Source organism: Macrobrachium nipponense, chromosome 11 (assembly GCF_015104395.2).
Source record: "Macrobrachium nipponense isolate FS-2020 chromosome 11, ASM1510439v2, whole genome shotgun sequence".
NCBI classification, from domain to species: domain Eukaryota; kingdom Metazoa; phylum Arthropoda; class Malacostraca; order Decapoda; family Palaemonidae; genus Macrobrachium; species Macrobrachium nipponense.
The window spans coordinates 78,253,566-78,313,565 of record NC_061087.1 but is presented as its reverse complement, the minus strand read 5'-3'; the positions used below and the strand labels follow the sequence as shown (position 1 = coordinate 78,313,565).

At 34.8% G+C, this 60,000-nt stretch overlaps 25 non-coding genes across 25 annotated transcripts; 24 read left to right on the top strand and 1 right to left on the bottom strand.

Annotated features, from left to right (window-relative positions):
• Nucleotides 1-20,354: 20,354 nt before the first annotated feature.
• Nucleotides 20,355-20,443, top strand: Trnay-gua (transfer RNA tyrosine (anticodon GUA)). The gene is given in 2 exon segments: nt 20,355-20,391; nt 20,408-20,443. It is a non-coding gene; the product is annotated as a tRNA-Tyr (tRNA).
• A 5,011-nt stretch (nt 20,444-25,454) lies between these two features.
• On the top strand, nt 25,455-25,526 carry Trnae-uuc (transfer RNA glutamic acid (anticodon UUC)). Its single transcript has one exon. It is a non-coding gene; the product is annotated as a tRNA-Glu (tRNA).
• Nucleotides 25,527-25,765: 239 nt separating this feature from the next.
• On the top strand, nt 25,766-25,837 carry Trnae-uuc (transfer RNA glutamic acid (anticodon UUC)). The gene has a single exon. It is a non-coding gene; the product is annotated as a tRNA-Glu (tRNA).
• A 621-nt stretch (nt 25,838-26,458) lies between these two features.
• Trnae-uuc (transfer RNA glutamic acid (anticodon UUC)) lies at nt 26,459-26,530 on the top strand. Its single transcript has one exon. It is a non-coding gene; the product is annotated as a tRNA-Glu (tRNA).
• Nucleotides 26,531-27,555: 1,025 nt separating this feature from the next.
• On the top strand, nt 27,556-27,627 carry Trnae-uuc (transfer RNA glutamic acid (anticodon UUC)). The gene has a single exon. It is a non-coding gene; the product is annotated as a tRNA-Glu (tRNA).
• Nucleotides 27,628-27,894: 267 nt separating this feature from the next.
• Trnae-uuc (transfer RNA glutamic acid (anticodon UUC)) lies at nt 27,895-27,966 on the top strand. The gene has a single exon. It is a non-coding gene; the product is annotated as a tRNA-Glu (tRNA).
• Nucleotides 27,967-28,445: 479 nt separating this feature from the next.
• On the top strand, nt 28,446-28,517 carry Trnae-uuc (transfer RNA glutamic acid (anticodon UUC)). Its single transcript has one exon. It is a non-coding gene; the product is annotated as a tRNA-Glu (tRNA).
• A 603-nt stretch (nt 28,518-29,120) lies between these two features.
• On the top strand, nt 29,121-29,192 carry Trnae-uuc (transfer RNA glutamic acid (anticodon UUC)). The gene has a single exon. It is a non-coding gene; the product is annotated as a tRNA-Glu (tRNA).
• A 583-nt stretch (nt 29,193-29,775) lies between these two features.
• Trnae-uuc (transfer RNA glutamic acid (anticodon UUC)) lies at nt 29,776-29,847 on the top strand. The gene has a single exon. It is a non-coding gene; the product is annotated as a tRNA-Glu (tRNA).
• A 545-nt stretch (nt 29,848-30,392) lies between these two features.
• Trnae-uuc (transfer RNA glutamic acid (anticodon UUC)) lies at nt 30,393-30,464 on the top strand. Its single transcript has one exon. It is a non-coding gene; the product is annotated as a tRNA-Glu (tRNA).
• A 259-nt stretch (nt 30,465-30,723) lies between these two features.
• Nucleotides 30,724-30,795, top strand: Trnae-uuc (transfer RNA glutamic acid (anticodon UUC)). Its single transcript has one exon. It is a non-coding gene; the product is annotated as a tRNA-Glu (tRNA).
• Nucleotides 30,796-32,847: 2,052 nt separating this feature from the next.
• On the top strand, nt 32,848-32,919 carry Trnae-uuc (transfer RNA glutamic acid (anticodon UUC)). Its single transcript has one exon. It is a non-coding gene; the product is annotated as a tRNA-Glu (tRNA).
• Nucleotides 32,920-33,278: 359 nt separating this feature from the next.
• Trnae-uuc (transfer RNA glutamic acid (anticodon UUC)) lies at nt 33,279-33,350 on the top strand. The gene has a single exon. It is a non-coding gene; the product is annotated as a tRNA-Glu (tRNA).
• Nucleotides 33,351-33,802: 452 nt separating this feature from the next.
• On the top strand, nt 33,803-33,874 carry Trnae-uuc (transfer RNA glutamic acid (anticodon UUC)). Its single transcript has one exon. It is a non-coding gene; the product is annotated as a tRNA-Glu (tRNA).
• Nucleotides 33,875-35,183: 1,309 nt separating this feature from the next.
• Nucleotides 35,184-35,255, top strand: Trnae-uuc (transfer RNA glutamic acid (anticodon UUC)). Its single transcript has one exon. It is a non-coding gene; the product is annotated as a tRNA-Glu (tRNA).
• Nucleotides 35,256-35,701: 446 nt separating this feature from the next.
• Nucleotides 35,702-35,773, top strand: Trnae-uuc (transfer RNA glutamic acid (anticodon UUC)). The gene has a single exon. It is a non-coding gene; the product is annotated as a tRNA-Glu (tRNA).
• Nucleotides 35,774-36,094: 321 nt separating this feature from the next.
• Nucleotides 36,095-36,166, top strand: Trnae-uuc (transfer RNA glutamic acid (anticodon UUC)). Its single transcript has one exon. It is a non-coding gene; the product is annotated as a tRNA-Glu (tRNA).
• Nucleotides 36,167-36,482: 316 nt separating this feature from the next.
• Trnae-uuc (transfer RNA glutamic acid (anticodon UUC)) lies at nt 36,483-36,554 on the top strand. The gene has a single exon. It is a non-coding gene; the product is annotated as a tRNA-Glu (tRNA).
• A 751-nt stretch (nt 36,555-37,305) lies between these two features.
• Nucleotides 37,306-37,377, top strand: Trnae-uuc (transfer RNA glutamic acid (anticodon UUC)). Its single transcript has one exon. It is a non-coding gene; the product is annotated as a tRNA-Glu (tRNA).
• A 453-nt stretch (nt 37,378-37,830) lies between these two features.
• On the top strand, nt 37,831-37,902 carry Trnae-uuc (transfer RNA glutamic acid (anticodon UUC)). The gene has a single exon. It is a non-coding gene; the product is annotated as a tRNA-Glu (tRNA).
• Nucleotides 37,903-38,231: 329 nt separating this feature from the next.
• Nucleotides 38,232-38,303, top strand: Trnae-uuc (transfer RNA glutamic acid (anticodon UUC)). The gene has a single exon. It is a non-coding gene; the product is annotated as a tRNA-Glu (tRNA).
• A 316-nt stretch (nt 38,304-38,619) lies between these two features.
• Trnae-uuc (transfer RNA glutamic acid (anticodon UUC)) lies at nt 38,620-38,695 on the top strand. Its single transcript has one exon. It is a non-coding gene; the product is annotated as a tRNA-Glu (tRNA).
• Nucleotides 38,696-39,438: 743 nt separating this feature from the next.
• Trnae-uuc (transfer RNA glutamic acid (anticodon UUC)) lies at nt 39,439-39,510 on the top strand. Its single transcript has one exon. It is a non-coding gene; the product is annotated as a tRNA-Glu (tRNA).
• Nucleotides 39,511-40,935: 1,425 nt separating this feature from the next.
• Nucleotides 40,936-41,007, top strand: Trnae-uuc (transfer RNA glutamic acid (anticodon UUC)). Its single transcript has one exon. It is a non-coding gene; the product is annotated as a tRNA-Glu (tRNA).
• An 8,543-nt stretch (nt 41,008-49,550) lies between these two features.
• Trnam-cau (transfer RNA methionine (anticodon CAU)) lies at nt 49,551-49,623 on the bottom strand. The gene has a single exon. It is a non-coding gene; the product is annotated as a tRNA-Met (tRNA).
• Nucleotides 49,624-60,000: the final 10,377 nt, after the last annotated feature.

The window sequence follows — 60,000 nt, the reverse complement described above, 5'->3', positions numbered from 1 at the left end:
CTCTCTCTCTCTCTCTCTCTCTCTCTCTCTCTCTCTCTCTCTCTCTCTCTCTCTCTCTCTCTCTCTCTCATCATTATAAACAGTTGATGCAAGTATCTACCATTATTTTGTTTTCACTGTTCCCTGGGAAATTATATTAAATGTATAACTCGTATGATTAAACGTCGACGAAGCCAAACAGCGTTATGCTTTGCTTTGAGAAATGGCTCGTCATTTTTAAGGAAAATCCTGGAACGAATAACCTTGCTTTGAGTAGCGTAATCACAAGGTGATCCAGACTGAAATAGTGGGACTAACTCATAGTTTTTACTTAGTCCAGTGTTTATAGGTTATATTGCTTCTCTGTATTATTAGTGAATGCAAACGAATGAAGAAAGAGGAAAAGAAATTAGCACTCTCTCTCTCTCTCTCTCTCTCTCTCTCTCTCTCTCTCTCTCTCTCTCTCTCTCTCTCTGGGTAAAGACTAATGACCCTGAAAATGAGAAACTTTCAATGCAATTCAGTTTGGTTGTAAAATGCTGCTGTTAATGTAAGTCCAGGACTGGTGATGGATTACTGTATATTATTTTTGTTCAGTTTTGTAAGTTCAGTAAGTGAAGAAGGGGTGTCATCATTTTTTCTAAGGCGTATAATAGTACAGGTTGAATTTCCAAGGTTTTTTTTTAATACGTACACATTATTCATGTATTTATAGAGAGATTGAGAGAGAGAGAGAGAACATATATATTTGTTTACATGTGTCTTTGTATGTATGTCAGTATATGTAAATAGAATTTCCCTTTTCCTCTCTGAAAGGGTTGGTACGAAAAGGCTACAGCTTTTAGGTTTCTCAGCTGGCTTTTTAGGGATGGGTTTGCTATCGCTATGCCTTTTGATCTTGACTTCGTCAGACTGGTGATTCCCTGTCAAGGTTTGGTGAGTAATAGGCTGGTAGCATTCCATTGACGGAGGAATGTCTGCTGAATGATTCTCAATTCAGCCACAGATCCCACTTTTGAGTCAACACGTCTCCAAATTTATATTTGTATCCAGATGTACGTATTGAAACGCCATGTACTTACAGACATACAGGCACATACATACATACAGGTTTTTTGTTACTATAGTAGATTCGCATCAACCGTGCATTTGATGTCTAGGCCAGTCCCTTACGACGCTCCTGATTGGCTGTTGATAAGCCAATCACAGGGCTGGAAACGCTCAGTCTCTCTCGAGAGTTCACATGGGTAGGATCTGTGTTCCACATCTCCTGAGGGATACATAATTCAAAAGTATCCGTCAAGAGATGTGGAACATACATCTTGCCTATGTGAACTCTCGAGAGAGACTGAGAGTTTCCAGCCCTGTGACTGGCTTATCAACAGCCATTCAGGAGCGTCGTAAGGGACTGGCCTAGACATCAAATGCTCGGTTGATGTGAATCTACTATAGCAGGATAATCATTCAAAGACCGATATACGGTAATGGTTCTTTTACATGTACTTTCTTTCCCCAGCGTCCTTGTTACTGCTCTTGAATACAAATTACAGATACTATTGATAGCAATAGTAATTGCTGTTCAGGAGATTGCACTACTACAACAGCAACAAAAACCGTCCTCAGTTAATCCCATAGTCTTAACGTATGGGAGCAACAATAACAACCCAGAAGAATATTCCATAGCCGTAATATCTGATAGCATCAACAACCACGGTAACAACCGTTTAAGCATTGATCCCGTGAAGCAACCTTTGATAGTAACAGTATCGTTACGAACAACTATCCAGTCAATCCCATAAATATATGTGATAATAGCACACTTAAAAATCCTCGGTCTGAGTTAGGTGCCTTATTCCAAGGGTCCACACCAGGCTCCTATACCTTTTAACACTTTATCCCACCTACGGACCGCCATAAGGCAAGGTCTTGTGGACTTGTGCTGGCATATGGCATGCTTAACCTTATAGTATAAGGTATCAACGAAAATGACAATTGCCACTGACACCCTTCATATTGATTCGTATTCCTTACTGCTTGGATACCCTAACCCATTTTCCACCACATCCTCCACCCTCATCTCCCACCCTCATCTCTCATCTCTCATCTCTTTAACCGCCAGATGAAGCAAATCCCGTAAATGATGACAAAATAGATTTTTTTTTTTCGGGGGTTACGTTCCGGGCAGGGTAAAGAGAAATCATGAGTTTAATTGCGTTTTTTTTATCATTATTTCCTGGTATTGAAATTCATTCCAGTGGATCACTTGATAAAAATGTGTTCGGTAAAAGGTATTTATTTGGAGAGGTGATCTGGGTGAATTGCTAATCTATATTGAGAGTCAAAGTGATGCGATTGGCTTATCGAGGAGTGTGTTTTCATTTTTATTTGTTCATTTCTCGTTGGAGGGCCGTTTGTGAATGGGAAGAGGGAGGGCGGGGACGGGGAAGGATAAGTGGAATGGTCTGTTACTGTAAAGAGATTTTATCATCAAAGGCTTGCTTTTGACGAGAGTAGATTCCGTGAAATTTATAGAATGTGTTGGGATGAAATTGATAAATTCATACGCATTGTTAAAATTAGGGGTTTTCATCGATTCGGTTTAAAACGCCCTGAAACGCTTGGACTTCATTGCGGTATCCGTGATGATTCGTTTGAAAATGAAAAATAGAAAGAAGAAATGTTGCACCCTTCCATCCAAGCTTGCGGAAACGATTCCATCTGTGAGTTGCAGGTGATGGAGAAAGGATTGAGGGTTTATTCTGAATTAAATTGCTAATGTATTCACTCCGAAGGATGTTCCAAAGGCTAGGGAAAAACGCCACACTTTTATCATATCTCTCTTTGCCTGGCTTACCCATAATCTACCATAAAAGGCTGGCTTTGAGCAAAGCCCCGGCTTGGCGGAAGGTAGCTTTGCGAGGGCGAGCCAATGGCGGGAGGGCATTATCCCCCAGCGAGCTTTTCCAAATCCTGGAATCCGCCTCCCCTTGTCATTGGTTCTGAACTCCCGTCTGGGTCCTAGGTTCATTTTGTATTAAAACTAATATTTCGTTTTCAGCTGTGCCTTCTAGGATTTTATAGTGTCAATAGTTTTATTTTAGAAATCAAAACTTTAATAAGGTAACAAATGCCTACATTTGAATGTTTTTCTTCAAGTGTGTTTTTGTCGTCGTCTGCCGAAGCCAGAGACGCCCCGAGCCCGAACACAGGCAGTAAGAGGAGACGAGGACAGTAATTCTTATCCGGAAATTCTGTTCTTATTCAAAATAACTACTAAAATGTGGAGAGATAAAGAATCCTCTTCCAAAGAGATAATTCGATTTGTTCTTGGCTCAAGGATTAGGGTTTAAAAAAATGGCGAACTGGGCTGAATATGAAAAGATGGCGAAGGAAATAAAGCTTTCATCTTTTGAGGGTTTTAGTTGAGCAACTTCTACCCTCCGGAGGATGGCTGGTAAACACGCTGGAAAGAGTAGGCCGAGGGAAGGAATACCTAGAAGAAAATTATGAATTTTGCGGATCTGCTTATCACAATGTGTGTTAGCGGTAGCTTCACTCCTTTTTCATTATTTCCGCTGTGGATACCAGGCTTTCAGTGACAAGTGTATAATTAAAAACAATAAGCGTGAGGAAATCAAAAGGTCAAGAGCTTATTGTGGTTATTCAAAATTACTTTTTTAGTAAAAGTAACCAGTAGGTATATACTTTGGTAACCAAGTAGAATGTATAAAAATAGGGAAATCTCAGAAGCCTTATGAAAGGGCAGCCATATCGGAAAGAGAGGAAACTGCGGCGCTCTTTCGTATTTCCGTTATATCTAAGAAAGCAAAAAAGAATGATGGGAGAACTAGAGCTTAGGAGGAGGAGCATAAAAGCATTTATAACCCCAGACTCGAGGGACGTGCTTAGTTCGGAGGGTGAAGAGGTCTCAAAGACGTATGTCCATTAACTAATGCGCTTTTGAAGAACCAAATCCTCTCAAAGATCATTTCTTCAGCGAAATGTCTGCTCTGCTTACGACTTCGCTTTCTCAGAGTTTTCATCGTTATTATCATAATATTGTGGCTGTAATGACTGCTTGTGTTTTTTGCAATTATTTATTTGTATTCATCATTAAGAAATTTGCAATGAAAACTCTTCAGAAAATGCCGTTAAATCCGGTTTACTATTATTTGCCCTTATAGTGAAGGCTTTACAGGGGGGGGATACATCTGAACCTAATATATGTGTGAGGGTAATCAGTTCCCTTTGAAGAGGTACTGCCATCGGAAACCACCCAAGAAGACTTCAAATTAAAAGAAAAAGAGAGGGGGAAGAAAAGTAGAATGTGGTGCCAAAAAAAGTACAATGTTGTGCCCATATGTCGACACCCACGGGAGTCCCGCTGGCGTCCGTCCTTCCCCGTGGCGGGCGTTCCCATCCGGTAGTAGGAACCGTCGTAGTAGCGAGCCCAGGCTTTCTCAAATAACCAACCCGACGCATAACGCACCTGCATCAACAGCAATAAAGAATTTATGGCCAAGCTGGGCTGTGTACGTACCTGGTCTAATAGACGCTAATGGCTCCTCCGCAAATAAGGCGATTAGGGCCCCGTGGTTCCTCCTCGGTCTAGAGACTCTAGACCGACGAAGCAGGAGCTGTAGCAGCAGCGCTCAGGGTCCTAATGGCAAAAGCTTACCCGAAAGCCTCTTCGCCGCTTTTTTTATTTTTTATTTTTTATTTCTTCGTGTCTGTAGCTTAATAAACTGATTGGGAAGTTACGGCCGTTGCGTTGTTTTCGGAATGACTGTACTTGTTGAAATGCTATTTCTCTTAGCTTTATTGTTTTCTTTTCATTGCCTTATTCTGATTAATGTTGCTCTTCATGCACGCCCAGATCAATTATGTAGCTTACATATCAATCATTTCTTAATCGGCTACGCTTTTCTCTCACATTTCCTTTATTTTTCTTCTCTTTCTTCTATATGTAACCCTTGAAATATTCAAGGAAATAGATCAGTAATTGCTGAAGGCTGGACAGAAAGACAAACAGGGAAGCGAACGAAGAAATAAACAGACACGGGTAAGAACAAGGTCTATAGAATTCTATAGACCTTGGGTAAGAACATCGCCTCTACCAAACTTCGTTGTGAGGTAATTACACAAACAAAACCAGTAGCTTGTGAATATGGTGCTTGTCGACTACTGTAACAGCACCGTGGTCATTTTACTAATTATCGATTATTTTTACCTTTTGCCTAAAGTAATCGTTTGCTTTGCAAACACATTAATAAAAGTGTTTAGCTCTAATTCGCACGTGAACAAAACAGCGTTACTTCTTGAGAGAAGTTACGGTACGTAAGAAGTACTTCAGAAGTAGGCTGTATCATGACATCACGTTGCTTGCACAATGCGTAGAATTGTGATGTCTCTCGGTGTCACGTTATTCGAAAGTACTTAGAATGTAAAGTTTCTTAGCAACGGGTTGTCTCTGGAGATGTCACGTTACTAAGATAATTTTATTATCATCATTCAGAAGATGAAACCCATTCATACGGAACAAGGCCAAATGGGCCATTGATTTTGAAATTCAAGCTTCTAAAGAATATGGTGTTCATTAGGAAGAAATATAAGAGCAAGTGAAGGGAAATACATAAAGAAAAGATCCCACTTTTTAGAAAAGGGAAAATTAATTACATTAATAAATGGATAAAATGTGATTTACGTTACTTGAGGAATAAGTAAGCTATGGGGTGTATCCGTCTGATATTCAGTTGCTTCTTGATATGTCGTGCAACTTGAGCATTACTACAGAAACCTGGTGTAATTTGACTTAAAATGCTACCTCACTCACATCCAAGTGAAGATCATCTTGAAGTCATGTTACTTCCGTAGTTTTCACTTTCCTTCAGCATTTTGACGTAACGTTACCTGAAAATTTATTTCATGAATGTGACGTAGTTTGCCGCCATGCTACTCATAAACAGGGGTCTTGGTTGAGATGATAGTGTAATTGACCATTACTTAAGGAATGTGAGGTTTCTAGATTTATCTAGAGATGCCTGGTCATCTCAGGAAGTGGTTGAGATTCATGTTGGACACCTTGCTCATAATTTTTCTATCTCCATTGTCGATGACCGTAGCCTTTGTAACGTTAATTCATATAATTAAACCCATAAAACATATTGATAGAAAAGACTAGAGGTACCATTTCCCATGAACTGAAACAGATTTTATATATATATATTCTGTTGCGGCCCTATAGGTAAATCATTGTAATTTTGTTCTATATTTGACAATTATAACTTTAGACGAAAGAACATTTTTTTTGCTATAGAAAAAACTTGTTCTATTAAATAAACACCTATCAATCATATTATAACATATGCCAGAGTAACTGTATACAATGCCTTTCGCTAGCTTAGTAAAGATATTTACATTCCTGTACCTTTGAAGCAGACGGTATGGCTTTAATCAGACTGTTACATATGTACAGCCAGTACAAAAGCCCTTCTTGTCCTGAAAGTGGCCCACGTTCAAACAACCAGTTCATAGTTAGAATGGTTCGAAAGGGAGGAGGAAGGAAATTACGGTAATCGCAAAGAAATGCAATATTGAATGAAATATATATATATATATATATATATATATATATATATATATATATATATATATATATATATATATATATATATATATATAAAGAGAGAGAGAGAGAGAGAGGAGAGAGAGAGAGGAGAGAGAGAGAGAGAAAGCTATTATTCCTGTTTAGTTATTAATCTGACGGATATACTCGAGACCTTCTGCTTTAAGAAACATGTTATAATATATTTTGGAGGGGAAATAATAATTATGAAATCTTATCACATCGTATTGTTTTTAATCATTATCACATTTTCTAAATAAAAATGCCTTAAATACTATTGGAACTGACTATTCATATTAATATTATTCAGACGAAAATATCCCTTTTAATTATCCTTTAAGCAGCTCTCTCTCTCTCTCTCTCTCTCTCTCTCTCTCTCTCTCTCTCTCTTCTCTCATTCTGTCCTCCGTCTTATATCGCCTGGATTGACTATTTGAACAATGGTAGATGTTTGATATGATATTTGGATGTGGCCAGGGATCACAAAACCGTAAATGGCTACTCTACCAACTTGTGCTAAGCTATATCTATTTGTGCCCTAGACTGGACTATAATTACCTGTATTACCAATAATATTCGAATCTGGTTACAAAGATGTTACACACCAGGTTTTGCAGCCGTGGGTTGTATAAGTCATTAAAGCATCAATTTTGCAAGGATATTATTTTATTAATTAATCTATGCCAAGAACACATTACTGGATATGCTAATCTAGTAATGCAGGATTTGTATTTATGGCATAACTTAGTTGAGTTACCAGTATATGAGTGTGATGGGCCACTTAGCTCCGCCCCTCGCAACCATCTAGGCTACTTATAGAAAGTATTTCAATTTGCTACTTATAGAAAGTATTTCAATTTGTTATAGAATATTTATTATATTATTTCCGAAACTATTTGTGAAAATAATGTGTGAAATGAAATGCAGTGAAATGTGTGCATTTAATTTTAAGGAAGGTACTGGTAATGCGGAGATAAGGGAAACGGGTGTCCCTAAGGATTTGTAAAAGTTGACCTGTCACAAGGTCAAATTTTACAAAATGCAAACTGTTTTTCCAACAGTCGGCATTTTCGTATACTAACACACACACACACACACACACACACACACACACACATATATGTGTGTGTGTGTGTGTGTGTGTGTGTGTTAGCATACGAAAATGCCGACTGTTGGAAAAACTGTTTGCATTTTGTAAAATTTAACCTTGTGACAGGTCAACTTTTACAAATCCTCAGGGACACCCGTTTCCCTTATCCCCGCCTTACCAGTACCTTCTTTAAAATTAAATTCCATTCTTATTTCTTTTATTAATAGATCAAGCTTATGAATGCCATGGCTAATGTTCGTGTTCTTACTATAGTTTCACCACCACGAAGAGACCTCTTCCGTGACATTTAAAGACCTGGTCTTGTGGCAATTTTACAAAACAACTACTTTACAGGTGTGTGGCAGACCTCTGGATGGCTTTGAGACAAACCCTGAGGCTGTAATTATAAGATTATAGGGGATTTTCATTTCTACGTACTTTAATCTCCCTCCTGTTCCGCCCTGCTTAGGATTTGTGTTCAGACCATTTCTTTTCCACAACCTATGAACGATAACATATTTTTCTTATTTTGTATAAAAATTTACCATTCTTCTTCTTCTTCTTCTTCTTCTTCTTCTTCTTCTTCTTCTTCTTCTTCTTCGAAGAGAGAGAGAGAGAGGAGAGAGAGAGAGAGAGAGAGAGAGAGAGAGAGAGAGAGATTTGTTTGTGTAAGATTGTTTATTCTCTCGCTCGTCCACCTTACTGTGTTTTGCTTTATTTCATATTTCCTTGCTTACCAATTTATTCTCTACCTATGATAATAAGAAATTAAGATATTTCTAGAAAGGGGAAATGTCTCCAAACATAGCGTGACAAATGAAAGTGCTCCCTGGAGACATTCTTAAGCTGCTTATCCATGGATTAAACGAGCGTGGAGCTGTTTGAAATATTGACAACATCACCAAAATGAGATGCTATGTTGATAAAAAAAATCTGATTCCGCTTCTTTTTATTGCATAAAAAAAATATCAAGCGTGAACCTAGGTAACTGATTTAGATTTCTGCATAACGTAAAAGATGAGATTTATGTCATGGGAGAAATGGTTTTATCTCTGTTGTTGTTATAGATTTGGCAAATATGCGGAGATTAAACGCACGTGAAGCCCAAACAGCCCCACTGCAGAGCTCTATTTCATTATGGTCTGACTATAAAACTTTCTTTATAAAACTGGTCACAATGTTTCTTTCCAGTATATTATTTGATGAAAGTATCTTTTTTGCCCCTGCCCAGTTGATTTAATGATTTTTTCATCACTAATACGTACAAAAATTTCGCTGTTCAACTATGCATTTCTTGCACTTCTTGTGTGGAGTTCCATTGCCTTTCCCATTGACCTATATAACAGTTATCACTAGAATTACCTTGAATCTGGTAAACGTCCTTCAATATTGTCAGGTGAGTTCTTTATAAATAGACCTTTCATTGTTTTATTGTTCTTGAATGGCATATTAACGCCAATTTTCTTCAGTAAGTGGGGAAATATCTTTGAAATGATTACTATATGGTAGTTTAAACAGGTTTTTTATGTGCATTTTTTTTTCATTTAAAATGTCTTAAGGGAGGTACTGAAAAGATGGAGATAAGAGTAACAGGTGTCCGTGAGGTTTTATAAACTTTGACCTGTCTATAGAAAAACCAAAATGATTACGAACATGTAGTACGTTTTCAGCATTGCCGCTTTTCCCAGATTTGATTTTAAACCCTTGAACTAAGTTGGGATGTGGTGTAGATGTGGCAAAAACTCTGCCATATCTTCCTTAAACCAGGTCAAAAAGGGTAAACACCTTGAGACTACTGAAGACGTAAAATGAGCGAAAGAACTTGATTTGATGACGAGCAAAGGATGATTTATTGAGAGAGAGAGAGAGAGAGAGAGAGAGAGAGAGAGAGAGAAAAGACTGCAGCAAATTAGGATTAGATAATATATCATACATTAAACTGTTTTGATAATACTGTATGATAAGGGTGATTTAGTTTTTAATCATCTTAAATGAATTGTAAAAATGCCAAGTATCTAGCCCAGACTCAGAAATGAAAAATACTTGATACAATGCGATAAAAAAAAATACTGTTATTGGCTCCGTAAGTGGTCGCAGATTGTCAATCAATCAAGTCCGCCTTGTCCGGGAACGGTTTCTTTTGGAAAGCCCTTGGATGGATGAGTCGGATATTATGATCGGATTAAAGAACCGTGAGTCGAGGGATGCAGATTAACTGTAGTCGGATTATAAGTCTGGAAGAAGTTTGGCATCGTAGCTAATGGCAGCCATGTTCATAGTCATTTTGATTTTACTGTAATGAGGGTAGGACTGTGGCCACGGTAGGACGCCACGTACAAACATCTGTCAGGTGTGAACACTTGATCTACAACCGTTTGTATATACTGTACAACTGTGTTTTCATCTCTTCCCTGCGGTGTTTGTTAAAAAAATCACGTACAAGAGATTGTAAACACATACATACATACATATGTATTCCTCTTCTTTCGGGCTGGTATGATTAGCTGCTTAGATCCTTAATTTATATATTCAAGGATGCAGGACGTTCTTAATGATGACTGTCTCCATATGAATTCAATATTCGATTAAATCATTAGGATTGGCTTCAGGAGGATTCAGGAACATTGAGGTCAACTACTTTAATCAAGCTCTGTTCCCCTTCATTTTCAGGAGCAATAATTCTCTTATCGTCAGTATTTTTGTATAAATAGCTATTTTAGTATATCTTTTTTTTTTTTATTTTTTTTTTATCAGATGGCTGGTCTGTCATTGTCAAATAGTGAAAATTATATAGTAACTGTTCGGTTTTGGGCAGCGATACCCGTCACAGGGTATTATTGCTCATGGGAGCAATAGCCTGTAGTGGCAAGAAGCCAATTTAGCATGTCAAAACAACAACGAGACCCTGTAAGTATAAAAAAATAAACCTAGTATTGAAAAAAAAATTTCATTTGATTTCTGAGATTTTTTTTTCATACATTTTCACATTGTGAAAATGTATGAAAATATATATGACTTCAGTTACTTCAGTTTCCAATTTATTATATACCTTCCACCAGAAGGTATTGTGATTACAGGAACAGCGGAGAAAATCACATTTGTTTTTGTTTTCTGTAAAAGAAAACTATCGAGAGGGGGTTTTCTGTCCGTCTGCACTTTTTTTGTCCGCCCTCAGATCCTAAAAACTACTGAGGTTAGAGGCCTGCAAATTGGTATGTTGATCATCCACCCTTCTATCATCAAACATACGAAATTGCAGCCGTGTAGCCTGAATAGTTGTTATTCTTTTAATGTTAAATTTAGCCATAATCATTCGTCTGGCAGCGCGATAGGTACCAACAACACAGGCCACTAATGGGCGTGGCTGAAAGTTTCATGGCCCGTGGCTAAAAACTATTGCGGCGCCGAGGAAAGTTTCGGTGCATGTTTTACTTGTTTTAATCATCATTGGTTTCTTACATGTGGAAAATACGCTTTGTTTTATCTACAAAAGCAACGGAAATTTTGATCTTGTGTCTTCATCAACATAAGTTCTTTTTATCTTGATATATCAGCTTGTTCATTTATTTTTTACACGAAAAAGGGCCTTTTTATATAGATACTTGAGTTTTGAGAAAGGAGACGAAAGTCCATGTTACATATCCATAAAAAGAACATTTTCCTTCTTGATATGAAATGACTGGCAGTCTTATCACTCCATTTTCTCTCGGTCTTTTTAATATATCATCACATGCATGTTCTGAAGCATAGGATGATTAAAGTAGATCTGTATCTTCTTGCATACCTGTTGTATATGCGAGGTAGACTAATAGTTGGGCAGCAGAAAGGCAGCCATTTCTCTCTCTCTCTCTCTCTCTCTCTCTCTCTCTCTCTCTCTCTCTCTCTCTCTAAAAAACACGCACATTTATAAAAAATACTCATCTTTATTGAGAATCAAGAACTCGCTTAAACACACATGAATGGAATATGTTTTTCCTCTTGCTCTAAGTCAAGAGACCTTAGACTGGACTTATATTTCTCATGTTGACCATGTTATGGGCATATGTTATTGTATGAATATGTATATTCTTAGTTTACCAGGAATAATTTAAATGTAGCCCTATTTAGGATTCTTTGTTGAAACACTTTGTCCAGCGAGAAATTCAAAACCAAGGGGCGTTCATTTGTGGCTGTAAGCTTCATGAGAATTAATTTTAGTTACATAACAAAGTATGAGCGTTGTAGCTTGTGTACTTTCTGGACCCATAATCTGTTAAAAGAATGGATATATATATATATATATATATATATATATATATATATATATATATATATATATATATATATATATATATATATATTCATCGTATGCCTTGCTCCCTCAGAAGAGTAGTTTCATGAGGTTGTCAGCAATGCCTGCCACAGTCATAATAACTGCAGTTATATATGTAACTGCTTAGGTCAAGACTGAAACGTAGGTGAGCGACCGCTTTTGAAGCCACCCATTCTAAAACAGAAAAAGCAGTATGTTGAAAATATCTTTTATTTATACTATCAGATTACAACAGTATATTGTAATCTACTTACGAGAGAATGTATTTTGGTGCAATTCTATATTGTAACCTCGAACGATTGCATGGTAAACTAAGCGTTTTTACGTAGTTCATTTCTCTAATGCCTCGAGTACTTAAGTATACTTTTTGAAAGGTAAGCCTCTGTTTTCAACTTGATGCTATTACGTTAATGTAATTAGTTCTTGACTTGTCGTATAAAAATAAACTTCTGTACTTCATTTTAACTGAATTTCTCATTTCACTCAGAGTTGATGGTTTGCTTGCTCGTTTTGGGACCTCGTGCTGGCATGTTTACGCATATAAACACGCGCGCGCGCACGCGCGCACACACACACTCTATATATATATATATATAATATATATATATATAGATATTATATATATTATATATATTTTAGGGATATATCTATAATATATATACACATAGCTATCTATCTATATTATTATATATATATAGTAGATATAATATTAGATATATATAGATATATATATATATAGATATATAATAGAATGTAAATATGAATAAATTTTTTTTTTTATAGTTTTATATAGATACACACACACATATATATATATTATTATAATATATTATTATATATTAGAATAAGTAATAGATATAGTGGTGGTATTTCGCTTATTTATGAAGTCACTGCATTTATACAGTGATTTTTTAAGCATATTATTATATATAATATATATAATACAACGTTAATATTAATTGTATATATAAATGTATATAATTTATTTATTTATTTATTTAATAATATAAACACATCTAATATTTATTATGTATTATATATATATTATATATTTTATTTATATTTATATTTATACCAACATCTATATTATATATATGTTATTATAATACATATATATAATATAATATATAAATATATTGTGGTGTGTGTATATATATATATATATATATTATATAATATATTAATATATATATATTATTATTATATATAATAATATATAATATAAAATTATATATTTATAATATTTATTTATATTTAAATAAAATTATAATAATATCTATTATATATATATAAAGTATGTATGTATATTATTATATAATGTATTATAATCATATTTGTAAGTGATGTGTCTGTATGTGTTCGGCTGCGTGTAAATGCAAATGGTCATATTAAAAATCACTACATGCCAGAAAATACTGTACTTCAATTTGCTGGCTTTATTCAGTTGCCAATATCCAAGTCAGCGCTAACCGTACTAGAAATAGCGGGTTTGTTTTCCTGATCCCGTCTTCCTCCCTGTAGATATTTTTTCCCTTCCATCGACGAACAGTGGCTGGGCAACGGAACCTGTGAAATAAAAATCACGTTTCCAGAACTGGAGGTGCTTGCAGTTCACATATTCCACGTTGCTTTGGAATGGGTGTGTGTTTGTGACTCGTATCTGGAAATAGCAATTGTGAGATTTATCTCCTTTAAGTTTTCCTGGATTTATAACAGTGTATATTCACGCCTTCTTTCCCCGAGTGAATATATATATATATAATATATATATATATATATATATATATATATATATCTATATATATCTATCTATATATATATATCTATATATCTATATATATATATATATATCTATATCTATATATATAGATAGATAGATATATATAGATCTATATATATATATATAGATATATAGATATATAGATAGATATATATATAGATAGATATATATATGATAGATTATATATATAGATATATATATATATATAGATATATATGATAGATATAATATATACTATATATATATATCGAATATATATATACTATCTATATATTAATTATATATCTATATATATATATATATATATATAGAATATATATATATAGATATATATATAGATATATATAGATATATTATATCGTAGATATATAGATAATATATTATATATATTATATATATATATATATATATATATATATATATATATATATATTATATATATATAATAATATATATATTAGAATATAGAGTATATATCTATATATAATATAATATATATATATAGATATATATATATATATAGATATATACAGTATATATATATATTAGTATATAGATATCTATATCTATAGTATATATATATAATATATTCTATATATATATCCGATATATGATATATCTATATATATATATATATATATATATATATATATATATCTGTAGATATATATATATAGATATATAAGCGATATATATATATCTATATATATATATATATGATCTATGATAATACTAGAAATATAGTGATATCTAGTATACTATATATGAAGATATCTATATCAATATATACATCTTATATCACATCTATATATATATATATATATAGTACTATATCATATCTATATACTAATATATACGATAGATCTAGTATGATATATAGATATATATAGTATATAGATATAATATATAAGATATTATATCTATATATATATCATATCTATATATATCATATATCATATATATATATATATACTATATATCTATATATATATATCTATATGTCTATATTATATATCTATATATCATCTATATATATCTATATATAGTATAGATATATAATATCTATATATATGTACATATATATATATCCATATATATTATACTGCTATCCTATATATCTATATATATATATCTATATATATCTATATATATCATATCTATATATCTATATATATATGTATATATATATATCTATAGATATATATTATCTATTATAATATATTATATATATATATGTATATATATATCTATAGATATATATATGATCTTTAATGATATATTACTATATATATATATAATCTATATATATATGATATATAGTATCTATATTATATTATCTATATATCCTATATATATATCTATATATCGTATATATAGAACATCTATATATCTGATCTATATATATCTATATATCATCATATATATATATCATAGATATATATATATATATATATATAGATAGTTATATATAGTATTTAATTTAATTAATTTGCATATATAGATATATATATATTTATTCTATATATATATCTAATATATCTATATATCTATATACTATCATATATCTATGATATCTTATATATATACTATATTAATATATATATATTTATCTATGATATATATATAGAATAGATATTATAGAAGAATATATATATATCTATATATTATATATATATATCTTTCTATAGTATATTATATATATATTATATAATATATAATATATAATATATAATAGATAGATAGATGATATATAGATATATAATATAATGATATTTATTCTATCGGATATATCTATAGATATATATATATATATAGACTATATATATTTATATATAATATGTATATATATATATATTGAGATAGATGTGTATATATATATATATATATATATATATATATATATATATATATATATATATATATATATATCGACCACGTGTCTTACACAACCTGCTCAACTCCCAATTGTTCTCGTTACAGGCTTGCAATTGAGGCGCTGAGGACTTCTGGATTCGCGCCTCATGTGCTCCAGGGAAACCTCCCCCTTTTGTGCCTCCTACGCTCCACGTGTTCAGAAATCTCCGGTCACCTGTCCATCTACCTAATGAAGCTAACCTTAGAGTTTATATAACTATATTACCTACTCTGAAGCAGGTTCTCAGGCATAAATTTTGCATGTAATTGCAACTCCTTGTCCAAGCCATCGTCAGATAATTGCAGGATATCCCCCACAGTTGCACACTCGTAGGTACAATTGTATCAATATATCATCCCTACTGTGCTCCATCTTCCACAAATCTCCACTCGTAGTGTGTAATATAATATTATATATATAATATATGAATAATATATATTATATATATAAATATTCTATATATTTATATATAATGTATAATATATATATATATAGTATTATATGAAATATATATATAATTTATATTATTATTATTAATAATCTTATAATGTGTATATTATATATATATATTATATTCTATTATATATATATGTATATATAATATGTATAATATATATAATGTATTAATATATATATATTATATATATATATATATATATATCATATATTATAATATATATATATATATTATATATATATATATTATATATATATATATATACATATATACATACACACACACACACACACACACACACACATATATATATATATATATATATATATATATATATATATATATATATATTGTGTGTATGATATATTGATACAATTGTACCTACGAGTGTGCAACTGTGGGGGATATCCAGCAATTATCTGACAATGGCTTGAACAAGGAGTTGCAATTACATGCAAAAGTTATGGCTGAGGGCCTGCTTCAGAGTAGGTAATATAGATATATAAACTCTAAGGTTAGCTTCATTAGGTATATTTACACTCACAAATCATATTATGTAGAAAGTGATGATATTACCCTGTGGGTTTAAAGGGGACATAATGGCCCCACAACAGAGAAAATAATCAGCGATGAATTAGATCTTGAAGTAGATGGACAGGTGACCGGAGATTTCTGAACACGTGGAGCGTAGGAGGCACAAAAGGGGGAGGTTTCCCTGGAGCACATGAGGCACGAATCTAGAAATCCTCAGCGGCTCAATTGCAAGCCTGTAACGAGAACAATTGGGAGTTGAGCAGGTTGCGTAAGACACGTAGTCGAAATAACGAGGGAGGAGGGTGTATACGTATGGTACCGAACAACTTTATCTCATAAGGAATGAATTACGTTGCGATCAGTTACAAAGAAAAGAAGTTACGTTACTGATTATTGACTTTGAAAGCATTAACGTTATTTCACATTGGTACATTCTTTGGCTGACAGCCTACAACACAGTTCAGTTATAATACAATACAAATATAACATAATACAATTATAACGCAATGCAGGAATCGCTCAGGAAGATGAAAAGGAAATTAAGCTGGAGATGGAGATGGGACTGCCATAAATAATATTGCAGCTTGCTCATTACCTTTTATTGGAGATGGAGTTCGTTTTCTCAAGGTGTCGGTGGGAAGGGATATGTGATTCACCATAAACAATAACGTGGGCTGGCAGCAGTTCGTCTCTAGGGCACGTAGCTCAGGAGGAGCATGAAGAGGTCTAAAGATCGTCTAAGCTCGTTCGTCGTTGTTGTTGCTTAAGATTAAGCCAGCCTTGTGCTGGCACGGGCTCTTGCTCCTGGAGCAGCCCGTAACTGGATTATCTGTAAAAATTCAAAAACAGAATACGGTACCCATCAGTAGGAGAGAAAGCCTTATAGTAGTGAGACAGCCTAGTTGGAGAGTGCCGAGTAGGAAATGGAAGCGAGTTTTAGTCTGAGGGAAAAGTGGTCTAAAAAAAAAGGGTGGCGGGGGGCCGTGGGCGATGGGAGTAACCTACAACATTTCAGGTACAATATATATACATGTGTGCAGCATCTGAATATATGGCAACATATATCGGACAAACATTAAGAAAGTATAGCAGTATATATACATGTACACACCTACTCACACTCATACATATGTTCCCAAAGATGTGTATAGCTCCCATTGCAAAAAGAGAAATAGAGGGTTTGCGCATTGTGCAGATTTTTGTGGTTTTAACCATGTGAGAATTCTTTTCTCTGGGACGGGAGGTGGGTAATGCGTTCGTCTCGCATCTGGGCCTTATATCAACGTAACCAGAGGTAACGATAGGACCAGTGGAGCATAGTCAGTTGTCTATAATATGTAAGGAAAGACAGGCCACTTTTAGATCTGTAGAAGCTTCTCATCTAGTGAATGGATCCTTTGTTGCTAACTCGCTACTGCTGTTAAGCGTTTTCTTGAATAATCCGCTGATCGTATTCAAGTTCGTAAGCGGACTGTTCGACATCCCTGTTTGTTGATGCCCATTAGTATTAATGGCAAAGTACCCATGTTTAACATTAGTAATATCAGGATCGTTAATAGAGATGCATTGAATGCTATTTTTGTTCTCTGATTACAGCAATGCTTATAGATAAATTAAAAGATAATGTTCGATATTCATGTTCAGAGACAAAAAAAAAGAATAAAGATTAATACGAGCCGTTTCGTAATGTCAATACATAATGGGAGAAACGTATCGGGTTTTTTATTCTTAATTTGTACTAGTTAATTTAATTGTAAAATTATGTTACCTGGACCTTCACGGAGGTTGTACCATTTTGAGTCATGTCGGACGTATGCATAAACTGCGAATGTATCGTTTCCAAAACGCTTTGTTTATGGAATTTAGTGAAAAGTGAGACAATTACTCTCACAGTTTTGACGGTTTCAAACAGCTTTCATCCAATTGCCATCATTATGTTGCATCCCTAATAATTTATACATCAAAAACCGAACGCACTTGTTAGGCCAAGAAATGATTAAGTATTGCTTGCTGTTTAGTTAACTAGACTTAACTAAAATATACTTATTCGCCTTTCATGAGGCCTGTGTAAATTATTATTATAATATTTAGTTATAACCATATATCCTCTAGATAATTTTTTTATAATGCTGTGGATGGGATTTCAAATGACTAAAGTTTTTTTTTCTTTTTTTATAACTAACGAGTATAGTTAAAGGAGCTTTAAAGGGTTACTGAATGTTAATTAACATATGTGTTTGTGTGTGCGTGTGTACGTGTTTGTGTATATATATTGTATAATTATATATGTATATATCTCTCTGTGTGTATACATACATGAGAGAGAGAGAGAGAGAGAGGTTAGGGGAGGGGTGGGGGCCCAATGGAGTAAGAGTGAGCCGATATTTGATGATACTAGTTTCAATGAAATACCATGTTACTGCAAATAACGACGGAGACCTTCTAATATTTCACATAAACCATTTCATTCACAATATTATGAAAATCGACCTCCAAACTGTACAAAAAAAGCAACTTGAGCAACCGTTTGAATTTCTTCCCATAAAAGATCTCGTTGAATAAATCCAATATTGATTTGCGATCACCAGATTCCTACTTATATGGGAAATGTGCCCATAGAAGCCCAATAAATAATATGCTATAGGAATGTTAGCACAGAAAGTATGCTAAGTAGAGCGAAGGTCATATATTTAAGGTGAATCACGTATTATGGAAATCTCGGTGAGACCTTATGAAGCATAATTTGCTCGTTTATATGTTAATAAGCATCAAAACCTTTTATTGGTGACTGGGAATTCTGACATTTTTTTTCTGAGATAAATCATTTTTAAGAAATATGTGTGCTTCCTTGTCAGCTGTTAGTACAGGTGTTTTATGATTGACCGCCGATGTGTGATGCAGGAAACTACAGGTGCGTGTTGTAGTCATTACACAGGCGCACACTGTGTATCCATCTTTATAATCTAAAGAGAAGATAATATCGTGAATTATTGTTAACCATTTAAATATTGCATTGTGGTTTTGAGTCATTCGTGATAATATCAAGACATTCATGGCCGTAGGTCATTTATGATAGTTTGAACACAGGTGTATATAGCGAGTCGTTCTTGATAACAAAAGCAGGTGTCTGTTTGGATTGGAGTCATTCTGAATAATATGAAAACAATAACGTATTGTGAATCATCCTTGATAATCCAAACACGTGTGTAATTTGACATTCTTGATTATCAGAGAAACATAGCGTATTGTGAATTTCTGTATCGTCTAAACACTTACCGGATAACGTGTCCTATAATGAATCGTTCTTGATCATCCATTACGATGACTAATGAGCGAGTCATTTTTGATAACGTAACCGCACTTGCTATCGTGATTCATTTAGGTAATTATAGCGCAGGCAATGAATTGAAGTTTTCTTCATTATTCTGATAATAATAGAGAAGAATAAACTGTTAATTCTTGTTTCGTCTGTAGGTATTCTTACGTGACTGTTTTAATGTTTCATACGACCAGTAGGGCCTTTTGATCTCACAGTATTATGAGTTATATATATATATATATATATATATATATATATATATATATATATATATTTGTGGCATCACCGCGGAGTAAACCGGAGCGTTGGAATTACATCAGAGATAAGCAGCTTCACTTGCATCCCTTCGATAGCTCAGTTGGTAGAGCGGTGGACTGTAGTTGGAACTAAGCAGACATCCATAGGTCACTGGTTCGAATCCGGTTCGAAGGAAAACTTTTACCTAGAGAATTCGGTACTGGATGAAATTAGTACTAGGGGAATGCTCCATGATGATAACCATTGCGTTGGTCTTTTGTAAAGTCTTCTCTGTGTCTGTTTCTATGTTTGAGTTATGTAATATAGTGGAGTATGTTATAAGGGGTGTTAAGCAGAGTTTAATCATCTCTTTTCACAAGATGGAGAATTACGTATATTGACCCCTCTCCCACCCCTTCTCTTTTAAAATAAAAGCGAAGCTTCAAAACTTTGTGAGGATAATTCATATCCCAAGCCCCCCTCACTCTCTCCCTTCCCACATAGAAATAAAATTGTGCGTTAAAATCCCCTGGATTATTATTATTATTATTATTATTATTATTATTATTTTTTTTTTGTGCTCTATCACAGTCCTCCAATTCGACTGGGTGGTATTTATAGTGTGGGGTTCCGGGTTGCATCCTGCCTCCTTAGGAGTCCATCACTCTTCTTACTATGTGTGCCGTTTCTAGGATCACACTCTTCTGCATGAGTCCTGGAGCTACTTCAGCCTCTAGTTTTTCTAGATTCCTTTTCAGGGATCTTGGGATCGTGCCTAGTGCTCCTATGATTATGGGTACGATTTCCACTGGCATATCCCATATCCTTCTTATTTTCTATTTTCAGATCTTGATACTTATCCATTTTTTCCCTCTCTTTCTCTTCACTCTGGTGTCCCATGGTATTGCGACATCAATGAGTGATACTTTCTTCTTGACTTTGTCATTCAACGTCACGTCTGGTCTGTTTGCACGTATCACCCTATCCGTTCTGATACCATAGTCCCAGAGGATCTTTGCCTGATCGTTTTCTATCACTCCCTCAGGTTGGTGCTCGTACCACTTATTACTGCAAGGTAGCTGATGTTTCTTGCACAGGCTCCAGTGGAGGGCTTTTGCCACTGAATCATGCCTCTTTTTGTACTGGTTCTGTGCAAGTGCCGGGCATTCACTTGCTATGTGGTTTATGGTTTCATTTTTCGTATTGCACTTCCTACATATGGGAGAGATGTTATTTCCGTCTATCGTACTTTGAACATATCTGGTTCTTAGGGCCTGATCTTGTGCCGCTGTTATCATTCCTTCAGTTTCCTTCTTTAGCTCTCCCCTCTGTAGCCATTGCCAATTGTCATCGCTGGCTAGTTCTTTAGTCTGTCTCATGTATTGTCCGTGCATTGGTTTGTTGTGCCAGTCCTCTGTTCTTTCTGTCTTCCTCCTGTCTCTGTGGCGCCGTGGAGGAGTGGGTTAGGTCGTCAATAGACTTAAGTCAAGTTAAGCAACATTGGGGCTGGTCAGTAGTTGGATGGGTGACCGCTCTCCTCGGCGTTGATTCCTTGGGAAAGGATCTTTACCATAATTCCCTCAGTCTACTCAGCTGTAAATGAGTACCTATCCCTGATGGGGTAGGGTCCAGCTATGGGTTAAATAGCAAAACTCAGCAATGATGGAAAGAAATGAAGGAATAAACGACAACGACGTAAATGGAACCTCTGGCAACAGAGGAGCTTCGTCCGGCAACCAGATATTCAACCCAATTATTATTATTATTATTATTATTATTATTATTATTATTATTATTATTATTATTATTTTACATAACATTTACAAACTTAACTTCCGCAAATTTATTTCGAAAAACATTTAGGGAAACATGATATAATAATAATTTTTGAGCATTTTTTTTTCAAAACTCGGGCCTGAGATGAAAGTATCAATTATTGGTACAAGACAGTTCGGAAAGTTTGAATTTATAAAAGAAGTTTTAACTGTGCTTCATGCTCGGTAAAAATTTTAATCCCATATGGTCTAGTGGCTAGACCATATGGGATTCCTGACATGGGAAGATTTTTGAAGAGGATCTTGCACAAGATCAAGAAGTAAAATTAATGACACTAGAAAAAAAGGAAGGTTCACTTCGTATATAGATATAATATGTAATATAAATCCATTGCCTTTTATGTAAATAGAGTAGCACTCAAAAACTAGTGTACTTTATTTGTCAAAAGTAATAGCAATGTGAATAAGGGGTAGAGACGTCAACTGTACATTGGGACGCTATTGACAACTGATTGTTTCCTTCAAAAAAATATAATTATGTAGGTAAAAATTGCATTTAATTTAGTTGGGTAAATGATGAAATACAGAAGCTGCATAACAATTGATTGTACTCGCATCGCTCTGGTAAATAATCACTAAATCTAGATGAAGTGAAGCCTTTGATAATGAGCAGTTTATTCAGTGGTTATTGTCTCATAAAAATTAGAAATTTATGACCAGTAGAAGGAAATCTCTCATCCCAATATTTTTCATCTTAAAAATTACAGTAATAATGTTTAACATACAATTTTAACAAACTAATTATTCGTAGATAGTTGATTATGAAATGTTACTAATGAAAAAATAATCGGATGATAAATTGCTTTTATTTTCTGCTTAAGGAGTACTTTCCATTTCTCTCTGGCACATTCTCTCAGTAGATAGTTGCACACATATCTTTTTATGCATAACATCATATTTTATATATTTCGTGATCAAGTTATTTATAAATACATATAATTATATATATGAGATATATATATATATATATATATATATATATATATATATATATATATATATATATATATATAATACACAACACACACACACACACCACACACATATATATATATATATATAATATATATATATATATATTATATATTATATTATATATAAAATATAATAATAATACCCGTATATATATATGGGTATATTAATTAATAATATACATATGTATGTGTATATATATATATTATATATATGTATATGTATGTGTGTGTATATATGTATATGTGCATGTATGTGTATACTGCATATATGTATATATACATATATGAATTTTTATCACATCACCCTGATTCATATACATACATGCATCAAGCTACAAAAATCTTTTAATATCCAATTCACCTTGCCTTAGAATTCATATATTTTCATATATATGTTAACCGAAGGGGTATTTTTAGTTAATAATAATTTTGTCCTCTGTGAATTCGAGCCAGCGCCCAAGTTGTTGGCCGAGTCGGTAATTTCACTGACGTCCCGATTTCTCCTCTGTGCGCTGGTTCAAATCCACAAGAGGACAAAATTATTATCATCTAAAAAATTTTCACTTTGGTTAACACATATGAAAATATATTAATTCCGAGGTAGAGTGTTTTGGATGTAAATGGAAATTTATAGCTTAATGCACACACATATACTATATATATATATATATATATATATATATATATATATATATATATATATATATATATAATGTGTGTGTACACACACACACACACACACACACACACACATGTGACTGCCTTAACCCTGATTCATTCGCTTTCCCACTCTCTGTTAGAAATGAAGGTGTGTCTATGATCCTTGTCAATTTTTGGGGGATATGCTGCATCTGTAAATACTCAAGGTTGAGTGGAAAGTATAATTGATGAAAGAATTAGGGAAAAGTTTGAAATAATAAAAGATGTTTTAAGTTTGTTTTGTAAATTTTAATGTTTTCAGATCCCATGTGGGCTAGTGGACAGGATAACTGGGTATAATCCAGGAAGTCCGGGTCTGATTCTCGTCATGGGGAGCTGTTTTGAAGGTGTCATTGGGAAGGTAGATGACCTACCTTAGTTCTTGTGTTGAAAGTTTATTATGTTTTCTCTTTCTCTCTCTCACTCTCTCTATCTCTTGCAGAACCCACAGAGTTATTCTTATGGTGTTAACTAAATGATGGTGAAACTGAGCAGCCAACTATTTAGTTAAAGATTTATGGAAAGGTTAAATAATAAAAGGGACTTTGATATTTTTTAAACAAATAACACTTATAGATCCCATGCAGTCTAGTGGCTAGGATACCTGGCATTCACCCAGGAGGCTTGGGTTAGATTTTCTGCATGGGAAGATGCTTCAAAGAAGACATTTCAGAGGTATTTGATATGCTATATATTTGTAAACCCACCAAATTGTTCTTTATGGTGTTAGCTACATCATTTTGGAAATGAATAAAAATTTTGTGGAAATGTTTAAGTAATATAAGAGGCTTTAGTCTCTTTGAAGCATATGACATTTTCAGATCCCACGTGGTTTAGTGGCTAGGATACCTGGCTTTTAACCAGAAGGTCTGGCTTCAATTCCCAGCATGGGAATATATTTTGAAAGGGGACATTCTGGATATAGTTGATATGCTGTAGTCATTCTTTGGAAATTTCTCTCTCTCTCTCTCTCTCTCTCTCTCTCTCTCTCTCTCTCTCTCTCTCTCTCTCTCTCTCTCTCTCTCTCTCTCTCTCTCTAGAAATGAAGATATACTTGTAATTGAGAAGGAAACAAATTTATTAAAGATTTGTGGAAATGTTCAGGTAATAAAAGAGACTTTGATCTCTTTGAAACATTACATTTTCAGATCCCATGTGGTCTAGTGCTTAGGATACCTGATTTCCCCCAGGAAGCCTGGGTTCCATTCCCAGTGTGGTAATGTATTTTGAAGGTGACACATCAGAGGTAGTTGATGTTCTTTATTACTTATTTGATGTGCTTTATTACTTATGTTGAAGTGTGAATGTGTATTTACATATTCCCCAGAGTTCTTATGATCAATCGTGTAAACTACATTTTACTGAAACTGAAAAGAAAACTATTTTGTTAAAAATTATGGAAATGTTAAGCTCATAAAAGAGACTTTATGATCATTGAAACAAATTACTTTTTTCAGATCATATGTGGTCTAGTGGCTAGGATACCTGGGTTTTACCCAGGAAGCCTGGGTTTGATTTCCAGCATGGGAATATATTTTGAAGGTGACATTCAAATGAATGTGTGCTTGCATATTCTGCATATTCAGTCATGTAAGCTACATTTTCTTGAAACCTAAATAATACTATTTTAAGAATTTTGGAAAAGTTAAGTTCATAAAAAGTGACTTTATCCTCTTTAAAGCAATGAACATTTTCAGATCCCATGTGGTCTAGTGGCTAGGATACCTGGCTTTCACCCAGGAGGCCCGGGTTCGATTCCCGGCATGGGAATTCATTTTGAAGTCAACACTCCTGAGTTAGTTGATGTGCTGTAGTCTCTCTCTCTCTCTCTCTCTCTCTCTCTCTCTCTCTCTCTCTAAAAATGAAGATATACTTGTAAATCCAGCAAGAATTGTTCTTATGGCATTCTTGAAATTGAGAAGAAAACAAAATTGTTAAATATTATTTTATGGAAATGTTAAAGTAATAAAAGAGGCTATGATCTCTTTAAAACATATACCATTTCCAGATCCCATGTGGTCTAGTGGCTAGGATACCTGGCTTTCACCCAGGAGGCCCGGGTTCGATTCCCGGCATGGGAAGATGTTTTGTAGGTGACATTTCAGAAGTAGTTAATGTTGAAGTGTTTGTACATATATTGTCTCTCTCTTGCTCTCTCTCTCTCTCTCCTCTCCTCTCTCTATCTATCATTCACACAAAAATGATTGCTTGCTTTCATATTCTGCAGAGTTCTTATAATCAACCATGCAAGTTACATTTTCATGAAATCAAAATAAAAACTATTTTGTCAAAAATTATGGAAATTTTAAGCTCATAAAAGAGACGTTATCCTATTTTAATCAAATTACATTTACGGATCACTTGTTGTCTAAGACTTGGCTTTCACCCAAGAAGCCTGGGTTCAATTTCCACTGTTGGAATATATTTTGAAAGTGACATTCCAGAGATAGTTGATATGCTTTTGTACTTATATTAAAGTGTTTGCATATATGCTTATCTCTTTCTCTCTCTCTCGCTCTCATACAAATAATGAATGTGTGCTTGTATGTTCCACAGTGTTGTTATAATCATGTAAGCTTCATTTTCTTGACACTAAAAGGAAATTACTTTGTTTCAAAGGAAATTACTTTGTTTCAAATTTTGGAAAGGTTAAGTTCATAAAAATAGATCTTATCCTCTTTGAAACTGATTTCATTTTCAGATCCCATGTGGTCTAGTGGCTAGGATACCTGGCTTTCACCCAGGAGGCCCGGGTTCGATTCCCGGCATGGGAATATATTTTGAAGGTAACATTTCAGAGGAAATTGATGTGCTTAATTACTTATGTTGAAGTGTGTACTCTCTCTCTCTCTCTCTCTCTCTCTCTCTTCTTTCTTTCTTTCTATCTCTCTCTCTTATAAGAATAAATGTGCGATTGCATATTCTGCCACGTTGTTCTAATCATGTAAGCTATATTTTAATGAAACTGGAAAGATAACAATTTAAAGGTGACATTCCAGAGGTAGTTGATATGCTTTTGTACTTATATTAAAGTGTTTGCATATATGCATATATCTTTTTCTCTCTCTCTCACTCTCTCATACGAATAATGAATGTGTGCTTGTATGTTCCACAGTGTTGTTATAATCACGTAAGCTTCATTTTCTTGACACTAAATGGAAATTACTTTGTTTCAAATTTTGGAAAGGTTAAGTTCATAAAAATAGATCTTATCCTCTTTGAAACTGATTACATTTTCAGATCCCATGTGGTCAAGTGGCTAGGATACCTGGCTTTCACCCAGGAGGCCCGGGTTCGATTCCCTGCATGAGAATATATTTTGAAGGTAACATTTCAGAGGAAATTGATGTGCTTAATTACTTATGTTGAAATGTGTACTCATATCTTTCTATCTCTCTATCTCTCTCTCTCTCTTCTTTCTTTCTATCTCTCTCTCTTATAAGAATAAATGTGCGATTGCATATTCTGCAGCGTTGTTCTAATCATGTAAGCTATATTTTAATGAAACTGGAAAGATAACAATTTGAAGGTAACATTCCAGAGGTAGTTGATATCCTTTTGCACTTATATTAAAGTGTTTGCATATATGCATATCTCTTTCTCTCTCTCGCTCTCTCATACAAATAATGAATGTGTGCTTGTATGTTCCACAGTGTTGTTATAATCATGTAAGCTTCATTTTCTTGACACTAAAAGGAAATTACTTTGTTTCAAAGGAAATTACTTTGTTTCAAATTTTGAAAAGGTTAAGTTCATAAAAATAGATCTTATCCTCTTTGAAACTGATTACATTTTCAGATCCCATGTGGTCTAGTGGCTAGGATACCTGGCTTTCACCCAGGAGGCCCGGGTTAGATTCCCGGCATGGGAATATATTTTGAAGGTAACATTTCAGAGGTAGTTGATATGCTTTTGTACTTTATATTAAAGTGTTTGCATATATGCATATCTCTTTCTCTCTCTCTCTCGCTCTCTCATATGAATAATGAATGTGTGCTTGTATGTTCCACATTGTTGTTATAATCACGTAAGCTTCATTTTCTTGACACTAAAAGGAAATTACTTTGTTTCAAATTTTGGAAAGGTTAAGTTCATAAAAATAGATCTTATCCTCTTTGAAACTGATTACATTTTCAGATCCCATGTGGTCTAGTGGCTAGGATACCTGGCTTTCACCCAGGAGGCCCGGGTTCGATTCCCGGCATGGGAATATATTTTGAAGATAACATTTCAGAGGAAATTGATGTGCTTAATTACTTATGTTGAAGTGTGTACTCATATCTTTCTCTCTCTCTCTCTCTTCTCTCTCTCTCTTCTTTCTTTCTTTCTAGCTTTCTCTCTCTTATAAAAATAAATGTGTGATTGTATATTCTGCAGCGTTGTTCTAATCATGTAAGCTATATTTTAATGAAACTGGAAAGATAACAATTTGAAGGTGACATTCCAGAGGTAGTTGATATGCTTTTGTACTTATATTAAAGTGTTTGCATATATACATATCTCTTTCTCTCTCTCTCTCACTCTCTCATACGAATAATGAATGTGTGTTTGTATGTTCCATAGTGTTGTTATAATCACGTAAGCTTCATTTTCTTGACACTAAATGGAAATTACTTTGTTTCAAATTTTGGAAAGGTTAAGTTCATAAAAATAGATCTTATCCTCTTTGAAACTGATAACATTTTCAGATCCCATGTGGTCTAGTGGCAAGGATACCTGGCTTTCACCCAGGAGGCCCGGGTTCGATTCCCGGCATGGGAATATATTTTGAAGGTAACATTTCAGAGGAAGTTGATGTGCTTAATTACTTATGTTGAAGTGTGTACTTGTATCTTTCTCTCTCTCTCTTTCTCTCTTTCTCTCTCTTCTCTCTCTCTCTCTCTCTCTCTCTCTTATAAGAATAATGTGCGATTGCATATTCTGCAGCATTGTTCTAATAATGTCAGCTATATTTTAATGAAACTGAAAAGAAAACTATTTTGCAAAAGAAAACTATTTTGTAAATAATTTGCAAAGTGTTAAGCTCTTAAAAGGGATTTTATTCCCTTTGTAGCAACTTACATTTTCAGATCCCCCGTGTTCTAGTAGCCAGGTTACCTGACTTTTGCCAGAAGGTCCACCTTTAATTCCTTAAAAGGTAAGATGTTGTATAGAGGACATCTTAGAGATAGTTCATTCTCTCTCTCTCTCTCTCTCTTTCTCTCTTATAAACAAAATATATAATGTAAATTCAGAAGAATTGTTATCATGGTATTAGCTACATCATCTTGAAAATGAGAAGAAAATGAATTTGTTAAAGATTTATGGAGATGTTTAAGTAATAAAAGGGACTTTGATCACTTTTAATTTTATTACATTTTCATATCCCATGTGGTCTAGTGGCTAGGATACCTGGCTTTCACCCAGGAGGCCCGGGTTTGATTCCCGGCATGGGAATATATTTTGAAGGTAACATTTCAGAGTAAGTTGATGTGCTTTATTGCTTATGTTAAAGTGTTTGCATATATAAATATATATATATATATATATAATATATATATATATATATATATATATATATATATATATATGTATATGTATATATAGAGTCATATCACATTATTGTGATTCATATACATACATCGAGCTACAAATGTCCTTTAATATCTAATTTGCTCTACCTCACAATTAATATATATGCTTAACCGAAGGGGAATTTTTTTAGGTGATAAGAGAATTGTCGGCTCCTGGGTGCGAGCCCTTGATACCATACAAACCCAGGACGACAGTGAAGCTTTTACCTATTTTCTCTTCTCTCTCTTCTCTCTTCTCTCTCTCTTCTCTCTTCTCTCTCCCTCTTTCCTATAAGAATAAATGTGCAATTGCTTATTCCGCAACGTTGTTTTAATCATGTAAGCTATATTTTCATGAAATTGGAAAAAAACTATTTTGTAAAAGAAAACTAATTTATAAATAATTTGGGAAATGTTGAGCTCTTAAAACGGGGTTTATTTGCTTTGAAACAAATTACATTTTCAGATCCCATGTGGTCTAGTGGCTAGGATACCTGGCTTTCACCCAGGAGGCCCGGGTTCGATTCCCGGCATGGGAAAATGTTTTGAAGGTGACATTTCAGAGGTAGTTGAAGTGTTTGTAAATTGTCTCTCTCTCTCTCTCTCTCTCTCTCTCTCTCTCTCTCTCTCTATCACTCACACAAAAATTATTGCTTGCTTTCATATTCCGCAGAGTTCTTACAATCAATCAACCATGCAAGCTACATTTTCATGAAACTGAAAAAAACTATTTTGTTAAAAATTATGGAGATGTTAATCAAGTTCATAAGAGAGACTTGGATACCTGGCTTTCACCCTGGAAGCCCAGGTTCAATTTCCACTGTTAGAATATATTTTGAAGGTGAAATTCCAGAGGTAGTTGATATGCTTTTGCACTTATATTTGAGTGTTTGCATATATACTATATCTTTCTCTCTCTCTCTCGCACGAATGATTGTGTGCTTGCATGTTCCTCAGAGTTGTTATAATCACGTAAGCTACTTTTTCTTTACACTAAAAAGGAAATTACTTTGATACAAATTTTGGAAAGGTTAAATTCATAAAAATAGATCTTATCCTCTTTGAAACAGATTACATTTTCATATCCCATGTGGTCTAGTGGCTAGGATACCTGGCTTTCACCCAGGAGGCCCGGGTTCGATTCCCGGCATGGGAATATGTTTTTAAGGTAACTTTTCAGGGGAAGTTGATGTGCTTTAGTACTTATGTTGAAGTGTTTGCACATATCTTTCTCTCTCTCTCCCTTTCTCTCTTTTATAAGAATAAATGTCCGCTTGCATATTCTGCAGCATTGTTCTAGTCATGTAAGCTATCTTCTCATGAAACTGGAAAGGAAACTATTTCGTAAATAATTTGGGAAGTGTTTAGCTCTTAAAAGGGAGTTTATTCCCTTTGATTCAAATTGCATTTTCAGATCCCATGTGGTCTAGTGGCTAGGATACCTGGCTTTCACCCAGGAGGCCTGGGTTTGATTCCCGGCAAGGGAATACATTTTGAAGGTAACATTTCAGAAGTATTTACACATCTCTCTCTCTCTCTCATATAAAAATAAATTTGCACTTGCATATTCTGCAGTATTGTTCTAATCATGTAAGCTATATTCTGCAGTATTGTTCTAATCATGTAAGATATGTTTTCATGAAACTGGAAAGAAAATTGTTTTGTAAATAATTTGGAAAGATTTGAGCTCTTATAAAGGGAGTTTATTCTCTTAAAAAAATTATATTTTTTCAGATCCCATGTGGTCTATAGTTCAACACATCTAAACCCTGTTGCCACTTCTCTCTTAACCTTTAAATCGTCCCCGTCTCAAGTCCTCAGCCATCTCCCAGTGAGGCAATATTTGGGACAGTACTTAACGAAACTGACTGTATAAATCCTAATCCGTAAAATCGATCCCCATTCTATTTGGTTATTAATTTGAGGCTATTTATTTTTATATATGGTATGACATATACCTTTAAATTTGGCATATATTACATATTTTATTTGGTGATATATTTCATTAAAAGTAATAAAAATCTGTAATTACCATTCATTATGTCATGACATTTTCTTATAATATTGTCAGTAGAGTAACTTCTATTAATTTTTTTTTTTATTTCTTGAATTTTCCGTCTGCCATACTATCCATTTCCTAAACAAGTTTGTAATATTTTGCATTTCATTGCTCTTTATTTTAGGTTTTCCCCTCATTTTCATTCACCAAGTTATGATTTACTTAAATTTCATTTCCTTTTTCTTAGCATATTTTGTCTTTAAAACCACACAGTATTCTGCCTTATTCTCTCTTGACTACAATTTCACTGATCTCCATTGTATTTGGTTATTACTTTTAAGGCTGTAATATTCTCTTATGTTTTTATCATTTATACCTTTTAAGTTTTGCATATCTTACATTGCATTTTATTTGAAATTTTTTTCATTTAAAGTAAAAAAGAATCTGGCATGAAAATTCATTATTTCTTATGACATTATCTTCTTAAAATATATATGACATATAGATATGAAAACACAATAGATTAAAAAAAGATTTATTATAACTTATAAATCTAATGCATGTAACAATTTTTACTTTTTATAAGGATGTTGCACGCAAACTCATCACTGGAAGAGAAACAATATATTTCCAATAATTCTCACAAGAATTGTAATAATATGATGCTATACAAAATGTACATTACGAAGAATCTTCGTTGTCAGATGATCTTAGTTCAATAATAGATATTCTTTGCAGCATCGCCTGTTTGCAAGTTTTCAGAATGCTTAACTGTATTTGCCCGTTTCACAACGAGCTTTCTGTAGGAATGAATTAATTTCACTATTGACTATTGTTCTCAGTAACCTAAATCAAGAGGTTCTTTTTGGCGCTAAAGTTCTCGGCTAGACCGGGCGGTGGGGCCTTATACAAAGGTTAGCTTAAGAGATAAATCTTTTAAACTTCATGGTTTAATAGGCTTGGCCCACCTGCATATCGCCTGCCAAATGTAACAAGAAAAGTGTCAACCTTTTTCAAAAGATTTGTCACGTTTATAAATGCGATTTCTCATTTTTAATTACCCATTTATTGATTCATGTGTTATAAAGTAAGGTATTGAAAACTGAATACTGGTAGATGTGCTAACAGGGTTTTTTACCATAAGAAGAAAACAATCTCTCGGTTTAGATCTGTCGAACTATAGTGGCTAGGATACCTAGCCTTCATCCAGGAGGCCTGGGTTCGATTCCTGGCATGGAAATATACTATTTTAAGGGTAACATTTCAGAAGAAGTTGATGTGCTTTATTACTTATGTTGAAGTGTTTGCACATTCTCTCTCTCTCTCTCTCTCTCTCCCTCTCCCTCTCCTCTCTCTCTCTCTCTCATAGGAATAATTGTGCACTAGCATATTCCACAGTGTTGTTCTAATCATGTAAGCTAAATTTTCAGGAAACTGGAAAGAAAACTATTTTGTAAAAGAAAATTATTTGTAAATAATTAGGGAAGTGTTAAGCTCTTGAAAGGAAGTTTATTCCCTTGAAATAAATTACATTTTCAGATCCCATGTGGTCTAGTGGCTAGGATACCTGGCTTTCACCCAGGAGGCCCGGGTTCGATTCCCGGCATGGGAATATTTTTTGAAGTTAACATTTCAAGAGGAAGTTGATGTGCTTTATGATAAAGTGGCTTTATGTTGATGTACTTATGTTAAAGTGGCTGCACACACTCTCTCTCTCTCTCTCTCTCTCTCTCTCTCTCTCTCTCTCTCTCTCTCTCTCTCTCTCTCTCTCTCTCTCTCTTTTATAAGAATAAACGACCGCTTGCATATTCTGTAGCGTTTTTCTAATCATGTAAGCTATATTATCATGAAACTGGTAAGAAAACTATATTATCATGAAACTGGTAAGAAAACTTATTTTGTAAATAATTTGGGAAATATTAAGCTCGTAAATGGAAGTTTATTCTGTTTGAAACAAATGTAACTTTCAGATCCCATGTGGTCTAGTGGCTAGGATACCTGGCTTTCACCCAGGAGGCCCGGGTTCGATTCCCGGCATGGGAAAATGTTTTAGTTGACTTACCTTAATACTGATGTTGAAAATTTGTTTATATTACTCTCTCTCACACGCTCGCTTTTGAGGAACGCGTAGAATTGCTCGTATGGCATTAACTACAGAATTGTGAAACTGAGCAGGAAAGGAAGACACTTTTTTTTTTTCTCTGAAGGAAATTACATTTTCAGATCCCATCCAATTAAGAGATAGTTAATATGCTGGAGTCCTCTCTCTCTCTCTCTCTCTCTCTCTCTCTCCTCTCTCGCTCTCTCTCTCTATCTCCTCCTCTCTATAATATAAATAATAAATTAAATTTGAACTTGTATATTCTGCAGCATTGTTCTAATCATGTAAGCTATATTTTCATAAAACTGGAAAGAAAACTATTTTGTAAATAATTTGGGAAGTGTTAAGCTCTTAAAAGGGAGTTTATTCCCTTGAAACAAATTACATTTTCAGATCCCATGTGGTCTAGTGGCTAGGATACCTGGCTTTCACCCAGGAGGCCCGGGTTCGATTCCCGGCATGGGAATATTTTTTGAAGTTAACATTTCAGAGAAAGTTGATGTGCTTTATGTTAAAGTGGCTTTATGTTGATGTACTTATGTTAAAGTGGCTGCACCTCTCTCTCTCTCTCTCTCTCTCTCTCTCTCTCTCTCTCTCTCTCTCTCTTATAAGAATAAACGTGCGCTTGCATATTCTGTAGTCTTTTTCTAATCATGTAAGCTATATTATCATGAAACTGGTAAGAAAACTTACTTTGTAAATAATTTAGGAAATGTTAAGCTCTTAAAAGGAAGTTTATTCCGTTTGAATAAACGTGGCTTGCATAATCTTTAGCATTGTTCTAATCACGTAAGCTATATTTTCATAAAAGTGGTAAAAAAACTGTTTTGTAAATAATTTGGGAAATGTTAAGCTTTTAAAAGGGAGTTTATTCCCTTTGAAGCAAATTACATTTTCAGATCCCATGTGGTCTAGTGGCTAGGATACTGGCTTTCACCCAGGAGGCCAGGGTTCGATTCCCGGCATGGGAAAATATTTTGAAGGTTACATTTTAAAAGTGGTTGACTTACCTTAATACTGATGTTGAAAATTTGTTTATATTACTTTCTCTCACACGGGCACTTTTGAGGAATGCTAGTTGTTCGTATGGTGTTAACTACATGATTGTGAAACTGAGCAGGAAAGGAAGACATTTTTTTTTTTTCTCTGAAGGAAATTACATTTTCAGATCCCATCCAATTAAGAGATAGTTGATATGCTGGAGTCTCTCTCGAGCTCTCTCTCTCTCTCTCTCTCTCTCTCTCATATAATAATAAATTTGCACTTGCATATTCTGTAGCATTGTTTTAATCATGTAAGCTATATTTTCATGAAACTGGAAAGATCACTATTTTGTAAATAATTTGGGAAGTATTAAGCTCTTAAAAGGGAGTTTATTCCTTTGAACACATTACATTTTCAGATCCCATGTGGTCGAGTGGCTAGGATACCTGGCTTTCACCCAGGACGCCTGGGTTTGATTCCCTGCATGGGTATATATTTTTAAGTTAATATTTCAGAGGAAATTGATGTGCTTTAGTAGTTATGATGAAATGGTTGCACCTTTCTCTCTCTCTCTCTCTCTCTCTCTCTCTCTCTCTCTCTCTCTCTCTCTCTCTCTCTCTCTCTCTCTCTCTTATAAGAAAAAATGTGGCTTGCATAATCTTTAGCATTGTTCTAATCACGTAAGCTATATTTTCATAAAAGTGGTAAAAAAACTGTTTTGTAAATCATTTGGGAAATGTTAAGCTTTTAAAAGGGAGTTTATTCCCTTTGAAGCAAATTAAATTTTCAGATCCCATGTGGTCTAGTGGCTAGGATACCTGGCTTTCACCCAGGAGGCCCGGGTTCGATTCCCGGCATGGGAAAATATTTTGAAGGTTACATTTTAAAAGTGGTTGACTTACCTTAATACTGATGTTGAAAATTTGTTTATATTACTTTCTCTCACACGGGCACTTTTGAGGAATGCTAGTTGTTCGTATGGTGTTAACTACATGATTGTGAAACTGAGCAGGAAAGGAAGACACTTTTTTTTTCTCTGAAGGAAATTACATTTTCAGATCCCATCCAATTAAGAGATAGTTGATATGCTGGAGTCTCTCTCTCTCTCTCTCTCTCTCTCTCTCTCTCTCTCTCTCTCTCTCTCTCTCTCATATAATAATAAATTTGCACTTGCATATTCTGTAGCATTGTTCTAATCATGTAAGCTATATTTTCATGAAACTGGAGAGAAAACTATTTGTAAATAATTTGGGGAGTGTTAAGCTCTTAAAAGGGAGTTTATTCCCTTGAAACAAATTACATTTTCAGATCCCATGTGGTCTAGTGGCTAGGATACCTGGCTTTCACCCAGGAAGCCTGGGTTCGATTCCCGGCATGGGAATATTTTTTGAAGTTAACATTTCAGAGGAAGTTGATGTGCTTTATGTTAAAGTGGCTTTATGTTGATGTACTTATGTCAAAGTGGCTGCACCTCTCTCTCTCTCTCTCTCTCTCTCTCTTTCTTTCTCTCTCTTTCTTTCCCTTTCTCTCTCTCTCTCTTTTATAAGAATAAACGTGCACTTGCATATTATGTAGCGTTTTTCTAATCATGTAAGCTATATTATCATGAAACTGGTAAGAAAACTTACTTTGTAAATAATTTGGGAAATGTTAAGCTCTTAAAAGGAAGTTTATTCCGTTTGAAACAAATTACATTTTCAGATCCCATGTGGTCTAGTGGCTAGGATACCTGGCTTTCACCCAGGAGGCCCGGGTTCAATTTCCGGCATGGGAATATTTTTTTAAGGTAACATTTCAGAGGAAGTTGGTGTGCTTTATGTTGATGTGGCTTTATGTTGATGCACTTATGTTAAAGTGGCTGCACCTCTCTCTCTCTCTCTCTCTCTCTCTCTCTCTCTCTCTCTCTCTCTCTCTCTCTCTCTCTCTCTTATAAGAATAAACGTGGCGCTTGCATATTCTGTAGCGTTTTTCTAATCATGTAAGCTATATTATCATGAAACTGGTAAGAAAACTTATTTTGTAAATAATTTGGGAAATGTTAAGCTCTTAAAAGGAAGTTTATTCTGTTTGAAACAAATTGCACTTTCAGATCCCATGTGGTCTAGTGGCTAGGATACCTGGCTTTCACCCAGGAGGCCCGGGTTCGATTCCCGGCATGGGAAAATGTTTTGAAGGTTACATTCGAGAAGTGGTTGACTTACCTTAATACTGATGATGAAAATTTGTTTATATTACTTTCTCTTACAGGCACACTTTTGAGGAACTCATAGAGTTGCTCGTATGGCGTTAACTACATGATTGTGAAACTGAGCAGGAAAGGAAGAGACTTTTTATTCTCTGAAGGTACATTTTCAGATCCCATCCAATTAAGAGATAGTTGATATGCTGGAGTCTCTCTCTCTCTCTCTCTCTCTTCTCTCTCTCTCTCTCATATAATAATAAATTTGAACTTGCATATTCTGTAGCATTATTCTAATCATGTAAGCTATATTTTCATGAAACTGGAAAGAAAACTATTTTGTAAACAATTTGTGAAGTGTTAAGCTCTTAAAAGGGAGTTTATTCCCTTGGAACACATTACATTTTCAGATCCCATGTGCTCGAGTGGATAGGATAGGATACCTGGCTTCCACCCAGGAAGCCCGGGTTTGATTCCCGGCATGGGTATATATTTTTAAGTTTACATTTCAGAACAAGTTGCACCTCTCTCTCTCTCTCTCTCTCTCTCTCTCTCTCTCTCTCTCTCTCTCTCTTAAAAGAATAAATGTGCGCTTACATAATCTGTAGCATTGTTCTAATCATGTAAGCTATATTTTCATAAAACTGGTAAAAAAACTGTTTTGTAAATCATTTGGGAAATGTTAAGCTTTTAAAAGGGAGTTTATTCCCTTTGAAGCAAATTACATTTTCAGATCCCATGTGGTCTAGTGGCTAGGATACCTGGCTTTCACCCAGGAGGCCCGGGTTCGATTCCCGGCATGGGAAAATATTTTGAAGGTTACATTTTAGAAGTGGTTGACTTACCTTAATACTGATGTTGAAAATTTGTTTATATTACTTTCTCTCACACGGGCAGTTTTGAGGAACGCTAGAGTTGTTCGTATGGTGTTAACTACATGATTGTGAAACTGAGCAGGAAAGGAAGACACTTTTTTTTCTCTGAAGGAAATTACATTTTCAGATCCCATTCAATTGAGAGATAGTTGATATGCTGGAGTCTCTCTCTCTCTCTCTCTCTCTCTCTCTCTCTCTCTCTCTCTCTCTCTCTCTCTCTCTATAATAATAATAAAGGTTTGCACTTGCATATTCTGATAGCATGTTCTAATCATGTAAGCTATATTTTCATGAAACTGGAGAGAAAACTATTTGTAAATAATTTGGGGAGTGTTAAGCTCTTAAAAGGGAGTTTATTCCCTTGAAACAAATTACATTTTCAGATCCCATGTGGTCTAGTGGCTAGGATACCTGGCTTTCACCCAGGAGGCCCGGGTTCGATTCCCGGCATGGGAATATTTTTTGAAGTTAACATTTCAGAGGAAGTTGATGTGCTTTATGTTAAAGTGGCTTTATGTTGATGTACTTATGTTAAAGTGCCTGCACCTCTCTCTCTCTCTCTCTCTCTCTCTCTCTCTTTCTCTTTTCTCTCTCTCTCTCTCTTTCTTTCTCTCTCTCTCTTTTCTAAAGAATAAATGTGCGCTTGCATATTATGTAGCGTTTTTTCTAATCATGTAAGCTATATTATCATGAAAAATTGTAAGAAACTTATTTGTAAATAATTTGGGAAATGTTAAGCTCTTAAAAGGAAGTTTATTCCGTTTGAAACAAATTACATTTTCAGACCTCATGTGGTCTAGTGGCAAGGATACCTGGCTTTCACCCAGGAGGCCCAGGTTCGATTCCCGGCATGGGAAATTTTTTTAAGGTAACATTTCAGAGGAAGTTGGTGTGCTTTATGTTAAAGTGGCTTTATGTTGATGTACTTATGTTAAAGCGGCTGCACCTCTCTTCTCTCTCTCTCTCTTCTCTCTCTCTCTCTCTCTCTCTCTCTCTCTCTCTCTCTCTCTCTTTTATAAGAATAAACATGCGCTTGCATATTCTGTAGCGTTTTTCTAATCATGTAAGCTATATTATCATGAAACTGGTAAGAAAACTTATTTTGTAAATAATTTGGGAAATGTTAAGCTCTTAAAAGGAAGTTTTCTGTTTGAAACAAATTACATTTTCAGATCCCATGTGGTCTAGTGGCTAGGATACCTGGCTTTCACCCAGGAGGCCCGGGGTTCGATTTCCCGGCATGGGTCAAAAATGTTTTGAAGGTTCAATTTCCGCGAAGTGGTTTGACGTTACCTTAATACTGATGATGAAAATTTGTTTATATTACTTTCTCTTACAGGCACACTTTTGAGGAACTCATAGTTGCTCGTATGGCGTTAACTACATGATTGTGAAACTGAGCAGGAAAGGAAGAGACTTTTTATTCTCTGAAGGTACATTTTCAGATCCCATCCAATTAAGAGATAGTTGATATGCTGGAGTCTCTCTCTCTCTCTCTCTCTCTCTCTCTCTCTCTCTCTCTCTCTCTTTCTCATATAATAATAAATTTGCACTTGCATATTCTGTAGCATTGTTCTAATCATGCAAGCTATATTTTCATGAAACTGGAAAGAAAACTATTTTGTAAACAATTTGTGAAGTGTTAAGCTCTTAAAAGGGAGTTTATTCCCTTGGAACACACTACATTTTCAGATCCCATGTGCTCGAGTGGATAGGATACCTGGCTTTCACCCAGGAAGCCTGGGTTCGATTCCCGGCATGGGTATATATTTTTAAGTTTACATTTCAGAACATGTTGCACCTCTCTCTCTCTCTCTCTCTCTCTCTCTCTTAAAAGAATAAATGTGCGCTTACATAATCTGTAGCATTGTTCTAATCACGTAAGCTATATTTTCATAAAACTGGTAAAAAAAACTGTTTTGTAAATCATTTGGGAAATGTTAAGCTTTTAAAAGGGAGTTTATTCCCTTTGAAGCAAATTACATTTTCAGATCCCATGTGGTCTAGTGGCTAGGATACCTGGCTTTCACCCAGGAGGCCCGGGTTCGATTCCCGGCATTGGAAGATGTTTTGCAGGTGACATATCAGAGATAGTTGATATGCTTTATTACTCTGTTGAAGTGTTTGCATATACATTCTCTCTCTCTCTCTCTCTCTCTCTCTCTCTCTCTGTCTTTGTTTCTCTCTCATAAAATGAATGTGCTGGCATATTCTGCAGGACTGTTAATATTATGTAAGCTTCATTTTCATGAAACTGAAAAGAAAATTTTGTTAAAAACTAGGGAATGGTTAAGCTCATAAAAGAGACTTTATTCTCTTTGAAACAAATTACATTCGCAGATCCTATGTGGTCTAGTGGCCATGATACCTGACTTTTGCCAGAAGGCCCACCTTAAACTCCTGGAAAGGTAAGATATTTGTCGAGGACATCTTAGAGATAGAGCTGATATTCTCTGTCTGTCTGTCTCTCTCTCTCTCTCTCTCTCTCTCTCTCTCTCTCTCTCTCTCTCTCTCTCTCTCTCTTCTTATATATATATATATATATAAAAGATATACTTGTAAATTCACCAGAATTGTTATCTTGGTGTTTGCTACAGTATATTGAAAATGAAAAGAAAACAAATTTGTTAAAGATTTTGAACACATTGAATCGCATTACATTTTCAGATCCCATGTGGTCTAGGGGCTAGGATACCTGACCTTCACCCAGAAAGTCTGGGTACTATTCTTGGCTTGGGAATGTTAATACCTTGAAGTGTTCCCATATGTATCGCTCTCTCTCTCTCTCTCTCTCTCTCTCTCTCTCTCTCTCTCTCTCTCTCTCTCTCTCTCTCTCTCTCTCTCTAGATGGGGTACAAGAAAGAGCCACAAATTTAATTCCTTGCATCAGGCTTATTAGTTACCAAAGACGACTAGCGAGCCTGAACATGTATGACTTAGAAACACGACATTTGCGAGGGGAATTAGAGATATTCAAAATACTGAAAGGCATAACAAAAGTAGACAGTAAACACTTCACATTAAATGAAAACCAGACAAGAAATAATGGATGAAAACTAGAACTAAAGGGATACAACACATCTCATTATATGTGACAAAAGGAATAAACTGCCACCAGAAGTTTTAAACAGTAACGGTGTGGAAAAGTTTTAAAGAAAGATAGACAAAATAATTTAAACAATGTGAATCAATTGTAAAACCTGCTCCTTGAGATAAGTGAGCACATGATTTTACTAATAAGCCTTTGAAACATCCTACTCCTTGTAACTCTCTCTCTCTCTCTCTCTCTCTCTCTCTCTCTCTCTCTCTCTCTCTCTCTCTCTCTCACTTTTAAAAATGAATTTGTGGTTGTATATTCCACAGAGTTTTTCTAATTGTGTAAGCTATACTTTCATGAAATTGAAAATAAACCTATTTTGTTAAAAATTATGGAACTGTTAAGCTCATAAAGGAGACTTTATTCTCCGTGAAACTCCTTACGTTTTCAGATCCCATGTGGTCTAGTGGCTAGGATACCTGGCTTTCACCCAGGAGGCCCGGGTTCGATTCCCGGCATGGGAAGATGTTTTGAAAGGCAGTTGACCTACTTTAGTACTTGTGTTCAAAGTTGGTTTATATTACTTTCTCTCTCTCTTGTGGACCGCATAGTGTTATACTTAAGGTTTTAGCTACATAATTGTGAACCTAGCAAAAAACCTTCCTTATAGATTTTGGGAAAGGTTAAAATAATGAAAGACACTTTGTTCTCTTTGAAACAAATTATATTTTCAGATCCCATGTGGTCTAGTAGCTATAATACCTGGCTTTCACCCAGGAGGCCCACATTTAGTTCCTGGCATAAGATGTTTTGAAGAAGACATTTCAGAGGAAGTTGATATTCTGTTCTACTTCGATTTAAATTTATTTTATCTCTCTCTCTCTCTCTCTCTCTCTCTCTCTCCTCTCTCTCTTAAAATTAACATGTGCTTTCAAATGTCTGCATAGTTGTTTTTATGACGATTGATCTTATGTGAAACTGAGAAGAAAACTATTTCGTTCAAAGATTTATTGAAAGGTTATAGTAATATAAGGGACTTTGATCACTTAGAAACATATTGCATTTTCAGATCCCATGTGGTCTTGTGGCTTTCATCAAAGTGGCCCGAGGTCGTTGATGTGCTTAAGTGCATATGTTGAAATGTTTGTTGCTCTGCATAAATTTAACATAAAAGTGGCATTAATTGTGGCATGTTTAACATAAATATAGCAGTGGCAGAAATGTAATAACATATAAAAAGTAATGTGTACCATATATATATGTGTACCCATATATATGTGTATATACATGTGTATATATGTGGTTATATATATATATATATATATATATATATCTATATCTATATATATAATATATATCTATGATTTTATATTAACATAATAATATTCATATTATAATATATATATAGTAATATATCTATATATATATATATATATAATATAATCTATATATATAATATATATATATATATAATATTATATATTATGTAACACAGCATCCAGGTAATGAACGTGTTTAACTATTACACAATCCCAAACAAAACAATTCCTTGCAACATAATGTATCAAATTTGTTGAATTACCTAAGTATTTCTGGAAATTTTACCAGACAGATTCAATAGTTACAATTATGATCTATCGCCATTTAAATGATAAAAAAGAACTGCTTTCTGAAAACAGACTAGTTAAATAGAATTATAAATTAAAACTGAGAAATGCAGATTTTGGGGGTTAGTAGTACACAAGATAATATTTCTTGGATCCTTTTGCCAGTAATATTCAATAAGAGTTTATTTGTGTTTTATGTGGAGCGAAAATTAACGTACTGGTCATGAGCTTCCTGTTAAAATGGGTGAAGTGGTTGTACGGCAGTGTGTAAAAAAGACGTTCCCATTTTAAAAGGATGTCTGCAGACGTGACGTTTGTATTTATTTATTTATTTATTTCAGCCATCCTTTCCAAGGTGAAAAGAGGGTTGTTAGTAGTGGGAGTTTATAAAAGGCTAAACTTATAATTGTTCAGATTAAGTGAAAATGCAGGAAAGGAGCTTTAGATATGTCAGCGCCTCAGTGGCATGATCGGTATGGTCTTGGCCTGCCACCTCAGTGGCCGCGAGTTCGATTCTCGGGTATTCCACTGAGTGGTTAGAGATGTGTATTTCTGGTGATAGAAATTCACTCTCGACGAGGTTCGAAAGACACATTATGTCTTTAGTCCCGTTGCTGAATAACCACTGGTTGCTTGTAACGTAAAAACACCAGACAAACAAACTTTAGGTACGTCCATTGTTTTACTGTAAACAATGTAGAAAATGTCGGTAAAACTTGATATTTTTCACCTTTGCCCTTTAAAACAAAAGACATTGAATGTTAGTGAATTGTTAAAAGACCTTATTTACCATTTGTATTATCTCACTCTCTGATAACATATAACTATTATTTATTTATTTATCTATTTATTTCAGCCATCCTTTACAAAGGAAAAAAGGGTTGTAAGTAGTGGGAGTTTATAAAAGGCTAAACTTATAATTGTTCAGATTAAGTAAAAATGCATGAAAGGAGCTTTAGATATGTCCATTGTTTTACTGTAAACAATTTAGAAAATGTCAGTAAAACTTGATATTTTCACCTTTTGCCCTTTAAAACAAAATACATTGAATGTTAGTAAATTATTAATAGACCCTATTTGTATTCTCTTACTCTGATAAGATACAACTTTTAAAAACCTTTCACTTACAGTTTAGAGACAAGCATGAATTACTATTAGGAATAATACCAGGCTGTGTTGACCAGTGTATAGGAATATCATACATGTATTTTTGTGCATTTTCACACGGCTTCCATTTTAACATTAAGCTGGGCATTGTAAATTACGCAGTATATATAATTTCTGGCACTGCTGTTCCCATCATAATTATACACACACACACACACATACACACACACACACACACACACACACACACATATATATATATATATTATATTATATATATAGATATATATATATATATATATATAGATATATATATATATATCTATCACGTAATGTATATGTGTGTATGAGTCAATCAGTTATAGTTAGTATTTAAATACCACAAAATGGAAAGTCGCCATGATATAAATTGGGGAATCAAATTTAGGGAAATTTAACGCTTTATATAATTCAAGTGCTCTAAGAACAGGGATTTTAATTGTGGTCTGTATTTTCTGGGCCGAAGTTAAGTGTCAGTAACAGATACAATAGAGCTAAACGTGTCGTGTCTAGCTGAGGTTCTTGCTGCTCCTGGCCACCAGAGGTGACAATTGAAATGCATCAGTCAACCAGAAGCAAGATGGAAGTTTTAGTGATATCGGCCGCAGTTGTTTATCGTCGGCTCCAAAACTACAGACTTTCATGTGTAGAGGTTTCAATCAGTTGTTTTTTAAGGGCGTTTTTATGGATTTATTACTTTGCAACCGTAACATCTAGTATAGAATAAATGATAAAAGGTCAAATTTCAGCTGTCTGTCTGTCTACTTTTGATTATTTCCTTGCTCATTGTTCCACGAAGCTCAAGGCAGGCGGCCTGGCAACACCTGTCGAGAGTCAGTTTTCCCTTCTGTCAGGATATCACTAATTCTCGGATTACCTTGTTCAGTGATTATCTGTTCTGATCTTGCCGGATTTTTAGAATTCTCTACCTCCTGTTTTCCCTTGAAGGGCAGTTCTAAAACCCTGTTTTATAGGTCAGCCATTTTTTTTTTTTTTTACAGTTCTGATTTTAAAGTCAGAGTTTTGGCCTTAACATTAATAATAATTGCTCAAGTAGCTGTAACCCCTTTACCACAATTTCATTTTACGAGGAAAACCGTTTATTTTTCCGGCAAGTATCGCTCGTATTACAGCCGAACATTTTTTCTTTCGGCGAATATGGACTGTTTTACTTAAGGATATTATTTGCCCCAGCAGGGAATACTGCATTCTACCCATGAATATTGTTTATATATTTATATCGCAAGCGCCCAAAGTGCCACGGAGGGATTTAGTCTTTTGAATGTTGCTATTACGTAATGTCTGCTCTCTGTCATGTTCTTTCTATAATGTATTTGTCTGAAGCGTTTTGGTAACATGTTTTGAATGGAAATGCTGTTTAGAAAGCCTCATGTCTCGAGTGGGAAGTTAAAGTAATGATTAATCATTTTCACTGGGATTCTAGCTGAACGGCCATTATGATTACATTAACAGAAAACGGAGCCATGAAATGACAAAGCTTTTTCACAAATTCATTACATGAGTATTTATGCTTGACCCAGATAGGCATGTATATTCATATGCATACACACACACACACACACACACATATATATATATATATATATATATATATATATATATATATATATATATATATATATATATATATATATTATATATATACGTATATACATACTATATTATATATATATATATATATATATATATATATATATATATATATATATATATATATATATAACTGAATCACGAAAGTTAGGAACGTGATAAATCCATTAATAAAGATATATGCCTTCGTGGCATATATCTTCATATATATATATATATATATATATATATATATATCTATTATATATATATATATATATAATAGATACATATTATATATATATATATATATATATATATATATATATATATATATATATATATATATATATATATATGCAATTCATAATGCCTTTTTTAGCAGAACGGCCATTATGATTACATTAACAGAAAACGGAGCCATGAAATGGACAAAGCTTTTTCACAAATTCATTACATGAGTATTTTTTACTTGACCCAGATAGGGATGTATATTCATATGCATACACACACACACACACACACAACACATATATATATATATATATACACAAATATATATATATATGTATTATATACTACTTATTATATATATATATATATATATATATATATATATTTATTACACACCCTTATACAAGCATTCACATACATACAACTATACATATATACATACATACAGAAAACCTACCAGAAAACAATACAATTTAACAAATCCAAAATATGGAACTTGACAGATATTAGTTTGAATGATTTCCCGGCACCTTTTCATCGGTAGCTGGGATTTTGTGTCATTAACGTGTACTTCGAGTAGTGTTCAAGTTGACCAAATTCCTGGGAACTGACGAAGAACATGTTTAATTCTCATTTGGAGTTCTGTCGTCATTATTGACTTGTCATAACTAAAATATTTTTCTCTGTGTATGTGTGTGTGTGTGTCTGTATATGTCTATCTGTCGTGGCAATAACGAATACTGTGTGAATCATAATAAATGCTGTACATATCAAAATAATACTTTTGTAAGTTATGTCTAATCAAATTTCTCTCTCTCTCTCTCTCTCTCTCTCTCTCTCTCTCTCTCTCTCTCTCTCTCTGTTCAGTGGTAATGAACATTGTTAAATAAGAGGTTGCAATATATTCCTCATTGATATTTTTATGTTTCATTGATAAATCTGAGATTGAGGACTCCACTCTCTCTCTCTCTCTCTCTCTCTCTCTCTCTCTCTCTCTCTCTCCGTCAAGGTCGGCTGTTATGGGTATCAGTCAAAATAATAACCTGTGTAATGAGAGTTTCATCAACCAGGAAAATAACAAGAGTTTTAATGTTTTGATTGCCTAGTGTTGTGTCGACCACATAAATAGGTACATGGATTATTTCATGCTGAGGTTCATACGTAGTGAATCTTTCACTATTGGTCTTTTACTTTAGGTTATGTATCTTCATAGTGTTAACCCTCCCATTTTTTTAAGTCTTTTAAATCCATTTTATGCTTCAGCAATACAATGATATTTTTCAGATTTTGCATAATTGGTTTAGATCTGTACTTTCCTCTCTTTAAATGGTATCGGATTTCAACGTTCTTTTTAGTATAAAATTATGGTTCTCTGTTACTGTACGACGTTATTTTGTAACGGTTATTGTGGATGGTTTATAGCAGTTTCCGTTAAAGTTTTACATAGGATTCCATTCTTCTTTTGCTAACATTTTTTTTTATTTTAGTCCTCTGTCATTAGAAGGTTTCAGAATTACTGTTATGTGTCGTTAATGTTTTAGAATTTCCGTCCTATGTCTTTTTAACTTTTTTAGAATTATAGCCATATATCTTGTCGAAGTGCCATAATTATAATCATCTCTTTTAAAATTTCGGCACTTTGTTCTTTTGAAGATAACAGCATTTCAGTCCTTTGTCTCTTAAAGGTTTTAGAATTTCAGTACTTTGTCTTTTAAATTGTTTAGGAATTCCAGTCTATAGTGCTCTGTGGTGTGGATGGTTTAGAATATCAATCCTCTGTCTTTTGAAGGATTTAAAATCTCCGACCCGTGTCTCTCGAAGTTTTTCAATTCTAGTTCTCTATTTTGTTAAGGATTTTGAATTTTAACCTTTCTTTTGAAGGCTTTAAAATTTTCAGATCTCTGCGTTTTAAAGGTTTTAGAATTTCAGACTTCTGTCTTGTGAAAAACGTTGAAATTCTGTCTTGTGCCTTTTGAAAGGTTTTATAATTAGTCCCCTGTCTTGTCAAGGACTTAAAATGTCAGTGCTCTGTCATTTGAAAATTAAACTTTCAGTCCTGTCTTGTGAAAGTTTTAGAATTCCAATCATTGTTCTTTTGAAGGACTTAGACTTTGTCCTCTTTGAGGGTTTCAGAGTCTCAGACCTCTGTCATTTTAAAGTTTTAGAATTCAGGTTTTCTATCTTGTGGATGATTTAAAATTTCATCCCTTTGGGGTTTGAAGGTTTAAAACAGTCTTTTAAAGCTTTTAGAATTCCAGTCTTCACTTGTGAAAACTTAGAACTCCAGGTCTTGTCTCCTTTAATGGTTTTAGAATTCTTTTCCTCTCTTTGTAAATGATTTAGAATTTCAGTGCTCTGTCTTGTGAAGGTTTTAGACTTTCAGTCTTCTGTGTGAAGGTCTTAGTATTCCAGTTCTGTCTTATTAGGACTTAGAGAATATCAGTCCTTTTCGTGTTGAAGGTTTTAGGATATTAGTCTTCTGTCTTTTTAAAGGTCTAGAATTCCAGTCTTCTGGCTTGTGGAGAATTTTGAATTTCAGTCCTGTCTTTTGAATTATTAAAACTTTGGTACTGTTTCTTTTGATGGTTTAGAATTTCTGTCTTCTGTCTTTTGATAGCTTCAGGATCGTAGTCCTTTGTCTTGTAAGCATTTTAGAAGTTCAGTCCTGTGTCCTTTGAAGGTTTAAAATTAGTCTTCTGTCTTTGACATTCATTCATTCGCAGTGAAATTTTGTCCTTTCCGTCTCGGACCATTGTACCTATTGGGACACGCTGCTGCTGTGATGTCTTCTCTCTCACTGATGGGTAAAAGCTGTTTGAAAAAGCTTGAAACAATGTCTAATCTTTTCTTCCTTACTGCTCTTAAGAAGCATTGACTATCTGCTAATTTACTCCCAGTGCCACTCATCTTACTTAACCCATGTTCTTTTTTTCTCTTATGAGCTGTCCCTGAGCAAGAGCCCTTACCAGCACCAGCCAAGGCTGACTTAATCCAGAACTAACTACTACTTCTGTCTGGAAGATTCCAGAATTCCATTCCTCTTTCTTGCAAATATTTTAGAATTCAAGCATTCTTTTTTGTGCAAGGTATATAAATATTATGTTATGTTTTGTGAAGGACTTAGAATATCAGTCCTTTGTCTTTAAAGAAGATTTCAAAATCTTAGGCCTCTGTCCTTTGAAAATGTTAGAATTACAGTCCTCTGTCTTTTGAAGGGCTTTGAATTTCAGTTCTGTCTTTTGAAGGTTTTAGAATTTTAGTCCTTTGCCTTTTGAATATTTTAGAATTCTAGTGTTCTGTCACGTGAAAAACTGACGAATTTAATCCTTTGTCTTTTAAAAGATTTTAGAATCCTAGTTCTCTCTCTTTTGAAAGACTTAGGCTTGTAATGCTCTGTCTTGCGAAGGGCCTAGAATTTCAATCCTTTGTCTTGTGAATGTTTTAAGACATTCTTTCTGCTGAATGTTGAAAGTCTTAGAATTCCTGTTTTTTTGTCTTACAGGGGACATGGATTTCAGTCCTCTGTCTTTCGTTATAATTTCAGTCCTGTCCCTTTATAAGGTTATAGAATTACAGATCTCTTTGGAAGACCTAAGAATTGTTGCCTGTATTTTGAGAGTGATATCAGTGTAGTCCCTTGTCTGCTGAACTGTCTGCAGAATTCCTTTTGTCAGGATTCAGAAAATTACTGTAGAATTCCGATCCTCTTTGTTGGGAAGCAAGAGATTACCAGTCATTTGTCTTGTGAAGTTATTACAATTCTTTGCATTTAATTATAAGACTCTGTATTGCCCCTCCTGAGTCACTACATGTATTTTGAATTGCTGTTCCTGAGTCAGTGTTATTTATTATTCTTTATTGACAAAACATTTCATATGTTGTAATAGCATGTTTACATTTAGTTTGCACAAAACAATGGTTTTTAATCTATAACAATAACTCATTTCACCAATACTTTATAAAATATGTTGTCCATAAAAAGGAAAATATTTTCATTCATAATATCTATCTAGCTACTAATCAGACATCACAACAAGCCCCTCAAACAAACAACAACACCAAAATAATGAATAAAGCACGTGTTTCGAATTGATGCTAGTACGTGTGTTTTGAATTGCTGCCACCGAGTCACTGCATGAGGTTTGTCCTGCTTATTGATATCAGGAGACTCCTCCATTGTATTCTTAAAATACATTGTTCATCTTCCTTTTTATAATAATTCATCTCTTCTATGAATTTGGCGAATCCATTGCGTAGTCTGTTACATTGTTCTCAGCAACCAAGAAATCTTGCTGACGTCCTGAGAACAACTGTCCTTAGGTAAGCTATATTCAATGTAATATACCTTGGCTATATCCTGACGTCATGACTAGCAACACTTGAAAACAGTACTGCCCCGAAGAACACCTGCCGCCCATCGTTGGTTATATCCAGAGCATTCTTTGGCTATATCCCGACAACACATGACTAGCAACACTTGAAAACAGTAATGCCCCGAGTGAGGATCGAACTCACGACCTTCAGATTATGAGACTGACGCGCTGCCTACTGCGCTACCGAGGCTACATCAGGTATATGGGTTCTTCATAATTCAGTATGTCTCTATTTTTAATGTTTGAAATATAGAGGAAAAAATTGCTCTATATAGCGTGAAAAAAAGGTGAATGATGATAGTCTGTAATAGTAGAGATTTTCCTTTTTGTTTTGAACTGTAGCATTTATCATTTCATAGTTACAACATGAAAATATCGTACGTGCTGATAAAGAAATATCACTCTCTGTATGTGCTGATAAGTTTCTCTCTCTCTCTCTCTCTCTCTCTCTCTCTCTCTCTCTCTCTCTCTCTCTTTTATGCGTTTGCATTTCTTGCACCTAAGCCTGAGTCAATGCCAGCAGGGAGCCCCAGCTATTGATTTTCGGTGGTCACGTTGTGTGCATGACATAAAGTCTGAGCAAAATATATGGTTAAACAAATAAATGTTCGTAAATAAAGTGTGGATGAGTATTGGATGAGCATGTAAGTAAAGTATGAGTATGTAAATAAGTGTAAACATGTAACTGAACTGTGAACAGGTAAATAAATGAGAAGTGCAATGTAGTTGCGCAGAATGTGGCTCATTTTGATTGATGCATGAAATGTGGAGGTAAAAGGGTATCATAATGATGGAAACTATATATATTCATATTAATTACGGGGAAAGCCGGGCTGGTCCTCAGATAATTGTAAATTCTGTTTTTTTTTATCGTATGCGTATGATTTTATATTTTATTTTTTCACTCGTGGTGTTAAATGGCTGTTTGTATGGCTTGCTCTAATTGACTCGACAAACAGTGAATATGAATAATAATATAACATGCAAAGCTATCTCTATTCTCTATTCGTAGTTTACAATACGTGGATTTAGGACATATTTTCCATTTGGAGGAAAACTAATATTTCGGCGAGTAGATTTTTGCTCTGGGAGTTTGTTTCGCTTTTGTTTTTTTGTTTTTTTTTTTCCAAGTAGATCTTCTTTGTTATTATATGGCAAAAAAGAAATTCCATGGCCTGCTGAATAGTGGCTGTGACTAAAGAGACAGATCTTTGACGACACCAACCACGGAAAATGGCCAACTTTATTCGTAGACACCTGCAAAGTGCTTTTAAAATAGTTATCTTTAGCCACCCATGATTCTTCCTTGTGAATTAGTAATGAATAAAGATAAACTTCAATCAAACAATCATGTTATTCATGCCCAGAGTGGGGTATTCTGTGCCTCCTCCTGTGGTTTTCTAACGATTTCTCCTGTTCCTTTTCAACAGGTGGGTCTGGTGACACCTATGGGGTGAATTCCGTTAAAGTGTATTCTTCTGTTTTTCCTGAGGGACGGCCCTTGTTTTGAACAACCTTGTATGTCTCGAGCTGTAAACCTGAAAAGAAAACAAACATACATATAAGGATATTCAAGGTAATGAGATTAAACAGCAAGACTTAGTCCAGTGTCTTAGAAAATGCAGAAATAAGAAAAAAAAAAGTAGAAATAAGCCTCGTGGTAACAGACCGAAAAATCTGCAAACGCAAGCGAATGTTCACACGTATCTCTCGCCGAACTAATGTCGTAAATATTTGAGCAAGAGAGAAAACGAATATAATTCTGTGAGAGGAGAATGCCAAGGAGAGGCTCTTGAAATGCGTATAAACTCTGGGGAAAGAGGGAACTTCGGCCTGGAACAAAGGGGGAAACGGGTCCATACATTGCAAAACAAAGCGGCGGTTCAACGAGCTTCATACAGTCTTGGTAAATAGAACGCACCCCATGGCAGCCCCTGAAATGTCATAATAAAGTGCGCCCGAATAGGCAAGGTGTAGAATCAGAATAAAACAAGGTTCTGGGAGAAATCCAGGTAAGGTTTTTTCCCCTGTCACTTTCTTTTCCATGCCCTGTACCTTAACTTGTTAAAGAGGAGCTCCGAGAGAGAGAGAGAGAGAGAGAGAGAGAGAGAGAGAGAGAGAATATGTACGGCGAGGCTGAAATTATCATAAAATTTGCAGCGTTGTCTCCATGTTGGAAACTAGCCAGGTGGGTAACTATTTTCTTCGAGGTAGACTCACGTAACCGCAATCATTTTCATCCCGCTTTAAGGAAGGGGGAAAAAATAAAGAACAGGAAAAATAAAAAGGCGACAAGAATGCCTCCTGGGACGGTAGCGTATAAAAGACGTTGAGGTAGAGAACGGTTGTAATCTGAATTAAAAACACCGCTATGGTGAGATCTCAAGACTGTCGCAAGTAAGACCATTTTTAGTTCCTTTTCCTTCTGTACCCCTTGTCCTCCCTCCTATACCCCCTCCCTCCCTCCAATACTCCATCCCCTTAACCCCCCCGCCACGTGGACCTCCTCTTCTTCCTCTTATTTTCTCTTTCTTGGAAACCTTGCATCTGAGATTCTCCAAAGCAAAAATTTCTATCTTTCGAGTGGCTTACTTCCCAAATTAAAAGGCCACCATGCTAATACTTCAGATGGCTGAAAGAAGATGGGTTTTTCTACCTTTTATGAGGAAAGTTTAAAAGGCTTTTGGGCATTCGTTCGCTCATTTTTGGAAGGAGATTTTATGCTCTGCAGCCCATCAATTAAACTTTGTTCTGCCTCTGGAGAGAACGTGTACTATACGGTTTCGAGGGGACCTTTAAAACATGATAGGTGTTTTTCAGATTCGGAACATATCTCTTCTAAGAAAACTACGAAAAACAAGGTATTTGAGTTAGGTTTTGCCTGAAATTTCTCCATTCCTTTGGTTGCATTATGAGTGACTAATCACTATCATCTTGAAATCATGTTTGACTTCCGTGCTGGAGGTCACAGAATTATAAGACTGTTTAATCAAACATGCGCCATTCCCTTGGGAGGGGTTTCTTTGATTAGCAGTTTTGTGGTTTTGACGTCTGTATTAAATAAGATATAAGTATCTCATTTCTTTTGACACTGATACACTTGTGGTCACATCAACAATATTCTACATCAAATTTGTACCAAGCTCTTCAAATGCATTTATATATACAAGGAGGGCAGTGCATTTTAAATGGTTTCTATCGTTATTGTTTACACAATCAATTGTGCATCTTCGGAAATGAATGAATTTGATTTGATGTATATTGTCAATGTGATCAAGGTATATCGATGTAAATTAGAAATTTTATAACTAATTATATTTAGTTTGATGCTGCTTGGGTCTGTTAAGGAGCAAATATGAAAATTGTGGAAATAAGACAATGAGTATTTAGTCAGGTTGCCCTAAACAGGATATGTCTAGGGAAATTGGACCATGTATAAAAGGAAAAGAGCAAGCAAGGCTTTTAGTAGATTGACTTAGTAAAACTCTTTTGTGAGTTGGGAAGTGAGGATAGGTTTGGGAGATGGGGAAGAAAGGGGAAGGGGATGTTGAAGAAGAGTTGGAAGATAGAGAAGAGAGAGAGAAAAGGATAACATGCTGTGGGGAATAGTGGCACTAGAAAAATGGAGGATGAGGTGAAAAGGGTGGAACAGAATGGTATACATATGATTTGATAAAAATAGAATGTAAGAGTAGAATCAAATAACTAAGGTGTATAATGTCAAGGATATGTGTGGTGAGAATGATGCTCGTGATAAAGAGAAGGAAATTGAAAAAAATGAATATTAGGTAAATGAAAGGATTATGGAAGATGAGGCCATTCAAGAAAGCAACAAGATATTTACGTTAAATAAACTAATTGGAGAATCAACACCTGGATGTCTTATTTCCTGCAAAAGCAAAAGTAAAAAAATAAAACAACCCGTATGGAAGAATTGCCGAGAGCGAAGACGTCGTTGCCCCAGCAACAAAAAGGACACCTCAACAACGACAACAAAAACACTAACAAGTAAGAGAAACAATTCCTTCCGACGTCCTCAGCCCTGGTATGCCAACGCCTCCAGAAAGACACCGACGCCCCCAGGGAAATCTTATCTCAACCCACAGAAAAAAAAGATAGTTTTGATTTTCAGTTCCGACTTCGGGAAGGAAAAAAGTTAATACGTTTAGCTCTCAATTTAAATTCCAATTCAGCATCTTTGGGGACTCGACAGACATTTGTATAGCGGAGGTGGTAGATGAAGAACGGAAAGAGGGGAGGGGTTGGGCTGGGGGGCTGGCATAGAAGAAATCAGAGGGAGTTAAGCTCCCTCCGCGAGTGGGAAACCCTCTTGAAGAGGTTGCCACCTAGAGTTTTTTTTAAATATATACACAAGGATTTTATTTCGACCTGTTCTTCATTGTCTTGAGGTGACGCTGATGAATCCCCGGGAGTAAATGAGAGATCATTAATTAGAGGAGTTATTCTTCGAGTTTCTAATCCACGAGGAGTAATTACGTAATTAGTGTAATTCTCCGTCATTCCGGGATTCTTTGGGGAAATTTTTGCTGGTTTCACAATGATGCTCGATCATTTCCGAAGGACTGATGGGACCTTAATGAGTGACTGGGTTTATCCGCGGTGCGAAATCCGGGTGTGAAAAATTAGCTCGTTAAGGTGTGTACCAGGCAATGCTGCTTTGCATGTTGAATGGAGAGTACTTTATGTTAATGAGAGGATTGGCTGGAGCTGCCTGAAAAAGTGGGCTTCATTAAGTAAATGATATATGGCAGCTTTCACCAAAATGGTAAATACAATTTGCTTTCAAAGCAGAATTAAACTCCATGGTGTAAAATTGTCAAGATCTTGATCAACTTAATTGTGTTACAGATACCTATAGGAAAATTATATATACTTTCTCTGTAACCTGTAATACTTTTCCAAAAATGCACGCTGAAGTATAAAGGTTTAATAAAGTGATATTCAAATAACTCTGGGAACCGTATTATACTACTGGAAGAAATTCGCTAATCTCACGTTTCCATTAGACATGAATCCGTATAGAAAAAATTTTGACATTTGTGCTTCTTGTCCCTTTTGACACTAAAGAAACTCAGACGGGAAAAGCGTCCGAAATTTTATTCTTTAGGAAAAGAAAAAATTTCAAATTATTAAAATTTTTCAGTGGTGATAGTGGACCTTTCTTACGTGTTACCTCATTCGGTGCACTGTTGGCATTGTTTAAGGTTTTTTGCAGCGCCCCTTCGGCCCCCAGCTGTAGCCCCTTTCATTCCTTTTACTGTACCTCCGTTCATATTCTCTTCCATCCTACTATCCACCCTCTCCTAACGATTGTTCCATAGTGCAACTGCGAGGGTGTCTTTCGGTTACACCTTTCAAACCTATTTACTGTCAATTTCCATCTCGGCGCTGAATGACCTCATAGGTCCTTCTTGTGACCTCATAGGTTCTTCTTGTGATGTTCACTGGCGAAACTTTCATATTCGTTTCATATTATTATTTATATCTATTCCTTATTTACATAGCTCAGTGGACATGCTCCTCAAATCACCAGTGAGAGCAACATCGCATAAATCCTTGTGAGACGGAACCCCTCAAATGACTGTCGTTAAGTATATCTTAGTTTTACCAGTAAAATCCCTTATTGCGTCTGTTGACCTAAGCAGCGAATTAGTAACCTAGTAACTGCTAGGTCGTGGTGGGTCGCAGCCAGAGAGATGGAGGGCTTAGAGCTAGGAACCCTATTTCAAAACGGTGGTAGGTAATAATGTCACAGGATATGATGTCACAATTGATTTGCAGGCTTTTGTTCATAATTTTAAGGTATTCCCCAAACGAGCTTGTGCAAAACACGTTGCAAAGATGGATGCATATACCGGGTTAAAGCCCTTTCGGGTAACTTTTTTTTTTTTTTTTTCCTAGCCGAAGTTGTCACATTTTTCCCTGTGATACTTTTCTTGTAACATTATTACCTGGATTCTTTCATAACACTTGCTGTAAATGTCAGTACCTTTCGGAACTCCCTATTTCAATGGAGAAGGGGGGGGGGGGGGGGAGGGTTTGTTGTTAAGACAACAATATATAGGATATCGTATTTTACTTAGAAAGTATATATTATATGGTTCTATCCTCAGCGGATAGAACCATATAATATATGGGAATTATCATAAGGAGGAGAGGTATGGTAAATACGAGACACCATTATTTGGGGAAATATGATATGTGAGGAAGACCCTCACTATATGAAAAGCCTCAACAACATTTTAAATTTTCAACAATATCTGTTCCTTTCAGAAGACCTTTTAGGCTTAAGACTCTCTCTCTCTCTCTCTCTCTCTCTCTCTCTCTCTCTCTCTCTCTCTCTCTCTGGTGTCACGGCTATAGAGAGAGAGAGAGAGAGAGACTTAAGTGATTGGTACTCAGTTAAATGTCGAGATAATCCTCATCCCACAGAGAGGAAACAAGTGTCAAATCTCTCTCTCTCTCTCTCTCCTCTCTCTCTCTCTCTCTCTCTCTCTCTCTCTCCTTCTGTATACAAACTAAAAGGATAGGATGTCCATCCGCTATTCGGTAGAGCTTGTAACACCCATCAGCCCACCTCTTCTATTTCATACTTTATGAAAATCAATAAGTTTCAGCCTGTTTCTTTGTCTCTATCGGTTAGCTTTGGAAACCTCTGATTGCCTTAGTTTTGCGACGTATAACTTTCTCTCCTTCAGCAGGCGTACCTGTTGCTTATATCTGGGATAAACCCATGGTCGTTATATACTATGTATATATATATATATATATATATATATATATATATATATATATATATATATATAATATATATTGTGATGGCTTGTTAACCACCACACGATACACTTATCAAAATATGGGTTACAACTGTATTCACTTAACAGGATACGAAATTCACAAGGTGTGAAATCGTACCACAATCTTAAACCACAGTGTGCAAAATCAATTCAGGGGTGAAAATAAACAATTCAGAAAAATCCCTTAAATTTAATACAAAATTCGTTAGGCAGAAATTACACCTGAACCTCTTATAATACAAAAGTCTATGAATAACACTCACCCTTAAATAATCACTAAACAAATCCCAAATACACAACTAATAAAAGAAACCAACACATTCAACCACAAAAAGGAGGGGGTCCAGAAAGGAGGAGAAAGGCAAAAAGAAAGAATATCCTAACAAATACACACTAATATTCCTAACAACTTCTCCGAATGTTTTAAAGTACTCCTCTTGCAAGGCAAGGTACAACTCCACGTCTGGAGGACAAATCAGGGTGATAATCCGATGCTAATGCAATCACAGCGCTGAATCCAAAAATATCAATAGGTGGCTGGCGAGTATCAAGCGGTTCACCGAAACCGACAGCAGAGGAACATTTGCCGTGAGCTTAATAAGTATATAATTTTACCTTGGGACAGAGAGGTCCCCTTGGCTTTATAACTGAACCAAGGGCGTTAAGGATAAATCCTGAGGCTGCAGACTAGGAGATCCAAAAGGTGTTGGGGTGAAATATCTCCAGTCCAAGTACAAGTGCAGCGGCCAAAAATCAGTATCAACGATCCTTTCAAATAGCGCTCAAGGCAAGGTCCAGGAAACAACTCCCTCATATAACCACCGAAGACCTCCATATCCCCACTGGACAGCAAGAGCCGGGGGGTTGGAGGGGGGAGAAGACCACTCCCAGTGATATCACCAAATATGGAATTTGAAAAGAGGATTAGTAAAAACGTACAACAAGTCAAACACCGGAGAGGAGAAAACTAGCAGTTACCATTCTTAACTAATTAACAGTTTAAAAAAATAATCTAATACATTATTCACTTATCATTAACTGGCAACAAGATGACAATATATATATATATATATATATATATATATATATATATATATATATATAATATATATATATATATATATATATATGAGAGATATATATATATATATGTGTATATATATATATGTATATGCATATATAGATATATATATATAATTTTTATCTCTCTCTCTCCTCTCCTCTCTCTTCTCTCTCTCTCTCTCTCTCTCTCTATATATATATATATAGAATCGAATATATATTATAATATAATATATTTAATATATATCTATATATATAATATATATATAATAATTATACGTCTATAAATATATAACATACCTATACATATATATACTATATCTATATACTATAATATCTATATATATATAATATTATATATATCTTATAGTAGATATATAATAATATATATATATATTATATTATATTATATATTATATATAATTATCTAGTGAGAGATTGCGTCAAATTAATCTGAAATGGTATCCTTATCTTAACATAAAGAAAGTGGATTTTGAAAATACAAATTTAAAACCTTATTATAGCCCTATATACATATCCTCATATATACATTTAATTACTAAGTTTCTCGCTCTAGTACCAGATTTTCGAACAATGCCCTCTTGTGTATATTGTCAGCCAGCCCAATTTTACTTTATAAAAAAAAGTTAATTATAAAAAAACTGGAGAAATCTGCAATTTTGTTGTATATTTTTGTCTTTACTGAACACTTGCAGCACATCGTTAACGTACGGTTATAGTGAGAAAGGAAAATACAAGTTTCTTCTTTTTCCGTTTATATTCCTCTCCTCTTGTTCCTTCAAGCGAGGCGTGAATGGTTTCCTTGAGTCTATTTAGAAAAAGGAGGCTTTGCTCTTAAGAATGGAAGAGGTGGCGATGGGGGAGGAGGATGGCTTTTTTTTTTTCTTTCTTTTTTTAGGGAGGGGGGCCGCCTGAAAATGTCTAGGAAACGAAGGTTGTTGGGGCTGGGTATGGGTTTGGAAGAATGTTGTACGGGGACTGTTACAAAAGCACAGTAAAAAAAAAGAATGTTTTGCACCTTTGAGCAGGCGTATGGGGAATTTATTTAAGAAATCAAAGAAAGGCTTTACTCTTCGTTGTGAGTTGGGAGGTAAGAGTATGGGAACTGTGATGTAAGTGTAGTTTGAAAAAGAAAGCTTTGCTCATGTGTACAGTATATTTTTGACTGTGTGGTGAATGGGAACTTGTGCTTAACTATGTTTAAGAACAAAAGAAAGGCTTCACTCTTGGCTGTGTTGGGAGGTTGGAGTATGGAAACTGTTGCATGAGTGAAGTCAGAAAAAGAAGGCTTTGCTTTTGTGTCCAATTTTGGCTTTGGTGTATGGGAGCTTATGTATCACTGTTCAGGAAAAGAAGGGTTTACTCCTGGATATTGTCTGATCGGAAGATGTATGCGGGCTGTTATATAAAAGTATAGTTAGAAAAAAAGACTAGGCTCCTGAGTATACGTGAGGCTGTGGCGTATAGGAACTGATGCATAACTATGTTTAGGAAAAGAAAGCTTCATTCTCGTGTATGGGTTAGGATGTTGGTATATGGGAACTCTTACTTATGTATAGTAAGAAAAATGAGGCTTTGTTCCGGTGTATATGGTTGGTTGTGTGGTGTATGGGAGCTTATGCATAATTATGTTTATGAAAGGAAAGGAAGGCTTAATCATGGTTATGGATTGGGTGGGTGATGTATGGGGACTGTTGCGTAAGTATGGTTAGAAAAAGACTTTTACTCCTGCGTAGAAATTTAGTTGGGTGGTGAATGGGAACTTATGCATAACTGTTTATGAAAAGAAGACTACTCCTTAAGGAGGTTTGGGCGGGTGTGGTTTGGGGACATCTGCATAAATATGTTTACAAAACGAATTCTTTGCTCCTTGCTCCTTTTCTTGAGGCGGTGTGAGTGTTGTACAGGTCTGCTTCGCTTGACTGTTGAAAAAGAAATGGGTAGTTACCTAAATACCAATGAAATGGAAGCTGGGAATGGGGCTACTTAACGGCTTGGTAACGAAGCTTCTCCTTGGAACTCGTTGGGCCTTGGGCCAATGAAAGTGTGTATAGAAGGAAGCTTTTCATTGTAGGTTGAATGAAGTCCAAAGGTTAGTTTAGGCTTCTGATCCCCTTAACACCTTACCACACTTACCGGTGTTGGAACAAAGACATCTTAATCTAAACCACTCAGTCTTTCAGATATCATAAAAACAGGCGTTAGGAGGACTAGAGTTTTGATGGAGCAAAAAACTGAAGTGAGACGATGCAATGTTGCAAAATGGAAGGAATAATAGCCAAGTAAAAAATGCGTCGATGTTATGTTTTCTGCACTGCATATAAAGCTGTATAAAACTCTCGATGTGCTGCAGTATAGTCTCAACTCTCAACCTCGACCGGGAAACGCTCAGTTGCCCCCCGGATGCGTTCAAGTGAAGATGCGTGAGCGGCTATCACTTCTAGCGGTATCAGGTGCACGACCAATGCTAACCTTAAATAAAATAAAAACTACTGAAACTAGAGGGCTGCAATTTGGTATGTTTGATGATTACGTGGTGGATGACAACGTACCAATATGCAGCCCTCTAGCCTCAATAGTTTTTAAGATCTGAGGGAAGACAAAAAAGTGTAGACAGACAGACAAAGCCATCTGAATATTTTTCTTTTAGAGAAAACTGAAAAGGC